Source organism: Ptychodera flava, unplaced genomic scaffold (assembly GCF_041260155.1).
Source record: "Ptychodera flava strain L36383 unplaced genomic scaffold, AS_Pfla_20210202 Scaffold_33__1_contigs__length_2856901_pilon, whole genome shotgun sequence".
NCBI classification, from domain to species: domain Eukaryota; kingdom Metazoa; phylum Hemichordata; class Enteropneusta; family Ptychoderidae; genus Ptychodera; species Ptychodera flava.
In genome coordinates, this window is record NW_027248355.1 from 696,441 (window position 1) to 750,742 (window position 54,302).

Consider the following 54,302-nt stretch of genomic DNA (forward strand, 5'->3'; position numbering starts at 1 on the left):
AACTCTTACCACACACTTTGCAGACAAATGGCTTTTCCTTTGTATGTGTCCTCATGTGAACTTTTACGTATCCACAATCTGCAAAACTCTTACCACATACTTTGCAGACATATGGCTTTTCCTTAGTATGTCTCCTCATGTGAACTGTTAGTCCTTCACTTGTTGAAAAACCCTTCCCACACACTTTGCAGACAAATGGCTTTTCCTTTGTATGTGTCCTCATGTGAACTTTTAGATCTCCATTCGTAGCAAAACCTTTCCCACACACTTCGCAGACATATAGCTTTTCCTTAGTATGTGACCTCATGTGAACTTTTAGTTTTCCATTCACTGCAAACCCCTTCCCACACACTTTGCAGACATATGGCTTTTCCTTTGTTAGTGTCATCATGTGAACTTTTAGAACCCAACTCGTTGAAAAACCCTTCCCACACACTTTGCAGACAGATGGCTTTTCCTTTGTATGTGTTCTCAAGTGAACTTTTAGTTTCCCACTACTTGCAAAACCCTTTCCACAGACTTTTGCAGATATATTGCTTGTCCTTTGAATGTGTCCTGATGTAAACTTTTAGATGTCCTCTCCTTGCAAAACCCTTCCCACACACTTTGCAGACAGATGGCTTTTCCTTTGTATGTGTTCTCAAGTGAACTTTTAGTTTCCCACTACTTGCAAAACCCTTTCCACAGACTTTTGCAGATATATTGCTTGTCCTTTGAATGTGTCCTGATGTAAACTTTTAGATGTTCTCTCCTTGCAAAACCCTTCCCACACACTTTGCAGACAAATGGCTTTTCCTTTGTATGTGTCCTCATGTGACCCTTTACGTATCCACCATTTGGAAAACTCTTACCACAAACTTTGCAGACAAACGGCTTTTCCTTTGTATGTGTCCTTATGTGAACTTTTGGATCTCTTCTCGATGCAAAACCATTCCCTATGTCTAATTTCAGATTTCCAGTCTGTGACAACTCTTCCTTCACACTCTGCAGACCAACTGAATGGCTTTTAATTTGAATGTGTCATCATGTGAACATTTAGATTTTTAGTCTGTGCAAAACTTTGCAGATGAATGGCTCTTCTTGTTTATGTGTCCCGGTGTGGATTTTTAGAGAGTTACTGCTCTGAAAGCCTTCACCCTATACTTTGTAGACAAACTGCTGTTCACAAATATGAATCATTGTGTGGTATTTCATGTCTTTGTTCTGTGTAAAACTCTTTCCACATTCTTCACAAACAAATGTCCTTTCTTCACCATCCAAATGACTTTCTTCATGGTCTTTCCATGTAAAACACTTGTCATAAGCTTGGACGAAAGATTTTTTCTTTTTCAAAATGGTTTGCTGTCTGACTCATGTTTTCTGTTCATGGCTTCCACTTGATGGTTGATCTTGCTGAAAAGACATTTTCGCAAGAGATGTTTTTGAATATTCTGAAATAGAAGCATAAGTGGAACAAGTGTGAAAGAGACATTATGTCAGTGTGTTAATACTGTGTTCGCGCTGCCCATTCACCATGTTCGCAAATGCGAATTGATATCAGAAGTGGCAAAAAAAATCTACATAATTCACCACAGTGGCGAAAGTGATTTTTGTTTAAATAATATGGCAAAATAAGAAAACATATGGGTTTTTTAGTCTTTTGTTGATCTGCACTTTTTAGTCTTTTGTTGATCTGCACTTCTCATTCGGCGATTCGCAAAGAAACTATATCGACTTCCGTACTGTTCTCTCCAACGTACCGGTATGCAATTGCAACTGAGCCAAGTCTCGCGAGAGATTTGACATCAATTTGTATAGTGTACAGCATGCACGTAAATGACTATCCAGAGAATTGAAAATTAAGACAGACGCAATCGAGCCCTAGTCCCACGAAAAATTTGACGTCATTTTGTCTAGTATACAGCAAACAAAGCGAACATTTGCGAGAATTGAAACTTTTGCTACAGCAGACATACGCATTTTAATCACAGTCACAACGTTCAGTGTTGAAATTTATTTGCATCACCTTCCGTGTTCCTAATTTTAATCGCGGTCTTATTTTAATGATGGTCGATTTGCATCGCGGTCCTCAGGGTCCCGTATTGATGTTCATTTAAAGCGCCACCCCAACAACGAGTTCCGTGTTGCTATCAATTTGCATCGCGGTCTCGATGTTCCATGTTGTTGTTCATGAGAGAGGTTTAGTTAAACTTAATCCTACGTGTACGTCTGAACTTCTCAGACAGAAGGCACACAGTGGTGTACACGTATCCATGCTCAGTTGTGAATTTTTTTTGGTTGAGTTGCTCGTTCCTGATGATTTTGCAGCATTGTTTTTTTTCAGAAACATACGAAATTCGTCTAAGTTTTAAGAAACAATTAATTTTTCTAGGGGAAGACTTATCAAACTCATTGTATCCTCGCATTAAATTTACCGATTTTGTGTAATTCTGTTATTTATGTGGTTTAGGGAAATCTTTGTGACAGCTTCAGATAAAATGTTGAATTAGTCTGGAAATCATAGCACGTACGTCTTGTACCAGTGAACTCTACGGAATTTTCTGATATCAAAGATGTTTGCTAATTTACAATGATACTTAAAGAGATTCCCTGTCTAAATTCCCAGAATTCATCAAGAAAATCTAAAAATTACTACACGTAATTATGACTACGTGTAGAAGAGTCGTTTGATGACGTTCCGAACGTCTGTGCCACATGTATGTGACGTCTTATTATAACGTGACAAAGACGCTACGCGTACTGATGGAACGTAACATGTAAGTGTAACCAAACTTCTATTTTAATCGCAGTCCTAACGTTCAGTGTTGCTTTCATACTGTTGATTTGCATCGCGGGCCCAACTTTCCGTGTTGCAGTTCATTTTAATCGCGGTCTCAACATTCCGTGTTGCTGTTGATTTGCATCGCGGTCTAGAATCATGCAATTTTTAAGTGTTAAAATGAAGACAATTGGATAAAAGGTTGATGTGTTGATAGTTTATTCATGTGCATGCAACCGACACTGGAGATAATAGTATTATAGAAAGCTTTGTTTTTGTAAAAATGTGTGGCTAATAAAATTTGTCTGTGGCTAAAAAAATTGAAACTATTCGCCACAGTGGCTAACAGCTTTCCAAACCCAGCGCTAACACAGTAATTAGGCGGGTAAATATCCCGTATATATCAAAGATATACCGCCTTTCAGATCTGGCCAAACACAGTCCCTCCGGCCGCTGTGGCCAAACCATGATGCAATCTAACTTCTATATCGTATACATAGTCTAGAAGCCATAAATATCGATCGGATATCTTATAATTATATCGCGGTGTCCTCTTGTTGTCAGTGTATCTGTAATATAGCGAAGACATTACGAGACTGCAGACTTTGCATTCAGAGTGAATATCTCTTTCACTTCATCAGAAATAAATATGGCAAGTTCTTCAATGGTTACTGGTCTCTTGGCTTTCAGCGATAGTGGTATCCTTGCAGTAATTGAAAAGGAACAAACGGTCCTACAACCATTTTCAACCCTGCGAAAAGATAACGTTAAGATAACAACAACTACTGCCACTAGCGTGCTACTGCTAGTGCCACCGTTTTCATTAGCCCCTCACACCTGTCGGCCACCCCTAAAATATAATGGTACTAGTCGGCTGGGTACAGAGTTCAACGATGGCGGTCTAGTCCATCTATTACCTATGAAAACATATTTTTTATTTTTTTAACTATAAACACTTCCTGGAGTCATGTGTCAAATGCTGGTGTCATTTTATTAATTTCTGTTGATAAATAAATGAAATCTTGCTAAAAATTCACGGCTTGAGAAAAAATCTGTTTGAACCACGCCCTCATCTGTGACGTCACGTGAGGCCATTGTGCAAATCGATCTATGCCTCCTGTACATACAGAATCAACAATGGCGTCAAATTTAAACTCAGCGAGCGTGAATGAAGAGAGATAGTTTTTGGACTTGGAGTGTATGATTCAGATGATAGTGATGGGGAGTCTTGGACTCTGCGGTACATTACTATTGTTCAGGAAATTCAGGGCCACCGCCGAGGTATCTCCCCAACCTGTGGATCAATCGGCCCCGGGGTCGTTTTGTCCGTGATGTGCCTGAATATAATCATTGTCGCCGGAGTTTTGATCTGCTTCTCCATAGTAATCCGGCGGTACTGACACAGCAAACGACCTTCTCGCGTTCCAGAAATAACTACTGATATTTGCGCTGTGTTTGTTCCGTGAACCTTGTGTATTCATTCCTTGTTGATAATGTTGCTGATAATTTGAAAAACCAACAAAACGATCTGTGAAAGTTTTTTTTTTCTCTTGATCATATTTGTTTGTATCACACGATAACTAATTTCGTAATGGAGTCAGGTTCATTCGAGTATTTTCACCAATCGTCACACAATAGTGGAGCCCAGCCGGACCGGGTACGCAGGCTCTCCGAGTCATTGATACGTAGCTACCAGACACTGTACCGTACCGTCGTACACATTTCATGACATCGACATTCAAACTGCACTGATGGCCTCACATGACGTCATGTCACATGACCATTTCACGGTAAATATGAATTCAGATTTTTTCAGCGGACCAGTATTTTAAGTGTTTTATGTACGGAATATAATATTATAGAAATGGATACCCAAAATAATTTTTAATGATTTGGGTATTATGGATTTTTTACTAAACAACAGTATTACCGCCAGATAACTTTGGAGAAGCAGATCAAAACCTGGGCGGATGGGTTTGCAAATTCACTTCGATGCAAGGACACCAAAAGTTTCTGGAAGATTGTTCGCCCAATTAATAGTACTCCTTCTACTCTGTCGTTGTCTGTAGGAGGTTGCTCTAAACAGATTGAAATTACTGAAATGTTGAGAAACTATTACGCCTCCTTACTAAATTCTGTAAAAAGTAACTTAAACGAGGAAGCAGTAATGTCATAGCTTTCTTCACATAATAATCTGGAAAATGACTACTCTGTTAATGTTTCTCAAATTTCATATGCAATAAGCTGTCTTCAGTGCAGAAAATCAGTGGGTCCTGATGACCTGGCTAGCGAGCATTATAAATATGCCAGTGATAGGCTACATGTCATGCTAGCTCTTATTCTTTCATCGTTTCTGTATCATGCGTTTCTGCCACAAATTTTCATGCAAACTGTCTTGGTGCCACTTATCAAGGACAAAACAGGTAATATGAGTAGTAAGGATAATTACAGGTCTATTGCCATTTCTACAGTCTCTTCAAAAATCCTTGAAATCATTATCGTAAATCATTGTACAGATTATCTGAGTTCATATGACTATCAATTTGGGTTTAAACATGGACACTCTACCGATATCTGTATTCACCTCATGATGGAAGTGACCAATTATTATCTCTCATTTAAGAGTCCTGTTTATCCATGTTTTTTGATGACAGGAAGGCATTTGATCGCGTCAATCGCCGGACGTTGTTTAAGAAACTGATTGACAAGGGTGTCCCTAAGTACATTGTTCGTCTTTTGATGATGTGGTACCTCATTCAACATTTCTATTTTCAATGGGGAAATAGAAAATCTTTATTTTTTACTGTAAGTAATGATGTACGCCAAGGCAGCATTCTTTCCCAGCAACTCTTTAACTCTTTCACCACTATGGTTTGTCCCAAATCCATTGTTTTCTATGGTAAAGTTGGACCTGTATACAGGGAACTGGGGGTGAAAGGGTTAATTCATATATGGATGATTTAAGTGCCCGTCTGAAATCCTGTGGGAAGGGATGTAATATTGGTGGTCAAATTATCAACCATCTTATACGCTGATGACCTAGTGCTACTTTGTCTGTCAATTAAAGGTCTACGCGAACTTGTTTTAATTTGTGATAGATATGGTATTGAACATGACATAATTTATCACCCAGAGAAATCAAAGTGTATGTATTTTTTGCCTAGAAAAAGTTCGATTAGAGTTGAAAGCCTACCACCTATTAAGCTTGGAACCACCTGTTTAAATATCGTCATGAACATACGTACTTAGGTTATATCATGACAAATAATTTACTTGATGATTGTGCTATCAGGCAGCAAACTAGATGTTTCTATATTCGTGCAAATGCTCTGCTCCGTAAATTTTCACACTGTTCTGCTCATGTGAAGATTTCACTCTTTAGAAGGTTTTGCACTAACGTGTATTGATCTCAGCTGTGGACTTCTCACACAAAAAAGAGTCTAAACAATCTTAGAGTGGCGTATAACAATTCCTTCAGAATTTTGATGGGGTATGCTCGCGACTGCAGCGCGAGTGTTATGTTTGTTTCACATACAATTCCCACTTTTGAGGCCTTGAGACACAAAGCAATGTATAATTTTCATGAACATTTAAATAGTATCGAAAATGTGCTCATTTTAGCGCTACTTAATTCTGATGCTCTTTTGCATTCAAAGCATATTTTAACGTATAGAAATCTTCTGTACTTTTAACCATTTTCTGTCTCTTTGATTGTATTTTATGTTCTTTCTGTTTTTGATGTATGGGATAGCGTACACAATTTAGTGTTTCGCTTTTCATCCTGAAATAAAGTTATATTATATTATATTATATTATATTATTAAGGGGTTTCGTTAAAAGCCGGCCACCGGCCTTATGGCCGGCTGTGAGGCGATCACGGCCGCCGTAATTACCTGAAAATCATGTAGGCCTAATTGTTGTGCCGCTTACAGGAATGAATAGCTGGTAACAAATACAGCATATCGGTAAAAGTTTACAATGATCTGTATCCTTCATGCTGAATTACTTGTTTTCAACGCTTTTGCGAGGTTTTCAGTGAAAATTTTGTGGTCGTTGGTTCGCATTCGTGTATCATGCGATACTGGTACAGCTATACAGCACGGAACCCATCTGTACAACGTACACAGGGTGGTTGGAGGTTAGGGGTCATTGAGCGTGTGCAGTAACGCAACATAATGTCGGCCATACGTAGTTACTCAGTTCGGTCGAAATGCAGTTAGACGGGTTGGTTGATTAAGAAGGGTACAGTCGATGGCAATTTCTCAAATCATTTTGATACTTATGTGGCGTTTTATGAATATCTCTCAGGAAAGGTTTCTTCTGAATGCATCAGCAATCGCCCACAGCTATCCGTGGCCGCGGATTGTGTTAAACAACGGCTTGCTTTTGTCAATGTAGTCAACGTTCGCATTCGCCCCAAACGTTTGACTTGCTTCAACTCTGTGGGCATATAAATATCAAAACAGAATAAATTGAAGGTGTAAACTTTAGCAGACTGTGACGTTGAGTGGTAGGCTGTAGCCACGGTCCGGAGAGACCGTGCTGTAGTTACAGTTGTTTGTGATTTCATACACCGTACACGGCAATGCAGGAAGTAGGGAAATTGAATTACCAGCCACTGTACACATGTATCGCCAAGTTCGAGACGGATTTCGCGCACCAAAAGCCACAATAATTCTTTCAAAAAACCAACATCGATGGCTCCAATACATCTCTGAATTCATATTTTCTATGCTCTTGGCGTCAAAGATGATCTCCTATGCATTTTTGAGTGTGTTTCCGAAGGGACCCATGCTTTCAACATATTTATTTATTTATTTATTAGCCGTGTTCACAATAATGACATTGGCGCTGCCATATCCAAACATCCTCATGCTTGGACGTTGGTACGGCTTGGCCGCCTGTAATTTTCATTTGGCCCCCTGTTTCAAAACTTAGTGAAACCCTGTTATATTAAGTTCAAATTAAACAAAATCAGATAATAGATGGACTTTAACTTCGTGCCCGAGTCATTAATCTGTCATTTTTCAGCTGCAAGGAGTAAAGTCGACCTTCGATAGGGAATAGAAGGATTCTAACATTATCCGGGGACAGGATTACCGTGAAATTTGCACATGGTAAGGCGAGATGCGGCCCGTGTGTGCCTTTAGCGCCCAGTGTAGATCCGCACTGAAGCTTTTACCACGAACAGTTATGGGGGGAATTGTAGCCTGGGTTGCGGCAAAGGCGTGAGCCGCAACGACAGAAGCCCAAGCCCCATGGCCAACCAAGGCTACAATTATAATATTTTATAGGGTTCGAGTAAAGCGTTAAAATTTGTTTTGTCGGCACAGAGATACGTAGCTACGTTGGCTGGGGTGGATCTCAGTGATAGATACAAAGTATGTAAACTGTAGCAAAGGAAATGACACCAGCCGCAATGCTGTTGTAATCTTGGCGGGATTGCCTCAATCGGTGATTGGTGGGAAGTTTCGACGGAAACATTTTGAGGCCGTTGATTGGCTGTGACTGTGGATGAAGTGAGGGTGCCACACGAGGTAGTACCAGTCCAGACTCATGCTTCAACGGGCCGGGGCACTGTGAGACACCGAGTCCGCCCCCCCCCCACCCTTTTATGAAAAATCTTTTCAATTTTCATACTTAATTTGTAAATCACTTGCGCTTTTCAGACAACTTGTTTTCAATGTAAATTAACCATACGCTTTTCCAGAGAACTTTTTTTTTCTTTTTCTTATCCCTTAGAAAAAATTTTAGAACAAAGGGTTTTTAACTCTGGTTTTAGCGCGGGGTAATTTTTCTCTACAGATTGCCGTAAGTCTTTTAACGTACACTTCGCTAGTAATCTTTTTCAAGTGCCCTAGCCCAGAATAAAGCACGTGAGCCACACTCCTCATGAACAAAGTGATTAGCATTGTGTATTGTGTTTTCTGTCGGAAGATAGATTGAATGGGAATGTAGACAAAACTTGCAGCTGGGCTAGCTGGCGACTGTTGAGCCGTGGAAACGTAGCTATCGTTGGCAGAGCAGCGTGCATCGCTGTGCAGGTCATCAAAAGGTCAACCCGCACGCTACCCCGCCAACAGAGAACTGCGTCTACAGTGTTTAGCGACCGTCACATTATCGCAAGTTGAGTGTCTTCGCCGCAAATCTTACTTTGATCCAGTATGAATGGATATGGCCTCGTTTGGGTCGGTTTGGCTAACAGCATGGATTTAAGCGAGAAAATCAAGGTCACGGTCGCTTGTGGTTCGATACACGGCGAAGGCGGCTGTGAGCAACTTGAGTGGGATCTGGGTAGCCCTGCGTACGATGCTGTGTTGTTCCGCTACATCTGAGCGGGGCGATTAGCTGTAGCGGAACACACAGCATCGTACGCAGGGCTAGGATCTGGGGAACAAAATGGCTGTCCCTCCGTTAGGAGACGGATTTACCTCACTAAAAGCACACTTCATTCAATAAAGCAGCATCGATGACTCGCAGTGCATCTCTAAAATCATACTGCTATCCTTTTTGCGCCAAACTTTATCTTCTGTGCATTTCGGGGTACGATTTCCGAGGTGACCCTTTCAAACAACCAGTCTGCACGACGACCGGGCTTTTCCGGTACCATTGCATGACGGGTAATATAGGCAAGAATGGCGTCTTTCAGTGGCGTCATTGAAAGTAAACAAAAGCCAGCAATATCGCCAAAATAAAGACGCGGTTTTTCTCATAACTAAGGTATATTTTCACTGTTTTTGAGATGGTAAGTGTCGGCTATAGGTCTGAAGAATATTGTCGACAAATTTTTGGCAATATACATATTTTAAAATATAATTTTATCAATTTTCAATTGGGTAGCTAAAATTACTTGATTCTGAACGAACTCAACTTTCAAAACTTGTAATTTTTGGTCTAAGAGACAATCGCCAAACTATGCCGATTAAACGTACCCCATTGTCAATGTAAACGTAAAATAAAGTCATCTGGGTCACTAGACACGCGATCGTTGGCAGAAATGGAGCGAATTCACGTGTGTGAATATAGGGCAAAATACGAAAATTTTGTCAATTTTGTGGCATAATCCTGCTGTTGAGCACGACGCTGCTTGTAAAAGGCTGCAAGTGTCACTTTTTGCATAGCTTCCACAATACGGTAAACGGGTGCTAAAGTCCCGCCCGCTCGGCTGGTGACCTCACTGCACGAAGAAATGGAGGGTACATTTTCTATGGGGTTGACAGGACCTCTCTTTGAAACTTTGTAATTTTTGGTCTAAAAATCATGTATACAATTTAGTATGAAAATAAGGCCTTAGGTATTACTAATTGTTTAAAAATGATTAATCGTTTCTGTGGTTCATTAAAATGTGTTCTCAGCACAGTTAACTTTTGAGCGAAACAATGAAAAACCCTAAAATTTTCAAGCCGATTATGTTCCACCTAAGTACCGTCAGACTAATGCAAACCTCTCCAATCGGCAATGGTTTGCTCCTGGCAACATACAACTTCATGTTACTCATCGGGGGCTTGCCCCCTCGTCGGTAATTGCTCTGATTGACACGATTTCGAGGAACTTGCAGTGAAAACCATTGATTGACACATGTCAAATCCCAGTCGTAAGGGCGCGAAGCGCGGTACTAGCCAATCCCTTTCCACTTTCTTGAATGCAGCTTAGCTGATTATTATTGCCCTCAAGTATGACTCATCAGCTATGCCTTAATAAGGTAAAATAGGCGTAGATAATCAAGAAAACACAGGCTAATGACGTGGCGGGAAAATCGCATATGTTGTAAACAAATGCTCATGAATAGTATCACATGACATCTCAAAGCTGCGCCTATTGGTTTAGAGGCTAGACATAATGAGGTCATGCATAATGAGCTGTCGTGTATTACTCACTCGTGCGTGCTCATTCATAGCTTCACCGGCGAGCCACTCGAAATGCACAAACTTGCACATACGGAATAACTCGTCGGCGTATGAGCACATTTTCTGTATTAATGTAATGTAATAGAGGTTGCTAATTACAACTGCATTCAGAGGTAAACTTGTGGTAGCCCGTATTTGTTGAAAAAATCCCAACAACTAAAATTTCTGTCGATCTCACAGCTGGTCTGCGATCGCAGGCAGTGTTGCAAGTGTACGTTCGATCAAAGGGTCATACTGCTGCCCGTCACTGCCCTACAGGCAATTTACCTTCCAATATCTGTAATCAGTCGATATCTCTGTACCTGTGCCCATTACACTCTGTAAAACCAAACAAAATAATAGTCCCAGCCGTCGTTTTTCCAGCGAGTGTCAACGATCATCTGTGGTATGTCCATGCAACGATGATCGTATCCGGTATTCACACACTCAGTGACACTGCCCGTCAGGAAATTATATGGATGACAGTTTTGAGACAGGATTCAGTAATTGTGAGTAAAAAGAGACGCATATTTTGTAGCTTTCTATAAATGTGGTAGTACTCTTTCGGGGCTGGTACACAGCAGGGGCTAAACAGCAGCTCTTTGGTGTTTTAGACATCGAATCTTGACAGTACGGCAGTCGACGGGTAGTTGGACCGGTCGGGATGTTCATGTGATCGCTACATTTAGACCTTTCAATGTAGGTTCGTTCAAACAAAGCCATTTTTGTACGGTTTGTACCTATCTTTATCTAGAAACATCATTAGCTTTAAATTTGATCAGTAACTTTAAGAACCATGTGAGTTTCTTGTTCTAATGTTTTGATGTTGTAGCATCGACAGCGGTCAACTCTCGTCGAAGTGTCAACCATTTATGCGGAGGGTGGGAAATTTAACTGTCATAGAACTCGTGCATACTGAGGTTGTCAACGTCTTCAAATCATCAAGAAAATAATCATTTTAATTGAATAAATTACGAACAATATCAAATTATTGTAAAATATCTTCATATGATGAAAAAAATTAATTTTTATTTTACCCTAGCGATTGAACCCACCCATTAAAGAAAATGGTTTCTAAATAATGTCACACATGCCAATCACCCTACAACACCCAATCAAATCGCTGGTACCGGCCACACCTCAAAAGCCGGGTTATCGTGCAGACTGAACAGCTTGCTGCATGCAGTGTCAGAGTGACGCGGTCAGCATACTGGTGTTGTCTACCGTTTATATTCCCTGCCTCTCTCATCCCGCACATGCGTAGAAAATCCACAATGCTTCGCTGATATGACATAAGCAGCTGTAGATTCTGTTCTGCCGATTTCGACAGTCGTCATTAAATGCCCGGCGGTGGCAGTCTCTGGATGGGTGGGTACCCACGCTCGTTAGCAGAGTTTGAAATGTACCCCTTTTCCCAGAATTTTTCTCTGAAAAACACCCTTTTTTTTGGAAAATATGTGAGAAAATCACTGCGAAAAACACCCCCTTTTTTCCGATATCTGGGAGATTTTACCTGAATGTTTACCATCACAGGGACGGTCACTGGATTTTTAAACAGCCAGAACATACTAAATTTTAATCGAACTGATTTTAGGGGTGGGCACGTAGTTACAATCACCTTCACGATGTGATGTGCTGTTCTCCCGGTTCTGGATCATGGCTTGGGGGACCGCTGCTGGGTTTTACTCTCTCGAGTGAGAAAGCGTCTTGGAGAAGAACCAGACCTATTTCGGAACTCTGGCGATTATTATACAACTACGCTGTCAAAATGGAAATTACACGTCGAACAAATGACCGCTTGTGTCAAAATCGAACGCTCGAATATAATCGTTGTAAACACAGAACAATGCGACAATTCAAGGTTATCTAAACAGAGAAACATGAATCTCCTTTGCTGGATTGTGAAATGTTTAAACTTGGTCATTCAACGTTCATTCCTGTGAGCTATCGCTAATGTCATATATGACCGCCCTTCGTCTTTCTTGTGGCTGCGGAAACCCTGACGACCCAGCGACATTTATTGTAACGTTCACGCACAGTGGATAGAGGGACTGTGGTTCACGGTACAGCCCGTCATCGTAGCACCTGTAAACATTCCCGCTGCTGCAGCTGCCAGAGCACATTGCCCAGAACTTGAATTCGACCCGTATTGAGCTGGGTATACGTGATTTGCCGGAGCGTTGACATATTTTCTGACATAGGACCACGGGGCAGAGCGTTACGAGGGATCGACGAAGCGTTCAGCTGTGCGGTTGGTATCGCCAACTGCCGGTCGTTATCAAATCTCACCAAAAATGTCGGGCATGAGCTCTTGTTGGGGAAGGGAGTTGACGGAATGGGAATTGATTGACTGAACATTTCGTTGACTAGAAAGCTGAATGATTTGGGTTGGTGGGATGCCACTGTCGTGGAGCTTTTGGATAGCTGTTTTCCGTGCGCTGTGGTTGGTTTTACGTCCCGGTATACCTGCTCTCTCGGCCATAGTCTGCACGATGTTTTCTAATTTGTTCTTCCCCATTGGCTGTCGCTTATACCAAATATTGCCAATTGGCTTGTAATTGATGGCGAGATAAAAACATGAGTCGTCCGTACACATTTCTACAGGTCGATTGTCACGATACAGCTTGTTGGTTTCGATCGGACATATGGCTTTGTTGTCAACGGCGAACATCTTGGGCGAATACGGATGATTGATGGCATATTGTTCGTAGCGGGTTTTGTTGTCGCGTTCATTAAATTCAACGTACTCTCTGCTCGAAGCTGTAACTTTTAATTTGATATCTCCCCACAGCAATTTCTTGTTTTCATCTGATGTTCTTCCACCACACTGTAAACATTAGCGATTCTGGTGAATGGTTACCGAGCACCCCTTTTCGCGCATCGTCAGGGTTTCATTGTCCGTCAGGGGTTCGCCGGCACGGGATTTGTTTCCTTTACCTTTTGCTTTCAGATCAGATCGTTCGGCTTGAATCGTCTCCTGAGATTTCGCAAATACTGCATCCCGGCATATGGAAAATTTGTACCCGTTCTCCGATAAATACTTGTCGATGCCCCGTTCAAAAGTTGTAAAAAGTGTCCGGTTCATATTCTGTCCCATTGCTTTGTCTCGCTCCAATGAAGAACTTTGACAGGTAAAAAATAATCCAAAGTTTCAGGTGGCAAATTGAAAACTTCGGCATCAAAACCATCCTCCGTTGCTGCTAGAAACTTCATCAATTGCCTAACTGCATTATTTGTTGTTTTGATGGTGTTCGATTTGCGCTGGTTGGTTATGAATGCATCAATTTCGCCAACGTAACTCTCGGTTGACGACATTGCTCGCTTTGACCAAAATTTTTAGGGGCAGACGACCGTGTCTTCATTTTCGCGCCATTGAAATATGAAAGATTCAAACAAAACTCGGTGCCAATATTTGCTCAATTTATTTCCTTCGCGGTGCTCTTGACCATTGCATTTCCAAATGCTCCACAACCCGCTTCATTATCCTGTGAGAATTTTTCTGATAAAACAGGGTGTTCGTTGACTGGTTTAATTAAAGTAGTTCCCACCGTATACCCCTACTTCTGACGTCAGAAGTAGTGGTATATGGAAATTCTGTAAACCGTAAAACTGAAAGGAAGTGTTAGTAACTTAAAAAGAAAAGCAGATGATCTTAAATTTGTAGATTAAACTGACACTACTTGACCATCCAATTATCTCAAATTTGTTTCAATCGTGTTATTAGTAGTTCATTGCAAGTTCAAAGGTCAAATGAGACAATGAACGGCATTTAAGTTATTATTAAATATGGGCTGTGACACGCAGGGAGGGTCACTGTGACGTCACTGTGAAGTCACTATGAGGTCACTGTTTGTTCTGAATGAAAATAGGCGAGTGTCACTTTACTTTTTGCAAAGATTCTGTACCGTCCGTGGAGCACAGGGATAGATTCAGGGACAATATAATATGATAAAAACAAAATAAGTTTCATTTTCTACAAGTTTGTTTGTTTCTGTCTGCCTTTCCCTTGTAACCTCCACAAATGTAATAATCTCCACAAATGTAATATCAACCACAATTGTAATAAAATCAACCACAAATGTAATAAAATAGTCAACCATTAATGTAACAACCCGCAACCACAAATGTAATAAACAAATTAACCATAAATGTAATAAAACTCACCATAAATGTAATAAACTTGAACTTGCATATGTGATCATTTGTTTATCAATGCCCTGGGATAATAATAACTTTTATAAGACTAGTGTAATGTTATTGCATACTTTCCTGAAACTAGGTTTCCTTTCCGAAACACAGAATAGAATACTTTGAGAACACTATCAGAAAACGGCGAGGTACCGATCAAAGCGTTAGATAATGGAGATGGAACAACAGTTCTAGACGCTGATAATTACATAATAAGGAAGCGTCAAAATAGCTCGTCAACCAGTGATACCACACAAAGTTTATGACAGATGACTCAGAACAAATAGCAGAGAAATATAAAAACCTATAACAGAAACTTACGACACAACACATGTTGATGAGAACATATATTTTAATCTAGTAAAAAACAATACGAACACTACCTTGAACACAGTACAACAAAATTAGACATTCTGGCATCCCTAGTGAAGCAACAAACTTCAAGTGGGACAACATAGGAATACAGACAATCTATCGATTATCCCACACAATTTATCCACTGAAGACGAATTTGAGGCGATTGATTGAGAAAGTCCGGCAATTTTCGAAAAAAACGGCGTTAAAGGATCGTAGTGTTATACAATCTTCCCCACTCTGGAGTGGAGACTGCACTGACGTTCAGATTACAGCTGTGTCTAGCCATGGCCAATCAGTTCTGAACACAAAACAGGGAAATGTAAAATACATTTTCAAATATGCAAAACACACTAAAAGCAAACAATTAACAAATGAATAATGTGTGGAGTTGCTTTCCTTATTACATAGATCAATATATAAGGGCTAATTCATCAATTGCAACGACAAAATAGATTTATTACATTTATGGTTGACAAGTATTACATTTATGGGTGATTTTTTATTACATTTAAGGTTACCATTTATTATATTACCATGCCCTTGCTGTCGCATTTTGATTGGGCGAGCTGAACCACGTGACTGACCACAAATACACAGTAATGGTCTGTTTACGTGCCCGTGAATATGAATAATAAGATTAACAACTCAAAGTATCATAACTTTACAGCTCAAATGTATATTATAATCAATCACAAAATAAAATGGAGCATTTGTAGGCGAATTTGAGGTATTTTTTTCTGAAAATATCTCTGGATTTGCCAATTTTTTACAGCGTGCGTGACATTTTGTCGCGTATTGCTCAGTTCTGGGGCCCAGTTGTCGTTCGCTCCGGAAATTTTCGCAAATTTTGACGGTTTTCTTCGGTTCGTTGATAATATAATGGAAATAACAGACTCCACTCTGACCATTAACGTTCATTTATGGGCGCGGGCTCGAGGAAAGCCAAATTAACGGGCTCGGCTTTAATTTTTGGCTTTCCTCTCGCCCTTGCCCATAAATGAACGTTAATGGTCAGCACGTCGCCCGTTATTTCTATATTACATTTGTGGTTGGTGTTTTTATTACATTTATGGTTGATTTTTGTTACATTTATGGGCGATATTACATTTATATGGGTGCACTTTATTACAATTATGGTTGATATTACATTTGTGGAGATTATTACATTTGTGGAGGTTACATCCCTCACCTGTACGCTCTGCTTGCTTGAGACGAGACGGACTGACGTGTGTTTGTGTGTGTGTAAGTGCGTGCGTAGTAGTGACCTCTTGCTTCAACGCGTGACCTGAATATTTTGCAGGATTATCGAGTCTGCACGATTATCGAGTCTGATTCAGACTTGATAATCCCACAATGGATTCAGGTCACGAGGGGAAGCAAGAAAGGATGTCGCATTTTACTACGCATATCTGACACAGTGGACAGTCCGCCATGTCTCAAACGAGCAGAGCGTATAAATAAGATGGAAAATAACTTGTAGAAAACGAAACTTATGTTGTTTTTATCATATAAGTATTTGTAGAAATCTGTTCAATAATATGCAGAGTAAAATAACTTATCTTAGGTGGGACCACGCATAGCTCCTAAATTAGTCTGCGGAGACAATGGTCAGAGAGAAAGGGGATCCTCTCTGGCTTGCAGGTTTGATAGATCCGAATCGAGCCTCAGTTCACTGAACAACTCCAGCATGACTGTAAAGGTCAAAAGTAGTCTTGAAATTTTAGTTTAAATATGGGACGGTACAGATTTTCAGGCAGACTTTTCAGTCAGACTTTCGGGACCACTTCAGTGTAAAGGATATGATACTGAAGATATTAGAACAATCTAGAATTTATAATTCGTGTTCTAAAATATCTTCACTTATAGTCCACACGACCTTCTAGAAAGTTCTAGTTAATAACCACAGTACTGATAGCATAAAGGAAGTGTCTTAAAAACCCAAGCAATTGACTAGAAGGGACAACACCTCGCAGTATGTAACATCTTTGTATAAGAAATAAACGGTGTTATCTTTTAAGACTTAGAGCCTCTACACTAGTACAGTAACTGTTTCTGTATGTCTCGATGAGCATTCCTCGAAGGACGACGGTGAACGGTAGTAATCATCATCATCATCATCATCATCATCATCATCTACTTAGCGGACGATCAACTTTCGGAACTTGATGTTGTCTGTAGACTGAAAAGTACATTGACAATCGATTGTGATAAGAATAGACCAGAATTCCGAGGTAATTAAAATAGTATATTTCACATAATAGACTAAGGGATAGAGGGTAAATTCTTGAGTGGCAAGGTGTTTGATTAAGGTCAAGAAAGAAACCGGCCTGAGTTATACGAGACAGTCAGTATAGGTACAGCTATTTGCTGGAATAGGACAATGTTCTCTGTAATGAATGGCACTTGTGTCAACATAGACGTCAGACATTAACAGTGAATGTTGAAGGCCGCGGTGCTACGTGATGGCACTGAATGTGCATCATGAGCAGTACGATATAAATGCGCTAACTTCGCAGTATGTAACATCTTTGTATAAGAAATAAGCGGTGTTGTCTTTGAAGAGGTAGAGCCTCCTCACTTCTTCTGTATCTTCAGTATCTCTTGATGACCATTCCTCGAAGGAATATGGTGATCTCCCATAATGAAGATGATCATCACCTTAACGGATGATCAACTTTCTGAACTGTATTTTGTCTGTTAGACTTAAGAGTGCATTGGCAGTCAATTGTGATTTATGATAAGAATAGACCAGAATTCAGAGGTTATTACATTATTATATTTCGCATAATAGAGTGAGGGGTCGAGGGTATATTTTTGAATAGTCAGGTGTTTGATTAAGGTCAAAAACGAAACCGGGCAGAGTTATACGAGACAGTCAGTATATGCACAGTTTTTTGTCGGAACAGGAAAATGTTCTCTGTAATAAATGGCATTTGTGCCAACATAGAGGTCAGACACCAACAGTTGAATGTTGAAGGCCTTGATGCCACCTGATGTCACTGAATGTGCATCATGAGTGGTAGATTTTAATACGTTAAGTAATAATCTGATGTCATTTGTATTCAAATAACCTAAGTACATCTAAACATGTGAGTAAAGGCTTAAATCGTAAATTCATTTGCACGGGTCTTGCTATCTGCCTTGCAATAATGTACTATCCCACAATCCTCTTCGTGTAAAGGCAGCATTGCATACTTATTGGCATTATCAATCCCTTCACTCATCGTAAAATACATTTCAGCCGTTCAAAAAGACCATATTATGGTTTTACTAAGCTATGCTGCCCACCTTCAAAACTTCATAATTTTCAGCAAAGTAGACAGCCTAATGCACTCTGCAACGTTTGTATAGAACATTGGGCTAATGTCCCGAAGCTACTATAGACATGGATAAAAGGATAAAAAATTGAGTATTTCCTGTCTGTATGAAATTATCCCACTAAGATCATCATAGGGACCTGAATACCGAATCTTAAAGCTGTCTGACCAGCGGTTTTGAAAAATCAAGCGACCTAACAGTCGACAGAGCTCCGCTGTGTTATGTAGAGAATTATTTTTTGTGACACGTGTTGATGACAAAGATGGATATCTTTGATAAAATATTCGCAATCATACAAATCTATAATCCGATAAAACTAGGTCAGAATTCGTAATACAATAGTTGTAAACACAAAACAGCACAGAGCAGACAGTAAATAAACGGTACACAAACAAAGTCAAATTCATGAAAGAAAGATATATGGACCTCTGGCCAAAAGAACAAGAAGTGTTGTCAGGTGTTTCAAAAATAGTAAGCGCATCCTGTCCCACATATGGCACCCCCATATATCAATCTATAAGTCAGATAGATAGTGGTCACTAACTAAGGCCCAATATCGCAGATGCCATCAGTGATCATTTTTCGAGAGAGATATTGTATTTATCTACCCGATTGCCATACCTTCCAAAAAGCATTTGAATAACTCATTTTAGGATGGTCTGACCAAAAATGGCAAAATTAGCGGCAAAATTACACAATTGAAGATTACATCATAATTTCAATATATTACATTAAGATACACCCTAGGAACCTGTATAACAAATATCAAAGCTATCAGATGAGTAACATTTAAGAAACAAAGATTTTGAACAAAAAAGGCAAAAATTTACCTAGAAATACAAAAATTGAAGATTTCATCAAATTTCAAAATATAATAATAATAATAATTAATATAAGTATTATATAGAAATAATAACGCGAATAATAATAGGTTCAATTTCCATGAAAATTTCACCATAAGGGTATTTTGGGTCGAAAAGACCAAATATGATATCGATTTCACTGCCCCATGTTTCCATGGTAACCATTTTAGGGGTTGAAAATTTCAGTTTTTCTAATATCCCATGAAAAGTTACTTTGATTGTTATGAAAATTATCTAGTGGGGGAGTTTGGGTCAGACAACACAAAACACCAGACTTATTTTAATGTTTCGAGTTGCCATGGTAACCAGTTTGGGATTAAAAATGTTACTTTTTCCCTAATTCCTATTAAAGAACTATTGATTGATGTAAAAAATTGATAATAAGGGTTTTTCTGGTTAGCACACCAAAAAAAAATCACACTCATTTTAATGTGAGATGTTTCCATGGCAACCATTCAGGAGTAAACATTAACATTTTTTAAAGATTCCACCAAAAATCCAGTAATCAACAGAATGTGTTATATCAAAGGGATATTTTTGGGTTAGAAAGACCAAATATCCAGTTGAAAAATCCATTAATCAACAGAAATATTATACCAAAGGGTTATTTTAGATTAGAAAGACAAAATATGATATCCATTTTAACTGCCCTGTGTTTCCATAGTAACCTATTTGCGTTTTAAAATTTCAATTTTTTTTCAAAATTCCATTAAAAGTAATCCCAGTAACTATGCAAATGCTCTCCTAAGTGTATTTATCACAGTATGAACTCATGTTCATTTTTGTTTTATGTTGCCATGGTAACCTATTTGGGAACCACAGCTTTTTTATTTAAACAATAGACCCTTGAAAGGGTCTATGTTAAAACATAATTCACTGTTTTTTTATTTATTTTATGGATTTCTAAGTAACAACTTTTAACGTTTGTTCTATAATAATAATAATAATAATAATTGTAATTTCTTTGCCTTCATTCTAGGAAGAATAATTAAGATAATGTACATTGGGGCCATTGTTATCAAAATTTGTTTTCCGTTTATTTTAGTGTGTTTGAATTAATTTTATATAGACCAGAAATAATTTTTCAAACATTTTTAATTTTGTTTCATGCAGTCATCCCAAATAAGTGTTATAGAGTATAGTACCAACTTATTATGCATTCATCGAACTAATTTTATGTCTTCAAATTAATTTTATGTGCTAAAATTAATTCTACTTGAATCTCAAATTAATTTTATGAACCAAATTTCCCTTATCATCAGAAACAGTAATAGTAGCGCACAGTTTTTTTTGGTTTTTTTATTTAAAACATAATTCACTTGTACTTATTTATTTTATGGATTTATAATTAACGACGTATAATAATATTCATTTTATAATAATTTATTTTGATTTCTTTGCCTCATTCCAGGAAGAATAATGAAGACAAATTATTTCTGATTGTTTAACTAAAGTAAAATTATGGCCATGTAGTGGTGCATAATTTTTTGTGTGACCTGGCGTGACCCCATAAACTCTATGATTCTGATGATTAGCTAGATCTCCCCTTTCCATGGTAGCAATGGCTAAATTTGAACATGGTCCCTGTATACCTTGAAACATTTTTTTAAACCCAGCAGGCCAAGACAAGGGGAAATATTACAAGTTAAATGTTTCATGTTTAATATTGCCCAGGGCTGGAAATTAACATTTTTCCCTGGTAGTCCACTTGGGCAACCATATTCTGAAGTTAGTAGCCCGGTGACACTGGCTGGTAGCCCATGCATATTTTAGATCAGGGGTATCTTTTTTCGTTAACCAGACAAGAAAGGACTATTTTACAAGGTTCTGCCCATGAAGTGAATTTTCCAGTCTTTTGATGTGTATACTTGCACACCTTTGATGCCCAAGGAAACAGGTGTAATGGACAACAGTGGGATTCAAAAGTTTTGTGACCTATAAACAACCCGTTTCACTCTCACAGTTGTATGCAAATTTTAAAAGTCGTCATGACAACATGACAAAAATATGGCCTTTTCAGCACTGAGATATACTGTAGCAGGGCTAAAAATAGACCATGGCCCTTCTGTTGGGAGGAGGCATACTTTCCGTGTCATTGTGATTGATACATTATTATCAAAATGCAACGAGAATGCATTTTTATTGGCCATCATACCCTGTGCCTGTCATTCAAGTACGTCAGTTCAGATATGGAAACTTTGTTGCAAAGTTCCACCGCACGGCCGGTCGTACTATATCTATCTTGTTCACATTGGCAACCCAACTGAAATTTTGGCCGACGCAAAATAATTGTCCTTTTTGGATTAAATTTGGTCCATGTCCACACCTACCGGTACCAGAATTAGGGCCGACGTAACTTTACCTTCCTTTGTGACCTCTGACCTGTCAAAGTTCAAAATGGCGCATTTGAATATGGCACGCTGTTTCTACTGTTCATGATTTTCCTGTGTTTTTACGCACAAGAAGGGCAAATATGACTACCACTCACCCTTTTAATCATCGGAGAGATCTTCACTATTTATTGGATGAGCATATGGTATATATAAGACCGCGGTGGAGAAATAACCAGAGCGCGGCATTTTTGACATGCCTCTCTAGTCTATTACGTGCACTGTGGAATCGAATGACATGGTCTCGTTTGCGGAACAAAGGTTGGTGGGAAGTTCTGTGTACATGGGATGATATTAAAATGTTAAGACTGGATTGAAAACTTTCGATAGGTGTAAACTTTAGTTTCAAACGTCGTTTGTTTTGTGTGAATAGAGTGACTAGTTCAACTTCGATCCATGGCGGAGGCCTGGTCAACTGGGACCAGGGCCGACATAACGTGTCCACACTGGCGATTTGCGTCGGACCAAATTCTGCGTAGGCCCTGAGTCGGCCCTGAACCCCCCCTTCTAACCGGGACCAAACTGAGTCGGCCCAGGGCCGACTCAGCGTGTCCACATTGGTTTTTTACGTCGGCCCCGGCCCAGGTCCGGACCTGGGCCGACGCAAAGTCGTCAATCTGAACGTACTTATCATCGTCTCTACTAAGGCAAAGTTCTATGCCCAGCTGGATTTGACTGCATTTATCTAGCTCGTCCCAAAGTGACGGACGCATCTTTCAACCTTTCAGCTTGGTGAAAAACGCATTTATTGATTCGCCAAGGCCAGTGGACTCGCTTATGTTTGCACAAATGTGCTACATGGACGTATGAAAAAGTTGTTGAATACTCACTGTTTCAGTGAATCCGCCATGACGAGAGTTCTCAAATCAAAAACTGTTGCCGAGCTCGAATACAAAGGTCTTCTCATTAAATTACGTCATTGTTATACAAGAGTTAGCATTCCAAAGTCTGTCACCCTGATTTTTTCAAAGTTTGGAGAAGGCCGGCATTTCCATCTGAATGATTGAACGACGTGAAACGCAAAATTCCATCGCATATTATCTGGCAATATGTACAGTAGAAATACAGTATACCATCGCTCCAGGTACGTATAAGCTTATACTCCACAAAATGGCCACAGGCGGCGTGAACTTTCTGAAAGGATTTCCTAAACGTCCCACTTGTTACCTTAGGGACTCACTTGTGATGTCCTGAAAAGTATTCTCTGCAGTAATTCCAGTTTCTGTCAACATGCAAAGCTCAACGAGAAGGTTATAGCACGAGACATAGTGTACAGACTACACATTCACGCGCAGTAAACTCAATTGCGCATGCTCATATTGGCAGACTACACTGGCAAACGAGTGCGCATGCGTGAAGGTATATTTGCAGCAAATACACTGGCATAGACTCTCCACAGTTGCTGTGCCTTATTTTGTGCACGCCCACGACTGCCACGATGGGCCTGCATTCGAACACCTCTTTTTCAGAATTTCCACAGCTTCAATGAACTGTTATTAGATTTCTATATAATACTTATAGCCCCTAAACTTGTAATAATAATAATAATAATAATAATAATAATAATAAAAATAATAATAATAATGATAATAATAATTAAGTACATTTGTAATACGCCTAATCTCTGGACAGAGCTCTAGGCGCATATGACACTAAGACAACCCTAGGAACCTGTATACCAAATATCATAGGCACCAGACAAGTAGTTTTTGAGAAATACATTTTTCGACCAAAAAATGGCAAAAATTGCGCCAAAAATACAAAATTGCAGATTTCATCCTACATTCAGTATATCATATTTAGTTCATCTCTAGAAACCTGTATAATAAATAGCAAAGCTGTCAGACGAGCGGTTTTGATGAAATAAATTTTTGACCAAAAATGGCCAAAAAATCCTTAAACATACAGAATTGCATATTTCATCACAATTTGAAGAAATCTAAGTTGGGTTAACCTAAGGACCTGTATACCAAATATCAAAGCTGTCTGACCAGCGGTTATGAAGAAGAAGATCTTTACAAAAACTCCTTTTCTGCACTTTTTTGCATATTTCCAACAATATTTCCAACAATATCAAAAAATAAAAAAGAGGTTTCTTATAATCATATTTTGCATCTCCACAACAAATATCAAATCAATAAGTACTGAGATTCTCCAAGATATTTGAGTGGACGGACGCCTCACAAACGGACATACATACCGGTACATACATACATACATACTTACAGACAGACTGACAGACAGACTGACGACGGTCGCAGGATGGATACCTATCCCAATATCGGTAGCTTCGATCAATAGACTACATTCTTTAGTAGCTAAAAATTGCAGCATCTTACCTCATTTACCTAACCATCGTTTTCAGTCGTTAGAAGGAAATCAAGTGATTTTTACGATTGACTAAGTTTAAAAGTATTACAAGTTGAGAGTTTATGTCCGATGGTAAAGTTTCTCAGTGCTTTACACAAAGGCAACAAGGGAGTCTGTGCCTCCTGTTAAAATGTAGTCATCGTTTGATTAAATTTCTTTGCAATGTGTAATAGCAAGTATGTTTGGGCAAATGCTTCATGAACTCTACAGTGTGTAGATGGGTCTCAGTCAGAATAATTGTAACGACTTAGTTTGGTTATTGAACCACCAGTACAAGGGTAGGGTCTTTGGCCGAGTGTGAGTTCGAATCCACTTGAAAATGTACTGTATTCACTGAGCTGGAAAGTCAATGCTCCTTTCCTAACTTCTAAATTTTCACCAACCTTGGAGGTGTGTACATCATCTGCTAAATGCATCTGTTCCGATGTCGTATTGGTATTCTGTTACAAAAGTTATGTACACATAGTTTAAGGACGTAAAAGCATAATCATCATGAGGGAATAAAATGAAACATGCAAAAACCCTAATGTGATATGAAAATATGAAAAAATCACTGAATCTCTTCAATGGAACCTTCCTGACAAAGTTTGAATAATTGCAACGAATGATTATAACACTATTTTAATAACAGATATAATAAGAAAAATTACAGTACTATTTACTGATTTATTATGAATGAAAAAACATGAGTGAGAACATCGGTAGAGACCTGAAAAGAAATTTTTTAGTGGATCATGTCTCAAAAAGTTGAACTAAGGTGGAAAATCTAAATATGTTTTATAAAAGTTTAAAATTTAACATTGCTATAAACTTAACAAAATCCACATAAAATACAAATCAACTATCAAATAAACTACGAATGGAAGGTCACTGCAATCTGACCTGTGGTAACGAAGTTCCGGATATTTTACCATTTATACATTTTTTAGCTGTTTGCATATTTTTGAGACAATTTTCATTTCGATTACTGGAGTCTTTCAACACATGATGCAAGACTTTGCACTAAATACAGAGGTAGAGCACAATTGGGTTTCTGAGATTTTGCAGTGGTTGCACATAAAAACATACATTCATATACGCAAATACATGAGTTTGCAAGCATGCATACCTAAGAGCTACGTACCTAAGTCCCAAGTGATTGCCGACCGCACCGACTGAACTCTTAGCATGATTAGCATATAAAACAGCTAAGGTGCCTGGGTGCTTTCATCAAATTTACAAGTAATTCTTGTGATAGTGTGCAGTGCATAAATTCATTCAATATGCAAATTACCTTTATTATGGAGATCATATCCACAAATATCAACCAAGCCGAGATCTTTCCATGATGATGCTATGTACTAAATTTCATGACATTCTGAACGAATTTGGTTTTAAAATTATGATTGTAACAAAGTCTGTCTACGGACAGACGGATGAAGAGACAGATGAACTGAAGGACAAACGCTAGGTCAGAGGTTGTAGTGACCCAGGACACCGTTTTGGTCCTTGTCCCACAGTGTCTAAGATATATAAAAGTTTGTCTCACCTCAAAATGAACTACTCTACACTAAACCTTAACTCAAAGAATACATATGTAAAACATAAGAGTAATCATATCAATTGTTTTGAGGAAACAATGAAAATATTTATTTTTTTCAAATACCTCAAATTACGACTTTGATATGGTTCAGTGTGAAGAAAGAAAGAACCATAGTGAGATATTTGTCCCATTTGCCATTATACTAATTATAAACAAGTTACTAAACAATTTTGAGATATCTCTGTTTACAGCCTGCAGCATACACTATCATATTAATTAGTATACGCAAATATCTTATTCATGTTGACAAAGAAAATGTACAGTCATCCTGGGCGACTTGCACATAACATATAAAAGTTCTCAACTGTTTCTATGAAGGACAGTATAGTTGACAGAGGATGAGAGATAAAAGACAACAGACAGCGAATGCCATATTACACGTACCACCATATAATATCCACAATTCTCACAGTCGAACTATTAAATATGTACTCTTGTTATTGGTCTACAGCACCCTAATGTAGCACTTTAACAAACCGGCTCTGTCGATTTCTAATCTAGGACTCTGCAGAAGTTGACGTTTCACTTCTCACCATCAAGTTTTTGGAACGAATTCATCATTTTTTGTGAGTACTCATGTGATATGAGAGACTTCAATGTTTGAGAAACTTTTACCATAAACTTTACAGACAAAGGGATTATCATTTATATGCTATATCATGCTACCATGCGCCATGCTGACTGGACGAGGTCAAACTCTACCGATGCTAAAATACTGTTTTAAAACTGTAAAAGGGGCCTCTAAACAAGCAGTTTCGAAACTGCCCAGTTGGTGCATTTGAACGTACCGATCTAAACTTAATCTTAAATTTAATAGGTATGGGTCTGTAACTCACCTCTTGTTGATAAGTTGGGTTCAACAATAGAAGACTACCCTGAAGCAGCCTACTTTGGGATTGATGTACACAAATCATTGAATTAAGGCAACTGCGCATAGTGCAATTTTGCTTAATTCAGCAGGAGTCGAGATGGGACACACAGCTCTTTAAAAGCCAGTATTTGTTCATACACAAATAAATTGACACTTTCTCAGAGTAAAGGTATGTCAGATATTCTTTGCCAAAGAATGGGCTGTAACAGACGATGAAGTTCTAACGATGTCGAAGTTCAAAATAACAACAATGGAATTACTTCTGTAGACTGACAACGAAAGTTGACATTAAATGCAACAAGCAGTGTAAGCGTCCAGCTCTCGCTGAATCGGGCATCACATACAGTTGACCACAGTTGCTGTAATCCCAAGTCTGGATTATTTCAAAACTGCTTGTTTAAAGGTACAATAACGTTTAAATTATCCATTATTCAATAATAGAGCCTGTAACCTCACTGTACTAAGACTGAATGTTGCGATGGTCGATGCATCGGTACAACATGAGACAAATCTACCTTAAGTATGCCAAAACAGCCAGAACTATTGTTCTTATGTAATTTAGAGGAAAAATCGTTACTTTTTCTTGTGATTTGAACTCTTGACCCATTTTCTGTGTCTGTAGCAGGTCACAAGTTAATGTTCGCGTTGCATGTGAATAAAATGCAATGTTGATGAACGTAATGCGTATCATTATCGTAGAATACTGTGTGCGTCTGTTGTCAACATAATCCAAAATAATAATAATGCTCGGTCTCGGGCGCTGAATGTCCGAGGTTTGAAATCTCTTACGTCCGTTTTCTGCGGAAACACTCAAGCAAGACAACAAATATACACAAGTCGGCTTGTGCTATATGTCGCACATCATGCCAAACTCTCGTATATACCTTCCTGTGGCAGGGGTTATTGCTTAAATACAACTGATATGTTCCAACTAATAGCAAACCCTCCCCTCAGACCATGCAGACAAATGGCTTTTCATTTGTATGTATCCTCATGTGAACTTTTAGTCCTCAACTTGTGGAAAAACCCTTCCCACACATTTTGCAGATGAATTGCTTTTCTTGTGTTTGTGTCCCTTGGTGATTTTTAAGTGGTCCACACTGTGCAAAACTCTTCCTACACACTTTACAGACAGATGGCTTTTCCTTTGTATGTGTCCTGATGTGAACCTTTAGATTTCCATTACTTGCAAAACCCTTCCAACACACTTTGCAGACAAATGGCTTTTCCTTTGTATGTGCCCTCATGTGAAATTTTAGATCTTCACTCCTTGCAAAACCCTTCCCACACATTTTGCAGACGAATGGCTTTTCCTTTGTATGTGTCCTTATGTGAACGTTTAGATTTCCATTACTTGCAAAACCCTTCCCACACACTTTGCAGACAAATGGCTTTTCCTTTGTATGTGTCCTGATGTGATATTTTAGATGTCCACTTGTTGCAAAACCATTCCCACATACTTTGCAGACAAATGGCTTTTCCTTTGTATGTGTCCTGATGTGAACTTTTAGATATCCACTCCGTGCAAAACCCTTCCCACATACTTTGCAGACAAATGGCTTTTCCTTTGTATGTGTCCTGATGTGACTGTTTAGATTTCCATTACTTGTAAAACCTTTCCCACACACTTTGCAGACAAATGGTTTTTCATTTGTATGTGTCCTGATGTGAATTTTTAGATCTCCACTTGTTGCAAAACCCTTCCCACACACTTTACAGACAAATGGCTTTTCCTTTGTATGTGTCCTGATGTGAACTTTAAGTTCTCCACTTGTTGCAAAATCCTTCCAACACATTTTGCAGACGAATGGCTTTTCCTTTGTATGTGTCCTGATGTGATATTTTAGATGTCCACTTGTTGCAAAACCCTTCCCACATACTTTGCAGACAAATGGCTTTTCCTTTGTATGTGTCATGATGTGAACTTTTAGATATCCACTCCGTGCAAAACCCTTCCCACATACTTTGCAGACAAATGGCTTTTCCTTTGTATGTGTCCTGATGTGACCGTTTAGATTTCCATTACTTGCAAAACCTTTCCCACACACTTTACAGACAAATGGTTTTTCATTTGTATGTGTCCTGATGTGAATTTTTAGATATCCACTTGTTGCAAAACCCTTCCCACACACTTTACAGACAAATGGCTTTTCCTTTGTATGTGTCCTGATGTGAACTTTAAGTTCTCCACTTGTTGCAAAATCCTTCCAACACATTTTGCAGACGAATGGCTTTTCATTTGTATGTGTCCTGATGTGAACGTTTAGACTTCCATTAGTTGAAAAACCCTTCCCACACACTTTGCAGACAAATGGCTTTTCATTTGTATGTGTCCTGATGTGATATTTTAGATTTCCACTCTGTGCAAAACCCTTCCCACATACTTTGCAGACAAATGGCTTCTCATTTGTATGTGTCCTAATGTGAACTTGTAGATTTCCACTCCGTGCAAAACCCTTCCCACACACTTTACAGACAAATGGCTTTTCCTTTGTATGTGTCCTGATGTGAACTTTTAGATTTCCATTACTCAAAAAACCCTTCCCACACACTTTGCAGACAAACGACTTTTCATTTGTATGTGTTCTGATGTGATATTTTAGATGTCCACTCTGTCCAAAACTCTTACAACATACTTTGCAGACAAATGGCTTTTCCTTTGTATGTGTCCTGATGTGAACTTTTAGATTTCCATTACTGACAAAACCCTTCCCACACACTTTGCAGACAAATGACTTTTCATTTGTATGTATTCTGATGTGATATTTTAGATTTCCACTCCTTGCAAAACTCTTACAACACACTTTGCAGACAAATGGCTTTTCCTCTGTATGTGTCCTTATGTGACATTTGAGATGTCCATTTGTTGCAAAACCCTTCCTACACACTTTGCAGACAAATGGCTTTTCCTTTGTATATGTCAGGACGTGAACCTTTAGATCTCCACTCATTGCATAATTCTTCCAACGCACTTTGCAGACGAAGGACGTTTACTTTGTATATATCCTGATGTGAACTTTTAGTACTCCATGCTGTGCAACACTCTTCCAACACACTTTGCAAACAAATGGCTTTTCCTTTGTGTGTGTCCTGATGTGAACTTATAGATTTCCACTCCTTGTAAAACCGTTCATACACTTTACAGACAAATGGCTTTTCATTTACACTTGTCCTGATGTGTCCTGATATACATTTGAAAGCCTTTTCCTCACTCTTTGCGGACCAACTGCTTTTCATAAATATGAATAAGTGTGTCGTATTTCATGTCTTCATTCTGAGAAAAATTCTTTCTACATTCTTCACAAACAAATGATCTTTCCTCACCATCCCCTATGGCTTTGTCCATGTTCTTTCCATTTAGAAGTCTTGTCATAAGCTCCGACGAGAAATTTTCATTTTTCACCATAGGTTGCTGTCTGACTCATGTTTTCTGTACATTGCTTCCCTTGATGGTTGATCTTGCAACAAGACGTTTTTGTAACAGATGTTTTTTGAATAATCTGAAATATAAGCATAACTGGCATAAGTGTGAAAGAGATTTTATATTTGTATGTTAATAGGATAAGAAATGAGCTAGTTTTTAATGTTGAATTATTCATTATAAAGACGATGTACAGCTGGCCACTATCTTGACCTGATGCAAATTGGCCTGTAATACAAACAATTAAATAGTAATTGGGTCAGTCACAATCAGGGTGCGCTAGATTATTTTCATTTGTTATGGACATATATCTGCTATTCAGACTGATATTATATTGCTTATTTGTTTCTAATAAATAGTAATAGTTGTAACTAACTTGGTCACATAAAGAAATATTGCATATATTGTGCAGGTTTGGTTGTACATCCACAAAAATGCCTTTAAAAACTGTAAAAAGTAGCGTTATGCTGTTTCACTTCAAAATGTACTTAATTTCAAAATGTTTTTTTGGAACACAGTGTTAAAATTGTGGAATTTTTAGCTTACATATGTTATTGCAGAATACCTAATCTTTCTTTCACAAGTTATTTCATGTGATTATGTGCCATCGGAACAGAAACTGTAGTATTTTACAAAAACTGTAACATCGTTATGTTTTTTGTGTTTTATGACCATAAGTACATATACCTTTAGTTTATATGTAGAAAATGGGGTAAAATATTGTAATATTGAATTTAATTCGAACCTCAACATCCATGGCAAGCATTTTATACACCAAAATTAAATAAAATTGCATATTGTATTGTTTTGTGAATAATGAAAATGGAGATTGTTGTGGTCGGAATTTCTGTAGCGTCCGTGACACACTCATATCTTAAGGACAACAGGAGTTATAAAAGATCTGATGTCACAGGCCTAAGTGTCAATAGGTGCCTACCTTAAATAAACAAATTATATAATTACTGTCCCTTGCATTCACTATTAATATTCCTAAAATATGGAAATGTAGCATCCGTGACGGTGTAGCGTCCGTGACGGTGTTTACTACATTATTAATAATTAATAACTATTTAAAACATTTTAAAGCAGTTAATCCTCTGAAAATATAAATACTAGTGTGTATTGTGTGTACATACATGGAGTTGGGTTACAAAATGTCTTCAAGGCATAAAATTGTAAATTTGAACAAAATTGATTTTTTAAAAAGTAATAAAACACTCAAAAAGTTATGTTGAGCTTCAACTGTAACACTTAGATTGGTGTTTTTTAAGAATGCAGTAATTATATTGAATATGTTATTAGAATTCTAGTGAAAAGAACAATGAATTCTGTGCTGTATATGCATTTATTAATGTGTATTCCATTTCAATTCATTATGTCACGGATGCTACAATAAAATGCAAACATTGTTTTTCAGATTATAAGCCAATCTAAATGTGAAATAACCATCACATTTTACTATTTTGTTATCACATATTGAATTTTAAAAAATCAAGGGGGTAAGAAATGACATTTGAGTCAACTCTGTCTCCACCACTTTCACATATTATGAAGGCAGAGAGTACGAACGTAAAGTTGGCGTCATCCTCATCCTCATCCTCATCCTCAGGTGACCTTTCTAGCTGACGCTAAAATGACGCTACTCAGCATCAGCTTCATGCGTCGTATCCAAAGATTGCGGAGGTTACGCTACCAGATGATGGATAAATGATAAAATTTGCCCATAACTTAAGAAAATAACTCCATTCTTTCTCAACTTTCTTTTGAATCCTAAAACTGGTTCGCAGGTAATATTTTATCGTTAGAATATCTCATATGGACTAGTTTTTTGGAAATGTTCGTAATTTTCAGTCCATGGATCCGCGGATGTGTTTGTTGGTATCCTCTTAACGCTTGCGTTAAGATTTTCCAAAAATTGGTGCAAAAAAGGTATACATGGTCCGAAATGTGTAAAAATCGCCACCATGAGAAGTGATGTGAAAGCCCTAATTATTCAAAGGACATATAAACAGTGTTCGAAATAACACCTGTCCGGCAGTCCGAGACTGGTTGTTTTTCTGCCGGACTGGTAAAATAAAAAAGTTACCAGTCCGGCGGACAGGTTGACTTTAGCGTGGGGAGTCTTCTTTAAAACTATGTCTGCTATTTTTTCTCCTGACTCCCATTCGAATTTTATGGCAAGACATTTTCTTTCCCGTAAATTCATCCTACTCAACAGCGCATAACAAAAATACTTAGGCACATAAAAGTAATCGCAGTATCAGGACTGGTAAGTTTTTGGCAGGACAGGCAACTTTTTGAAGTTACCAGTCCTGGTGACTGGTATATACTTTCCACGAATTTCGAACACTGATATAAAACAATTAACTTGTATAACTATGACTTGAGGCCTGAAAAGTCAATATATTAAACATGAAACCTTTGAACTTAAAGGAAATTAAGGGCTAAGAATGTTGCGTTATAACTACAACGTGAGAAACGGATATTGAGAGGAGAGGTAACTAAATATTATGAAATGCAAATCCCACTGTGTTTTAATTAACATTTACACTGATATGAAACTTGGAGCACATTTTTAAAGTCGTTTTTACACTTATCATTCCATCAGACGCATTCGGGAATAATCAGATCTGACGCCGGTGGAGCTGACACTGTAGCGTCATCCTCATTTTCGCGTGACCTCTGAGGCTGAGGATGAGGATGAGTATGACGCCAACTTTACGCTCGTCAGAGAGTACAGATATATTATAGAACAGAGGTCAAAGGTTGGCAGACTACGTCTCTGATCTCCAGCTTCACCTAGGTGTGTGTGCGCCCCATCCTGACAGGTGTTAGAACAGCTGCAAGCCATTTGGATTTCTGGGGTGGTGTGTCAGATACATTGTAGCAAATTTTATTGTGGGACCACAGGTCAAAGTTTAACAACCTGTCCCTCTAGCCTGATCTAGGTATCTAGTTTTATCTTGGTTTTACACTTTAGGTACGGCACTAGCAATGTTAACTTCTGTGTTTTTTGACGTATTGAAAGTTTATTACTGGTATAGACATTTTTCACATACTCCAACTGATTTTTGCAGTAGTTGCTATAGCTTTCTTGTTCAATTTAAAGAAATTGTCAATGTTTTGACACAATTTTCACAATTTAAATGTTTGATAGAGAAAGGTTTTGGAGAAAAGAGAAAGAAAAAACCAGATTGTTGATTGCTTTTTATATTTCAAATTGACCTAACTTTCAAGTTTGATTTTGGTAGCGTCCGTGACAAAATTACATGTCATACTAAACAGAAAATATTTTAGAAAGAAGTTCATTTTGATTACACTGAATGCTATTAATATTGTTGCTATAGCATGGTTTATTCATGACAATAAAACTTTTAAATACAGCATACCAGCGGAAGGACATAGAGAAGTTGAAAGTCCTATTAAAAAATATGATCAATATTGTTGTATTTCTCACTAAACTTGAGGTTGTGTTTATTCATGGAAAATTAAGGAAATCATACCAAGTATAGCTTATTTTAATGCCAATATGCATCTTTTAAATTGTAATAACATAAGAAAGCATTAACAAATCATTTTTTAAAATTTTATTATGACATTTGTGTTTCATGTACAACATTTCTGTAGCGTCCGTGACACTGTGTCGACCATATAAAACAATGTGCACTGTGGTAAAACTAATGACGTTTGCTTCACCAAATTTTAGGAAGATATGCCCCATACCATAACCTTTCAACATATTATTTAACTGGACAGTTATCATGAACTTGAAATTTTGACCTAAGTGACACACTCTAGCGCACCCTGATTGTGACTGACCCGTAATATATATATATATATATATATATATATATATATATATATATATATATATATATATATATATATATATATATATATAAGTATATATATATATATAATATTACTTAAATTTTCTTTGGCAAACTCTTGGTGAAATCAAGATATTGACTGAATTTGTTCACATTTCTGTGGTTTATCACAATAGAAATTATCATTTTGTTGTTTAGAAAATATGAAGAGTCTCTTCATACAGTATATGCATAAACAATGATCTGCACAGTGCTATAAATTGCATATAATCAATAGATTTGCTGAAAATTAACGTCACAGATAATTATCCAGTTATCCAGGTATCTGTTAGGTCAATATCTGCACCACATTTCATCAAACTGGGACAAGTAGTTTCACTTCTGTGACAGTTTAATTGCAAAATTCATTTAATATGCAAATTAGCTGTTTGTTGATAGAAACTCTCTTCTTAAACAGTTTAATGTAAGTACAACCAACATCTCCAGCAAGTTTCAAAGTTAAGAACAATAACACCTAATTCACAGTGTTAATTGTGTAAATTTGTTACATGTTCAAATTGCCTTCTCATTTACAAGGCACTGCTGAATATCTCAAAATATGATCTCCTGTCTGTAGGATCGAAATTTCTATCCTGAGCCATTATCTTTGGTACAGTGGATCAACTTCTATGACACTGATTATAAAAATTCAATAGACATGCAGTTATGCTATTTGTTGATGAAAAACTGTGATACAATTTAAAACCAGATATGAACTGAAAATGCTCACGTGTTTCATTATATATTGCAGTTATGTTACAGGGCTCGAAATTAACGGTGGTCTTGCGTCCAAAGACCACCACTTTTTCATTTTGGACCACCAAATTTCAAATGTTGGTGGTCCAAATGGACCACCACTTACGTCAGAAATTTTTGAAGACGACGTACTTGGCCCGCACTACATTGCCTGAACGTGGTTCAATGCAGGACAAAAATAGAACATATGCACCTGCTTGCAAGTGACATTTATCATGATATTGCAACATTTTAGACTTTAGCAGACCGCAGCACTTTATGCAACATTGTATTTCATCATCACAAAACGTCATGTCAATCAGTTCTGTACAGACAATGTCACTACAGATGCAAAAAATTCGAGAATCGATCAAGTCTACGTTGTTGGTAACACAATACAGTTAATGGTCATTACGTCGCATGTTATTTGGAAAGTGGTTTACGGGTGACCATTTAGACTCTGTCGGGTTGCATTCTTGAGAGGTCCCGCTGGACTTTGAACAGTATCTGCTTTTTGTTGGCCCTTTGAAAACACTAATTTCGTAGTCAGAAGGTATTTTCTTTGAACATGATCTCATTGGGCTGCTCAACGATCATATACGGGACATGCATCACGGCATGGCAAACGTTCAGCTACACCTTGAAGCCCCCAGGTTGTTGTTTTTTGTTAATAGAGCATGCGCATTACAGGAAAGCCCCAAGTTCTACAGAAAAGACTGCCCAGCTCACTTCAGATACTGATTCCTACCGTGCGCATTTTCAATACATTTTACGCAAATAAAAACTCAGTTGCGTAAAATCGTACGCAAGTTTTGAAATTGTAACTGAAACGCTGCCCGGGCCCATTCGTGTTCAGGCAGTGTTCAAATCGGGTTCTGTTACTGGTTGCTATTGGTTTTTATGAGTGGAAGTATTTTGACTCTCTATAGTAGATAATAAAGTTCAGAAAAAAATAATAATATTGTGAAGTTCAAGTTCAATGGAGCAAATAGTGGGATTTTTTTCATCATAATTGTTAACAGCCAATACCTGGCGGAATAAATTTGAACATAAGAGTATGTGAACTGACAACTCAAAATCATCTTAAGGTAGCGTGATAGGTTAGTATGAGTATTTTCCTTCAAAACTCCGAAAAACTATCCTTTCCATGCCATTTCTTCCTAAGGACATGGCCTTTGAAGGTGGTCAGTTTTCAGTATAGTATCATCAGATATGCCGAAAGAAAGTTATTCGCTCTTGAAAATTATGCTAACAAAGGAATGCAAACAAACTTCTTGTGTTTTTCCATTTTCTTTTCTTGCCATTTTAACATGATTCTCTTGGTCTAAATAGTGTAAGTCGACAAGGGATGACAGGTAGTCTACCAAATTTTCACAGATGAAAGTCGTACAGATGGTCTCCAAACTGTGTCTCTGATTTTTCCAAACACATTTAAGGATGTTAATTTTCGTAGTTTAAATAAACTAAGTAATGAACAAAACATGATTCAAAACCATGACTGGTGATTGTCAAAAACCTAAGTCGTCTTCAAAAATTTTAAGACACAGTTATGCTAACAGTATATTAAACTTTTAGATTGCTTTGTTCAAATGACAATCGGCTATGTGAGGTGATGGTTATAATTTTCATGGTGAAATATCCCAAATTCAGCTTTTTCAGATCCCAAAAAACCCAAAATGTAATGGTACAGCATTAAAATTCATAGAAAGAGCTTTCTGGTGATATGCAAGCTTTACGTATATAACATAGTTTGGGCAAGAAGTTGTCATTTGAATGTATGTTGTCACAAACTATCACAAACCATCTTAAACAATTCTTATGTTACGGACCACTACATTTTTAATTTGGACCACCAAAATATTTGTTACGTGGTCCACATGGACCACCACATTTGAAATTTAATTTCGAGCCCTGTGTTAGACTTGGTTCAAGTCGGTGAATTAAAAAAAAATAAAATCATTTATAATAGTTTCTCTTGTGTCTCTCCTATTTCGTACAAACCTATCCGGAATTTGGCAGCTCACGCCAGGTTTTCCCAGCTATTGAATGCGTCACGTTTGAGTCTGCGCAGTAGTGAGTTAGTTTCTGCCGGATTCACCGACTTTGACTTCTTGCAAGTACAGGCGGTGAGACGGACTGTGTACACAGTGACGTAGAGCAAATACAAAATGATTGACAGCCCCGCCGTTATTCTGGCCAATAAGAAGAACGCATGCTCTGCATGCATTCAAAAGTTTGTTGTCATCTCAGTGCAAAGCTAGACATCGAGTACGTTTTATATCTGGGCGAATAATGGCATCAAGTTCGTACATCAACCGCGTTTTACAACTGATCGGTCGACCATCGCTAATCATGCGAGATTACCAAAGAAAGCTTGTTGAGAGTTACATTGAGGGAAAAGATGTGTTCGTCTGCGCACCAACCGGCAGCGGAAAATCACTGACATACGAAGTCGCCCCACATTGTTTTGATTTCCATTGCTTTGGGCACGTAAGAGAACAGGCTACAACTGTAAGGACGGTGTCTTTTTCCATCCTTGAATAACTGGCGACGATTTTCGCATTTTGCAACATGGGCCCCACAAACAACACAGATATTTTCACGCGTTTTCGGTGATACAACAGAGGTCGTGCTGACTTTTGTGGGAGTGATCGCACTCGACATTTTGTCAACAACGCCATGTGAGTTTTATGCACGTCTCGTTAGGGTCAATTGGTAACTCCTCCCAATGTGTAAAATTTAGTGATGTCATCTTATGAATATTATATGAGTAAAGAAAACGTAATCTCATGAATAATTTATAGCAACGCAGATCGTGCAAGAAAGCCAAGTCTGTGATTCCGGGTGAAACTCCGCTGCATAGCGTTCACTCCACTCATCGCGTTCACCCTACTCATCGCGTCCACTCACGCGCGCGTTTCACATGAAAGCAGAATACAAATCATTGCGTTCACTCCACTCAAACATTCACAAATCACAGACTTGAACCAAGTCTACAGTTATGTGTAAATTTGAACCTTTGCCACATGTTTGCAACTTCATTGAAAGTATTATGATCAACATAATGAAAAATATTCACCACCGATATCGATTAATTCTAAAAGGTCATGAAGTATATAGATATGTAATTAGCTGAAATGAAAATATTAAAGTTCTTTGACTGCTGTCAATACTATCACCACTTTATATAGCAAGTGTAATTACCTTTGGCCAAGTCCTTCAAGCCATATATGCCGAAATGTGAAAGCTCATTAGATATGCAAATTATAAATTAGCTGACATGAAAATGTGAAATGACTTTCAATATTGGTATAACCAGGTATAATCATCAATGTACATAGCATGCTTTGTCAACTTTGATCAAGTGAATCTCAGAGGAAAGATCATCGAAAATGCAAATTAGGAATTGGCTGAAGAAAAATTGCATGATGACTTTCAAAAATGCTGTATAATAGTATCTTTAACAGTCAGATCGCACGATGCTCATTATAATATGTTAATGAGGGAAAGTAATTCAAACCCAGTGTCAGTTACAGTGGGTCCCACTGACGGTGGTCGAAAGGGGCCGTTTTTTCACACAAAATTACAGAGCTGTTTTCCAGCGATTTCGACTATTTTAAGGCAAGCCTGTGGATTCATGTGAAGGTAGGTATATTGAATTATTACTGAATGATTTTTTGGCAACTTCTGTGGTTTAGTTTCTTTGAAATCGCGAAATTTCTGACGACTGTGAAAAAACACACAGCGTTAACATCCTCTCGATTATTTTTGCGCGGACTGTTACACATGGATTTTACCACAAAATGTCAAACTCTAATCAAAATATAGACATCAACCCTCCTTTCTGTGAGTTTTCATTTACTTCCAAGCTTTTATAGTGATATTATGGCCAGTTCGATTTTGTTTACTTTTCAACTCGTGAGCGCCATTTTCCACTGCAAAATGGCGGGAGAAGATAGCATGATCGCGGGCGTCAACTGATTACATTCCACTCTCGTGCAAAGATATTTTGTAGTTTTGTCATAATTTCTGTGATTTGAATGTACACCAAGTAGTTTCGGACTGATTCATTCGTGATAGTCTCGGAAAAGCGGACGATCGATGTGTTTGTCCTGTGATTACACCGGGAAATGCGGAAGTCCTCCATTGCGGAAGTAAATAAATGCTGACATCGGGCGCGAAATACTTCTGGCCATAGGGAACGAATGAGATATTGCTATTATCGAGTCTTCGGCGCGAAATTTATGGTTTTTAGCGGCAATACTGTCGTATTACACTAAGCGATTGTGGTACATAGTTAAACTTGAGTGTACATTTGGTGTAGGACCGCGAGGTTAATCGTGCCCGGCCGCCACACTTTACCTGCATTGGCATTTAATCACTGCGTTTCTAAACTTTTTTCCGATGGAAGAACTTGCACCTCTTCTGCTAAGCTTGGTGACAACCCCAAACTCGTCGAATGTTAAAATATCTCCTCATGGCTGATGCCTCAACCAATTCGGTCAGTGACTTAAAGGACTGTACATGGCGGGCGCGTTGTCCAGATTGTGTACACGGGCCATACAATTGTGTAAACTAAACGTTAGCTTGGTGTATTTGGTATCCAGTCTAAAGTATGAGACGAATTGACCAAACAAAAATCAACTGTCTTTACTGCCAATTTGACCACTTATAAAGGCTTATCATTGATTGCCTGGGTACTTCTGAATTTTACCAAACTTCAAGATTTTGTAAAGTTTACCAGTCACGTGAACTAAGTTTTTTCAATCTATTCTTTCAGATTTCCAGCTATACCTTGAAGACAGTGGTGTTGCGATTGAAGTTTATTTTTATTTTAACTCTCTGAGTTTGTTTATTCTGTATTTTGTACGTGCAATTTACTCTGTATTTTGTACTAGCAGTTTACTCTGTATTTATTGTACCTCTCTGAGTTCGAGTGACTATTTACTCTGTATTTTGCAGTAGTGGTTTAACATTGTAGCCCCTTTACCAAACATTTAAAAATTGAAATAAAGATTGATCTTTATATAGTAGATATTTTGTGTATAAGTATATTCGAGTACCGATTCTGACTTTGACGAACTGACTGACGAATATAAATGGACGGAAGAGAAACAACCAGACGATTCCAATGATAGTGACTATGATTGCAATGATGGTGACTGTGATGACGACTGTGATCCATACGTGAAGTAAATCATAGACCCTACTAACATACTTCGACCCAATGACAACAAAACAAATGTTTGCCCGTATGATACACAATTTTTTTATTGCATACTTTATCAGTGAATGGTTTTGAAGTTACAGTTTGCATTTTGTATTTTCGAAAAGTCTCCTGTCCCATGATGTACGTTATACGGGGCATAAACAAATAATTTCGCCAGCCGAACTCGCTCCACATGCGGAGTCACGTAACATCCATGCGTAAACTTACTTACGCATCCACGGCACGTGAGCGATCGGTCGATGTAATGTCAAAATTAGCCAAATATTAAAGTATGTCAAAACTTGGCTCATACACGGTGCTATACATTATTCAACAACTGTTTTACTTCAAAAGCTTCTGTTATACAGCTATATTCCACGGTATACTTAGCGTTTCACGAGCGACGCAACACTTCCTTATTTACAAGTCGGAGGCCAACATGTCGAGGTCAATGTATACTTCCGGGTCATTTCGTCGAAATACATCGATTATTTTTGCGCGGACTGTTACACAGGCATTTCGAATTAATTTCTTTTCGCGGATGTTGGGACCAATATTATACCTCTCTGTCAGGAAAACTTGGTTTACTTCCGAGGTCGTTTTCAAACGATTTTCGATACGTTTGTGGACGTCTCTGCCGGGCTCACCAACATACCGCCGCAAACACGTTCAAAACTAATACTTTTACCGCTAGATTTTCATGAAATTTACGTCTGCAATGAAGAATGGGTGTCACTCTCGCAATTTATCCAACTAACATGATAATTATTTGTAGCACGGATTGTAAAATTCAAGTTGAAAATCACCTTGAAAACTGGCCCGTTGACGTCCGTTTGAAAGTTAACGGTCGCCGGCTTGAAGAACTTTCATATGCAAATGAGTACCGTGCGATCTGACTGTTAATGTGTATAGCAAGTTTCATCAACTTTGTTCCAGTCAATTCAGATATATATCCCTAATTAGCTAAGTTCATTAAATATGTAAATTAGGAATTGACTGAAGTAAAAATGCTTAACGATTTTTAATATTGTTGTATCATAGTATCTTCAATATATGTAGCAAGTTTTGTCAACTTGGGCAAGTCAATTCAGATATATATCCCTAATTAGGAAAGTTCATTAAATATGCAAATTGGGAATTGGCTGAAGAGGAAATGCTTAACGACTTTCAATAATATTGTATTATAGTGTCTTTAATGTACATAGCAAGTTTCATCAATTTTGATCAAGTCAATTCAGATATATATCCCTAATTATGAAAATTCCTTTAATATGCAAATTAGGAAATGGCTGAAGTAAAAATATCTTTTGACTTTCAATAATGTTATATCACAGTATCTTTGATGTATATAGCAAGTTTCAATAACTAAAATCCAGTTAATTCAGATATGTATCCCTAATTAGGAAAGTTCATTAAATATGCAAATTCGGAATTGGCTGAAGAGAAAATGCTAATGACTTTCAAGAATGTTGTATCATAGTAGCTTCAATACATGTAGCACGTTTCATCAACAATGGTCCAGTCAATTCAAGTATATATCCCTAATTAGCAAAGTTCATTAAATATGCAAATTTGGAATTGGGTGAAGTTAAAATACTTAACGACTTTCAATGATTTTAAATCATAGTATCTTCAATATACATACCATGTTTGGTCAATTTTGATCGAGCAAAATCAGACTATATCCCTGATTAGGAAAGTTCATTAAATATGCAAATTGGCAACTATCTTTCATGTCACCCCTTAATGCTTCCCAAAGCTGATATATCTTGGTGTGATAAACATTTGTAGCAAATCTCATCAAATTGTGTGCGGTTGTTTTTAATGTATATCCGTTTTTTCTAAAATCATTAATTATGCAAATGAGCAAAAAGTATGCAAGCCAGACCCACCAAAAACTAATCAGTTCTTGCCATTTGCAACTGATTTTGATCTGATCAGCAGTTTTTGAGATATTGGACCAACAGACAGACAGACAGACAGACAGACAGACAGACAGACAGACAGACAGACATCGCTGCGACATATGCTCACGTGTGTGAACACGTGAGCAAATGAGCACACACAATATCTCTATAGTCAGGTTCATGGGGCTTTGAGCAGTGGCTCTTGATATTCAGTGAAAATTGCTTAAATTCTTTAAATATGCAAATTAGTTGGTTTATAAATAAAACCTGTGGAAAGTCAATTGATACAGTCTAAGACATGTTCAAACAATATCTCCAGTATGTTACATTGATTTTGGAGAAGGGGATCTTGATTTAAATTGCTAATTGCTAAAATTCATTACATATGCAAAATAGTTGGTTGTTGATTAAAAACTGTAAAAAGTCTTTTGAATGGTTTAATATGTGCATAAACAATATCTCAAGGAAGTTTCATCGTATTTGGAACAGAGGTTCTTGGTTTACAGTGCTAATTGGTCAAATTTGATTAATATGCAAAGGATTGGTAGTTGATCAAGAAGTGTGAGAAGTCTCTTGACACAGTTAATATGTGCACAACAAAAATCTCAAGCAAGTTTCATGGAGATTGCAGGAGTTATTGATTTACAGTGCTACTCGCTTAAATTCGTTAAATATGCAAATTGGCTGTTAATTAACATACATACATACATACATACATACATACATACATACAGACAGACAGACAGACAGACAGACAGACAGACAGATACACAGACACACATACACACATACATACATACAAACACATACATGCATACATAGATACATACCGGTACATGCATACATAGATACATAGATACATAGGCCTACATACATCAAAGATAGACATAGACAGACAGACTGACAGACAGACAGACAGACAGACAGACAGAAAAATAGACAGACAGGCAGACATACAGATGATGCTGACTTACGTATATATATATATATATATATATATATATATATATATATATATATATATATATATATATATATATATATATATATATATATATATATATATATATATATATATATATGAGATAAAAATGGTGTGCCATAAGGGCACGCTGAAAGTTAAAGATTTTGAGGCGAGCCAAAACTTTTAAGCAAAGATTTACAATATCTCTCCTTTGCATTATTTTTACCAAGTTCCGCCACCAAACATCAAAGGGTCAACCCCTTAACCACATACCTTACTATCCCTCATGCATAACCAATGACCCTTGACCTCTTAGCGTACACTTTGAAATACCATATCACGGGTTGTGTGTCTTTTGCCGTCTATCTTAATTCGATCCCGTTTGGATAGACATGGCTCCGTTTTGGCCGGTTTGACTCACAGCATGGATTCATACAGCAGATTCATGCGAACAGTCGCTTGTGATTTGTTACACGGCGAAGGCCACTGCAGTGCACTGTGAGAGCAAGAGTGAGAGGAAGTTTGGGGACAAAATGGCTATCGTGAGTTGGGAGAAGGATTTCCCTTTCAAAAAGGCACATTTCGTTCAATAAAGCAGCATCGATGGCTACCACTACATTTGTTAATCCATACCTGCTATCCTCTTTGCGTCAAAATTGATATGCTGTGCATTTCGGGGTACGATTTCCGAGGTGACCCTTTCTGACAACAGCTGCCGTGCAATGACTGACCTGATCAGCATACTGGAGTTGTGCCGTTTTCATTCCCTGCCGATCTCATCCCTGCACATGCGCAGAAAATCCTACTACGCTTCGCTGATATGAGATTAACAGCTGTAGCTGTAGATTTCTGTTCTATTGCCGATTTCGACAGTCGTCATGAAATCAGAGCCACAGTTACTGTTGTATATGCAGTGATCTGTATGAAGCAAAGTTGAATTTCTACATTTTTGAAATAAGTTTAAACTGTTAAGAAGTGAAAAGGTTCAAAAGGGTCAAATCTGTCCGTGAAATAACATATCGATATTTTTCAATGACTGACATAGGCCCTGATACATTTTCCGTCATTGGATGTATACCTGGGAATGGCGTTTGTGTTGAAATTTTGACTGGACAAAGTATTTTTCCGCAATGTCGGTGTTTTTGCGACTCAGGGAAGAACGAGGTACCAGGAGAATCCACAATTCTTCAACGCCTGCAAATCTGAATTTGAATGAAAACCCATGTCACAGTATCTAATTCTACTGTATTGAAGAATGCAATACATGAGTTGTTATTTACAAATGACTTAGTCCATAGCTGAGCTCACCATCTTCCCGCTTAAAGTTACATTGTATTGTAGCAATGAAAGATTATCAAATGTCATTAGTTTCAAATAATGAATGAAGAGCAATATTCTAAGACACAGGCATTTTGCTGTATTTGTTTGTATTAATGTATTAAATCAATAAATCAGGTAGATTGTTGTTTCCATTTTATTATTTGTCACCTGTGGCGATTGGCTACTTCCATGACCTTACATTCTGCCTTCAAATACCTCTCCATGCAAGCACGGTCACTAATTGAGTACTGTACAAACCATCGCTACTAAAGCAAACTGTCTTTTGAAAAAAAGTTGATTTAAGGTAGAATGTGCCTCGGGGACAGATATTTGGACTCTCAAACTTCTATAATTTTTTCATATCCACCACTTGCGGGAGGGGGTCATTTTAACTCTCTGTGTGAGAAACATTTTTACCGTCTTGGTTTTTTGAAAATAGCAAATTTGATTTTTCTCCATAGAGTTAACACAGGCATGGGTTTAATCTCGCACTTTCGCGGTGCACACTACCTGAATGCTGAATTTAATACTAGTTATTATTAACCAGCACACTTTCAAGGAAATTTCGAAAGCACATCGATAACACTCTTTATGTAAAATAACATGGCATTGACAGCAGGCGTTTCATCAGCGAAGTCTGGCTACGGATCTGGCCATGTAGCATCGTGGAGCTGACTAAACAGGTTCTTTATCCCCATAAGAAATTGTGAATGTCTATAAATAATTCATACAGTTGTTGCGGTGATCGCATATGACGTCATTGCTGATTGCAGCTCTGCAACGTATTTTAGATGTACCGCAGCTGTTTTAAAAAATGAAAATTCCGTTTTCCAACTGTCTAGATTTTTAATGCATACAGCGGCTTCATCGTGCATCGAATCAACGGCGACAGTGGTTCGCCTCAATCCAATATTGCAAGAAACCCCAAGAGAAAAGTTCAAATTAAAATGTAATGTTTAACAGCAGGGAGACTTATCATGAACTGAAATAACACGGAGAGATGCAGAAAGGTGAAGCAAAAAAAAACGACACTTCTATGCGGTAAACACTTGCTGAGTACTCAAGTTTAGTCGATTATCTATGAACAATACTTTTGAACAATGTGAATTTTGTCAGGAACACCAATAACGCTTGCAAGATAAACAATTCGTGAAATCGCCAACACTTTCATGACAAAAATCCATAAATAAATTGTCAAATTTCTATGTGACCAACCGTTCAGTATATTTTCCAACTATTTTATCTTCCTCTTTCAATTTAAGGCAATGCTCTTTTTTAATCATATAGAATACACACTCCAGGTGTTTTTACCGGTTAATTTGTCCATCCAATGTTCCCAACCCTTTATTCACAACCCTACTTTCTCTGTACCTATATTGCTTTAAACTTTTTTTCACTCATTTTCAGACCACTATTTACATAAAAACATTCCCTGACTTTTAAAACCGTACGGCTTCAAGGGAGAATATATCTTGTACAAAAGTCGCTGTATCATCTCCCTGAAGGGATATTTTGGCCGGACGTTTTCGGTAAATCAATGCCTTTAACGGGGTGATGGTGTCTTATTGCGCAAGCGTTTCCAAAAAAGGAAAACCAAAGGACCGTGTAGGGAGCAGCCTTGTCAAACACCTTTAACAGTGAAAAGCATTCTGAATGCCAACCTTCTCAATTTATGCAACTCATAAAATAATTTGACCCACTGTGTGAAAATTAAATTCATACAGTACTTTAAACATATATTCCAAGTTGAACTATGTCAAACGCTTTTTTATAGTCTGCTAATAGAATAGCAGCATTCTTTTTTCACAAAATTTTCATCAATATAGCGACCTTTAATTCTTGTACCTGTTTTGATCTTTATGGATGATTTAATGTAAAACATTTTAAATCGCCGTCTTTGTTCTGAACGCCAATGCTTGTTAGTTGTTAGTCCCCGCGGACGTACCGTAGTCCGGAAGACTATTAGGTTGGGTTCCGTCTGTGAGTCCGTCCATCCGTACGTCCGTCCATCCGTGCGTCTGCAGCTCCAACTCAAAGATGCAAGACACAATTTTATTCAAACTTGGTACAAGGAAAAGGTACTCTTGGTTACATATGCACGTCTCTTTGTTTCGCGATACAATTCAGTATGGCCGCCTGGCGGCCATTTTGTTGCAATTTTTCATGTTTAGAGCCATTACTTAAACATGCCGAAACTGATTTCGTTCAAACTTGGCACAAGGACAATGTACTATGACATACATATGCTTGTCAATTTTTGTCACGATACGTTCAAAAATGGTCGTCTGGCGGCCATTTTGTCGAAATTTTTTCATATTTTGTGAGCCTTTATGCAGACATGCCTGATCTGATTTTTTTCAAACTTGGCACAAGGACAATGTACTATGACATACTTATGCACGTCAACTATTATCACAATATTATAAATGGCTCCTTCCCAAAAAGTGCAACTTGCAACAATACACTGTGGAGGCCAGAACTTTTCAATGGATGGTGAGATGATCAAAATTAGTTTTGTTTGGTTTTTGATAGATTTATTGAAAAAATTGTTTGAAATTGGTATTCCACCTGGATTTTATGGTACCCTTAACGACCACTTCTCTTTTTCTCCATTTTAATCACTTTCATTTAAATGAGTCTTTCAACATGTTTCATCCAGGTTCAAAACCCATCAAAATACAAGTTAATTTTACACATTCCTTGCACAAAAATGTTCATTGATCAGACGACATGCCAACAGAAGTACCAGGATGGAGAGTCATGAAAATGGGACTATTGGATTTATGCACTTTAAATGTATTACAGTGACAGAATTTATATTTTGCGGGGAGTATGTCATTGACAGTGACTTGTTCCTAGCGGTTTGTCTAAGTTCTCTCGAAACGGGCCTTTTGTGCTGCTGCCCTGTTACAACCGATAACGTAGTAACTAACCGATAACGTATCAAACCCGATAGCGTCGTAAAAATTCACTGATAACGTAGTAAATCAACCAATAACGTAGTAATGAACCGATAACGTAGCAACTTTTTTCTAAATGATAATGTAGAAAAAAAATCTAGCGATAAGGTTGTAATTTTAACTAACTGATAACTTATCAACAAATTTACCGATAACGTATCAAATCAACTGATTATGTATCGGATCAAGTGATTCATGGGAATAGATTTATAGATCAATCCATTGCTCAATCGATAGATCGACCGATTGATCAATCGATGCACTGATCTATCAAACGATCTATATTTCTATCGATTGAATGATTGAATGAATTGAACGATAAGGCTAGACTAATACACACACACACACACACACACACACACACACACACACACACCACACATATATATATATATATATATATATTATTGCCTGAATACATGGGTTTAGGTGCCCGGGAGCAGGTGGCAATTTGCCTGACGCCAGGAGGGCAAATTGTCTCCTGCTGCGAGGGCACATAATCCCATGTATTCAGGCAATAATATTTTTATTACATGCCTCTTCACAGTTAATGCTATTTGACACTTAGTTACATGCAGGGCATTTCCAAACAATTTTACCATTGTCGACCAGCACCAAACAGATTTTAACGAAAGTCAAAATAGCAGTGTGCGCATGGATATTTTACATCTAGCGTTAAGCGTCCACTTTGACGTCGAAAACATCGAAAGGCTTCACTGGCCCGGGTAACCATGGAAACCAGTCAGTACATCGTTCACCGGCCCGCTAACATCCCGGATGTTCCTATTCAAATCAATGCACTGATTTGTATTCACGTCGAGGCATGTAATAATATATATATATATATATATATATATATATATTATATATATATATATATATATATATATATATATATATATATATATATATATATATATATATATATATATATATTATATATATATATATATATATATATATATATATATATTTATATCGATGGACAGGCAGATCAATCGACGGATAGATAAATAGAGCGATAGTGTAATAATGATCGCAATCATAGCAATCCATAATCCGATAACACTAGGTCAGAATTCGTAATACAATAGTTGTATCAAATCAACCAGTGACTTATTAAATCAACCAATACCTAGCCAAGTCAAAGAGTAAAGATGCCAATCAACTGATAATGCATCAAGTCAACAAATGAATTACCGATAGACCGATAAAGTATTGAAAAGGGAAACTAACTGGACATAAATGAATGTTGTAGCGTTAATTCTTTTTCAAAATCAACCGGTCGCACTTTCAGAGTTAAATATACTTATACTGTTTTTGTGATATTACTCAGACAATTTCATCAATTTGGGAAATGTGAACTTATTAATAAGTATCCCTGCAGGATGGATTAAAGATACCACACATTTGTGAGTGTCTGTATCGACACACTTTCTAAGTTTTCAATATGACCGATTATAAAATTTTGTTACTTACAACATCAGTATATCAAAAAGACAATAAGTCTTTACAATGTAACTCTCATTCTGGGACTGAATTACAGGTAAATCTGGACCCATTTTTCAATTGAATTCTTTATAAACAAAATCATTAATTTTGTAAGTTACTCCTGTAAGCAAGCCAAGTCAACAGATTTTCTAGACAACGTATTGCTTTTTCTTTCCTTTTTATCCTTTGTGTCGTGATTCACGTCGTCAATCTTATTTGAAGTAGCATTACGAAGACGTAGAAATCGCAAAATTATTGAGTAGTCGTATAGAAAATAGTGCTAAGAGAAAAAAAAACACGATTGGAACTAATTTAGGATAATTGGATGGTGAAGTAGTGTCGATTTAATCTGCAAATCTAATCTCATCAGCCTTTCTTTTTAAGGTACACTTGTTTTTACGAGTATTTTGTAATATTGCAACATTTAGATATCGGGCACCTAACAGTTTTGAGAAATTTGACCGATTATCCAATCATCCCAAATTAGTTCCAATCGCGTTTAAAAAAGCTTAAACCAGAGTTCACTCATACATTTATATTAGGTTCCTGCATATTAATCACTGATATGCTTACATTTTTTTCAAATACACCCGATGAAGATTTTCAATAACATGAAAAATCGTCAATTGTACGAATAAATCATTAATATTCTTTGGTTAATCACTAATTCGCAGTTACTCCTATCGGTGACGTATCTAGTATGTGTGCAAAATTTGCTATGTTGGCTCTCGGTGATGCGGCAAATTTTTTCTACGTTATCGGGTTTGGTACGTTATCGGTTAGTTACTACGTTAACGGTTGTAACATGCCTTCATCTCATGGAACGAGCTTCCACGTGAAATTAAAACCTGCAAGTCGCTTGACACTTTTAAGAAGAAGTTGAAAACTCACCTTTTTAGGCTTGCTTATAGTCTGTGATATTTTTAATACTGTGTACCAGTTTTTTTTATTCGAATTTTTCCATGTTTTTCCCCCCACAATTTTAATCTTGGTTACATTCTTCTTTTTCCTTTTATCCATTTATCCTTTTATGACTTTTTATGATCTTTTATTTTTATTGTTGCCATTTGTGTTAAACGCCTATGAGCATTTTTGTGGATATATGGCTCTACATAAGTGCTTAAAATCACTGTTCGCGAGCCCTGGGATCGCCTTTGTTCTTGTCTGTACGAGGATTATGGAGGTGTGGTAGCCTTTTGTTTTCCATTGAAACTTTAACCGGTGGGCGAATTTTCTGATGAGACAATCTGGTGCCAACACATGCCTTTAATTATCATTATTAACTCTTTGTCATTGGCATTGCTGTGGTCTCAATCTTATCACTGGTTTCCAAATATTCAAATCAGACTAATTACATGTTTAACAGTAGTGTAATCTTGCCTTGCTGTTGAGAAATTGAGAAATCAATGACGTGAATACGAGCAAGTTAACTTCCTTTCAGAAGAAGGAGCAAAGCTCTACAGTCGGTCCATCACATCCTTGAGATTTATCTCCCGCCATTCCTTTCAACGGGCTTTGACTCACATTTGTAATTTGGCAGCTGGCTGCATTACAGTACAATTGCTTTGCCACTTAAATTCAATTTTGACCGGTGTAGCATGCTGGCAGGGAACACTGACCCATTGCGGACACTCTACCTACCACATGTTCACAGATGGATAAAGTCTTCGCCATGTAGTGGAATTCTCTCCATGTGTACTAAAGTTGGTATAGACAAATGAATCGATGTGAAATATTTACAGAACCAGCATGACTTCTGTTTAGACTTGTATGGTAATCTGTCCAATTGTTCGTGTAACCCGCAATTTAAATCCCCTACTACCAGAATGTTCTCTGAAATGTAATTGTCATTCACAAGTTCATTCAGCGCTTTGAAAAAGGTACTTTGTCTCTTTAACTTTGTTCTATGAACATAAATAGCAAAAATCGAGCTTTCTAATACCATTGTAACAGCGTCAACATTGACAGAGTGCACTGCATGTTGGACCTATTGGAGGAATACCCAGAATGCAGGCAGTCAGAATGCAATGTCTTATTGCACAAAAAATCTATTGTCCTTTGTGGTAGATGTTGAATATTTGTCATTTATTATTATTTTCTCGTCTGGAGTGTAGTCTACTTAATTTCTAATTAGTTCGAGTCCCTAGTTGTTTGATCAGTTGCTGTAGAATATTTTGGCAAATTAATCCCTGAAACATGGCAGAAGATATCTCTAAAAACAAAAACTTTCAACTTCAAAATATTTATAACAAGTTTAATTAACGATTTTCAAAAAACGAGGAAGACAGATGTGTTTAAATGTTTTGACCGCTATTGGGAAAATAAACAAAAATACTGTATATGAAAATTTCACCATCATTCGTTTACATCTGATTGAGGTCATCCCTGGGACTTTACAAACCAAATTCGACACTATCTGCCCAACTCTTGTAGGAAAACGTTTTTTAATGAACATTTGAGCAAAATAATTACAATCTCAAACATTTAAATATGCAAATTTAATGCTAATTATTATGTACCTTAACGAGAGCATAGTCTGGTTCCCTGACCCATTTTCCTCGGTATAGGCATGGGGGGGGGGGGGGAAAGGGTCAGGTACCGGGTATCCATCTTCGCGAACTGGTGTTCTGACTTTGTTCAAGATGGCGGAGGTTAGTCACGTGACAGAACATGCTACAACAAATATGGCTGCTGCCATGAAAACCCCGGTCAAAATTCGACTGGATCAGAAAACCTGGTTCCTATGTTCGAACACTGGTATCCGAACCAAAAACATTGGCACAGGAGAAAGGAAACATAAACTGAAAGGAATTATCCAGAAGTACGGGGAAATAGAGGTGATTGAAGGCTGGCTGTGATATCGCAGCAGTACTTGACTTAATATTTAAAGCCTTATCACTTCGCTCAAGGATATGCCTATTGTTATAGGATTGGGTCAAAGTTCTGGGTGGCGTATCCATGGCGAAGCACGTGACTCGTTTTTTGGGTGGGCTATAATTTTCCTCTCGGAAACCGCATAATTTCCCAATCAATTCCGCCATACGTGTCCTTGACTCGGCCTGTTGCAAATGAGGGAGAAAGTCAGACTGTATTGTAACCTATTTATACCCTATAAATTTGCATATTGCGGATCCATATCACTCAGTGATGCGGCTTTGAATATGGCGTGTATCGAACGCGCTCAGGTCATTGAGGTCATCGCCGACTGTGGCGATGACCCCAATGACCTGAGCACGTTCGATACACACCACAAGTACCGCTGCAATATCACAGTTAATTGAAAGCAAACTTTGTTGGAACTGCAAACAACGATTGATTTCGATGGATAGAATGGTGTCCGAATTTCATGACAAATGCCAGGCATCATGTCGACGTTCTAAAAGTATCAAGAGGTGTGCTAAATCATGGAGGGAGAAAGTCTTTCTTTCCACCTCCATGGCTAAATCCCCATTTTGTGGTACAAACAAGAAGTTGGTGTCAAGTGAGCCTGAAAGTGCGAAACCCAAGAAACATGAGAAACATGAGAAAAAGTTACAAGTGTTTCTTTCATCCAATCACAGCTTGTTTTATTTTAACCCAATAGCGTTCATGTTTACATTTGCTGGTACCTGACCCCTTTTTCTCTCACGCCCTCTACTGGGAAAAACGGGTCAGGGAACCACACTAAACGAGAGCACTCCAAGAACATTACACAAAAAATTTTAAAGTAATGTGAGCAGCATCTGATAAAATAATGCTTGTCTACTGTGTATCAATCTACATAGGTAGACGTCACCTCCATTTCAACTTGAGTGACGTCATCATTGAAAGCCTTACATGAAAATTTGAATGCTTTGGGATAAGCAACTTAATTGACTTTGAAAAGGTAAGCCACATTGACCTGCCTCAAAAATGTGAATAAACACATTTTTCTCTAAATTTCTTATCACTTGGTACCACCACTAAAAAGCGTAAGTACGGTATATGTAAAGATTACCATATCGATATTGCCATTTTTGTTTGTTTCTTAGATCTGGTAATGTATTGTTTTACCATAAATACTAGTAATACTGGCTTTGTGACATGTCTTGACATCTATATGAATACGTGATGCCCAGAAAGCTGCCAAGACAACTTTAAGAGCTGTGACTCACAGCATTTGAAAATATTGTGTTGTTAGAATTTGACGTCAAAATATAAGACAAATTTGCTTTAGTATAACCTTTAATATCAAATATAACAAAATATTACAGTATTTGCTGATTCATTATGATTTTAAGAAAATGAGTGAAAACATCAGTAGAGACCATAGCGGATCATGTCACAAAAACTTTCACTTAGATGACAAATTAAAAGATGTATCCTAAAACTTCAAAACTTAATATTGCTCTAGAAAATTAACAAAATCCACAATAAAATACAATTCGACTTTCAACAAAACTACCTATGAAATGTCATTGCAATCTGACCAGTGGTAAATTCTAGATAATTTTTACCATCATTACATTTTTGGCCCTTTACATATTTTTGAGACTTCAGTTTTCATTTCAACGATAGGAGTCTTTTAACAAATGATGCAAGATTTTACACCAAAATACAGAGGTAGTGCACACAGGGGTTTCAGAGATTTTATGGATATAAAAACATACATTCATCAACACAAATAGACAAGCTTGTAAGCATACACACCCATCCACCTACATACCTACCTATATACCTACATACATACATACATACATACATACATACATACATACAATGATACATACGTATGTGCATGTGTGCATACATGCATGCGTGTGTGCGGGAATGCATGCATGCGTGCATACATACATACTATTATAACTCAACACCAACTCAAAGGATACACACATCACACATAAGAGTGATCACATCAGTTGTTTTGAGGAAATGTTGAAGATATTAATTTTGACCAAACACCTCACAACACAACATTTATGGTTCCATATGAAAAATTGAATGATCGTGGCGAAATATTAGCCATATTTACCATTGTAACAAATATAACAAGTGACCTAGCACCTTATATACCTCCCCTGTGTTATGTGGAAAATTAGTTTTGACACATGTTGATGACGAAGGTGGAAATCTTTGATAGCTCGTTTCAGTGGCCAGGAAAATGTGGCAAAAATAGCCGCAAAAATACACAACTGAAGATTTCATCACAATTTGAACATACCCCATTTAGACTATCTTTAAGAACACGTCAACCAAAGCTATCTGAGAGGTAGTTTTTTTTAAATCAAATTTTCTGACCAAAAATTGCATAAATTGCCCCAAAAATAAAAAATACCGTCAAGGACAGTGTGTTCATATTTAGTTTGAATCAGTCCATTCAAGAAATATTTAAACCAGAAAAACAAGTATGACAAAAGTAAATAAGGTCTGATACTTTAGGTACTTGAGGTCAACTTTAGCAACATGCATACATTTAGCAGAGGAATGTTTCAACACAGTCCCTCTTAGTTTGAACAGGTCTGCTAATATGTATCAGTTCATTAACAATGACAGGAAATGACTCATAATCTGTTTCAGTTACTGCCACCACTCCTACACATTATACTATAGGTACACTGCATACAAACATGTTAGATATCATAGAAGCTCTGACTCTGATTGGGCTGTTTCAGTTAATGGCAAGACCTACCTATATACATACATACATACGTATGTGCATGTGTGCATACATATGTGTATAAGTGTGTGTGTGTGCATGCATGCATGCATGCGTGCGTGAATACATACATACTATTTTAACTCAACACCAACTCAAAGGATATACACATCACACATAAGAGTGATCATATCAGCTGTTTTGAGGAAATGTTGAGATATTAATTTTG

General features: G+C 37.6%; 1 protein-coding gene across 2 annotated transcripts; it reads right to left on the reverse strand.

The window, feature by feature from the left end:
• Positions 1-24,725: 24,725 nt before the first annotated feature.
• On the reverse strand, positions 24,726-43,451 carry LOC139127581 (zinc finger protein 26-like). 2 transcript variants are annotated; one of them, XM_070693483.1, is made up of 3 exons: positions 43,322-43,431; positions 42,962-43,184; positions 24,726-30,083 (listed from the first exon to the last, which is right to left on the reverse strand). In XM_070693483.1, exon 3 carries the CDS (start codon positions 29,532-29,534, stop codon positions 27,594-27,596), a length of 1,941 nt encoding a protein of 646 aa, XP_070549584.1. In that variant the 5' UTR covers positions 29,535-30,083; positions 42,962-43,184; positions 43,322-43,431; the 3' UTR covers positions 24,726-27,593. The 2 variants fall into 2 exon arrangements, with proteins under 2 accessions (XP_070549584.1, XP_070549585.1); XM_070693484.1 differs by lacking the exon at positions 42,962-43,184 and having other exon boundaries at positions 43,322-43,451.
• Positions 43,452-54,302: the final 10,851 nt, after the last annotated feature.

Bases quoted from the DNA above. Each gene is read 5' to 3' on its own strand.
- LOC139127581 (XM_070693484.1), bottom strand. From the start codon at position 29,534: ATGAGTGGAGATCTAAAGGTTCACGTCCTGACATATACAAAGGAAAAG.